Source organism: Eptatretus burgeri, chromosome 16 (genome assembly GCF_056783735.1).
Source record: "Eptatretus burgeri isolate ZD-2024b chromosome 16, Ebu_testis_v1, whole genome shotgun sequence".
Taxonomy (NCBI): domain Eukaryota; kingdom Metazoa; phylum Chordata; class Myxini; order Myxiniformes; family Myxinidae; genus Eptatretus; species Eptatretus burgeri.
Genome location: NC_140976.1, coordinates 25,388,439 through 25,460,527, shown reverse-complemented (window position 1 = coordinate 25,460,527; position 72,089 = coordinate 25,388,439). Strand labels below are relative to the sequence as shown.

Here is a 72,089-nt window from a genome sequence, read left to right as displayed (position 1 = left end):
CCGCAGGCGAAGGATTGCGAGAAATCATTTCCTTTTTCCTGTCCTCAACAGAGCTTGATGTAAGTAACTTGTGCTGGAAGAATGAGCAGGAAAAGCTAACCACATTTCTCTATCCCCCTTCCATACCCCACCATGAACAGAGGGGATGGGGTGTCTTCTCTCTTACTGGTGGGTAGAGAAGGTGAGGCCTCAGCCGATAATTATCAAAGCCATGTATAATCAAAGCCATAACAAGTGCACCTTTCACCAAGTCAGACTTCGAATCAGGTGGCCTGGGGCTGGAGCTGAAGTCAACTATTGGGATATGTGACCATTTTGCATCACGTAACACCGGATGTTCTCCACCTTCCAAGTCCAGACCCCTTTCCTAGTTCTTGAATCACCAGGTATCAAAACTTCACCCAAAAACTGGAAATTGTTCATGCCTCCTCAATGCAATTACCTTCACTTCATGAAGAACGGATCGAGGTAGTCGAGAAGAACAAGCAGGTGTTATATGTGCAATACTTCATGCTGAAGTCGATAGATCAAAAGCACATGTTGATGGAAACGACAGTTTTACTGTTTTAAAATTTAAAAAATTAGTTGAACACCATTATAGGTACATCATTTCAGTAAATGCAGTCATTCGGTCAAAGACAAGCTTTCTTATGCTTCATCAAAGCACATATCCACTCACCCTTTATAGGCAAATGCGGGGCCGGATTTAGGCATGGGCAAGCTGGGCAGTTGTCCAGGGGCCTCCACAACCAGGGGGTCTCCACATATTTCATGTAAAAAAAAAATTGTAAGGAAAAATGTATTTGTGAGTGCCTGAATGGTAGTTGGTACTTCATGGAACAGATATAAGATATTCATCTTATCTCATTCTCTATTTTATATAGAAGTTCAGATTCTTTGTTCTTGAAAAATATACTTTAAGGATGACTGTAAATATGTCTTGTCACCTTTTTAGTATTCTAAGGTAGGGTGGACCTCCACTACTGAAAGCTGCCCAGGGGCCACCACATGTCTAAATCCAGCCCTGGACAAATGTTTGCAGAATGAAGAACTCGTTTTCCTACTGGATGAAATCATCTGCGTCAGCAGACAGGTAGAACTTGAAATCATCTGCGTCGGCAGACAGGTAGAACTTGATGAAATAATCTGCGTCGGCAGACAGGTACAACTGGATGACATAATCTGCATCGGCAGGCAGGTACAACTGGATGACATCATCTGCGTTGACAGACAGGTACAACTGGATGAAATCATCTGCATTGGCAGACAGGTACAACTGGATGACATCATCTGCGTTGACAGACAGGTACAACTGGATGAAATCATCTGCGTCGGCAGGCAGGTACAACTGGATGAAATAATCTGCGTAGACAGACAGGTACAACTGAATGACATCATCTGCGTTGACAGACAGGTACAACTGAATGACATCATCTGCGTTCACAGACAGGTACAACTGGATGACATCATCTGTGTTGACAGACAGGTACAACTGGATGACATCATCTGCGTCGACAGACAGGTACAACTGGATGACATCATCTGCGTTGACAGACAGGTACAACTGGATGAAATCATCTGCGTCGGCAGACAGGTAGAACAATGGATGAATTACCAACAGGATGTTGATGGAGGAATGCTAACTGCTGAAGGAAGCAAGAATCTGCCGTTTCGGGCCTCAACCCTTCCTCGGAGTAACAAGGTGTTGTTTGTTTGCCTTGTGCTTGATGGAGTGTGTTTGTGTTGCAAGCCAATGGCAAAATAATTGAAAAGTAGATTGGCCTGTTAGTGATCCCATCTGAACCCTTCACTCACGATGCAGGAAAGCCAAATTAAAATCCTGGAATACCACATAAGTATTTTTCTGTTGCGTACGAATCTCATTGCAATCCATCGAAAGCACACAGTTGTCTCCGAATTAATGTCTTTGTCCTGCATGTCCAAGCTCCTCGATGAGCATTAGATCAGTATAAAATAGTGTGCCTTTCAGTGTGAAGTGCTGCTGACTACATTTGAATATAAACAAAGGAGCGTCTCACTCACCAGCAGATGCAATCCTTAGATTTACTGGTGACAGTTTTGGTTTTTTTTAGTGGCAATAAGTGAGCTGTAAAACCTTTCACCGAGATAAAGCTGTCCGTAGGACACCAGACAGTTGTTTACTGCACAGTGGACCTTGGGGCCATTTGTAGTCGAATTTTTGATCATGCCCCCACCACCCCACCACCCCCCAAACACTTCCTGTACATTTCATTTCCTCTTTCAACCTCCTTTACCTCTCTCATCCGAGATTTTCCAAACCTCCTTGCCTTCCTTTTCTTCCCTATCCTTCGTTCTGCCCACCCCCCTTTATCCTCTTCATTCTTGAGATGACTATTTTGATATATATATATATATATATATATATATATATATATATATATATATATATATATATATATATATATATATATATGTACACACACACACACACACACACACACACACACACACACACACACACACACACACACACACACACACACACACACACACACACACACACACACACACAGCATCAAGGCTGATTGAAGAGGTACAACATAGAGTGGATCAGGACGCAACATAACAAAAGGAACAACAGAAAGAGAAGGGGGCAAATGCCAACAGCAGGGCCGAAGGAGAAAGTGGATGGAGATGGACAAACAAGAGATGTGGGTAATGATGAGGTGTAAGGGAGAACGTAAACAATTGTTAAGATGGATACAGAAGCAAAATTTTGGGAAGGGGTGTCGAAAAGATAATAGTTTGAGGACAATCTGAGATGGTGGTGAACAGTGGTCTTGAAGACCTGGAGGGAAAGAATGAGATTGAAGAGGATGTGGAAGTTGGTTCCACAAGGCAGGCTTAGCTGTCATGTGCAGCCTGTGGTTGCTGGTTGCATCAGTTTTTGGGGGCACGGCTGTGCTACTGATGCGGTGTCCTTGATCACCAGCATACTGGTACTCATTTCGCCAACCACAGGAGGGTGACGGGTTAAGTCAACCCCACCTCGTGTTAATTCAACAGCCAACAGGGCCTCAAACTCGAGATCCTAAGGTCTTAAACCAGCCACCTAAACCATTAAGCCAACTCCAGGCTTTCCAGAGGTGGGGAAAAAGAGGAACAAATGAGTGGAGGTGAACAATGGTTCTGGATTTCGCTAGTTTCACCAGGAGAAGTTTGTTAGTGGGCCACATGCATCCTCCAGATACCTGGGGGGACAAAGCACGGAGAGCGCAGTAGATGCAAGACCAGAAAGTAGGCGGTAGAAGACAGAGAGACCACCGATCTGTCGGCGATGGCGAAGTGATAGGCCCGTAGACTCAGCTTTATTGCGGCAGATTCCAATGATCTTGAAGCGGCCATAATGATATTTCCTTATTTTTTCACTTGTAACATTGAACTCCACCCTTCTAGATGCAAGTGTGTCATACTATCCCATACAAATCCCCCTCTCTTTCCTTGTCAGTGAATGTGTTGTCATTTTCTGTCAAAATATGACTTTTTCCTGAAAATGGCTCTAATTTACCTGTCTTGCTAATTATATAATTATGGCTGCACCTGGTTGTTGGTCGAAGTAACTGGTTGTTGGTTTAAGCCTTTAAAATTTGACATAATTATACCACCACCCTTCTTGCTTGATGGTGCATGATACTATCCAAACCCACTATTTTTTTTTTCTTCTTTCTTTTCTCTTACAAAAGGGTTGGTACTTTATTGTAGCAGGTTTTGATGTGTAAAGTTGTATTAAGCCTGAAACTATGGATTTTATCAATGGAAAGCTGATGAGAGTATCTTGACCACCACGGGAAGTCTGATGTGGCTGATATTTCGAGCAATAGCCTTGCTGTGTTGCTCTAACGATGGGCAAATGCTCAAAATATTTTCCACACCTAGCTTCCCACGGTGGTTAACGCAACTCTTAGTGGTTTTCAGTTGATGAAATCCATTGTTGAATTTGTCCACTGTTGCGGAACGATATTAGCCTTCATGGAAACGAGTATTCCATTTATTAACCTTTGCTCATTTTCGATGTTACTGCATGGCCAACTCGACGAAGATTTGCAGTCCCTGGAGCTCCTTGGCCTCATTATCTGCCATAACTTGTCTTAGTTGGACCACATCTCCAAACTGGCCTCTAAATCTGGCTTATGCCTCTGTGTACTCCACAGAGCTAAGCACAGTTTGAGCCACTCAGAGCTCATTACATACAGTGTGCAAGTCCTTCATCCAAAGTATCACGGATGGTTCCCCACTCTGAGCTTGTGCAGCTGCCTACTTCCCATGTTGCGCCATTTATGGGAACTCGCGTGGTTCGGCTCGCTCCGCTCACCTCTCCACACATCGTTGCAGAGATTGATATCACAGATTTCCTGTGTTGGCATGATTTACACCAGTCATAATACAAACATTTATTTTCTACAAATTTATTTGTAATATTGCTGATATTGTATTTATTTGAAGTTTCATTTGTGATATGAGGGTCCAAGTGGTCGAAGTGGTCAATGGCCTAAGCTGTCTAATCTGTCTGAAGGGTGTAAGGGGTCTTTGAGGTTTTTAAAAAATCTTTGAGAGCTTTTGGGTCTTCAATGTCTTTTGGGACTTTTCAGGTCTTCAGGGTCTTTTGGGACTTTGAGGTCTTTTGGGGTCTTTTGTGTCTGTTGGGGCTTCTGGGTCTTCTGGCTCTTGGGGATCATCAGGGTTGTCGGGGTCATCGGGGTCTTGGGAGTTTTCGGGGTCTTTGGGGTCGTCAGAGTCTTGAGGGTGTTCACGGTCATAGGGGGTCTTTTGGGTCATTCGGGTCATGGGGTCTTTGGGGTCGTATTTGGGGTCTTCAGGGTTTTGGTGGTCTTTTGGGTCTTGGGAGTATTCAGGGTCTTGGTGGTCTTTGGGGTCTTTGAGGTCATTGGGGTCTTGGGGTTCTTCAGGATTTTGGCAGTATTGGGGGTCTTCGGGATCTTGGGGGTCTTCAGGGTCTTCGGTGTCTTGGGGGTATTCCGGGTCTTCAGGGTTTTGGGGGTCTTTGAGGTTTTTGGGATCTTGGGGGTCTTTGGGGCCGTTGGGGCCATGGATGTCTTTGGAGTATTCAGGGTCTTGGGGGTCTTCAGGGTCTTGGAGGTCTTTGGGGTCTTGGAGGTCTTCGGGGTCTTGGAGGTCTTCGGGGTCTTGGGCTGCTCGGTGTAGTGGGGGTGTGGGGGATCTTTGGGTGTTGGGGGGCCTTTGGGGTCTTGGTGTTTGGCGGGGTTGTGGGGATCTTCATGGTCTTCGGGGTGTTTTTGGTTTTGGTGGTATTTGGGGTCTTGGGGACCTTTTAGGTCTTGGGCATCTTCGGGGGTCTTGGGCTGCTTGGAGTATTGGGGGTTTTGGGGATCTTTGGGTGTTTGGTGTTAGTCTAGGTTGTGGGGATCTTCGTGGTCTTCGCGGTCTCGGGGTGTTTTTGGTTTTGGTGGTATTTGGGGTCTTGCGGACCTTTTAGGTCTTGGGCATCTTCGGGGGTCTTGGGCTGCTTGGAGTAGGGGGGGTTTGGGGGATCTTTGGGTGTTTGTCGGTCGTGGGGGTCTTGGTGTTTGTCGGGGTTGTGGGGATCTTCATGGTCTTCGGGGTGATTTTGGTTTTGGTGGTATTTGGGGTCTTGGGGACCTTTTAGGTCTTGGGAATCTTCGGGGGTCTTGGGCTGCTTGGAGTATTGGGGGTTTTGGGGATCTTTGGGTGTTTGGTGTTTGTCGAGGTTGTGGGGATCTTCGTGGTCTTCGGGGTCTCGGGGTGTTTTTGGTTTTGGTGGTATTTGGGGTCTTGGGGACCTTTTAGGTCTTGGGCATCTTCGGGGGTGTTGGGCTGTTTGGTGTATTGGGGGTTTTGGGGATCTTTGGGTGTTTGGGGGTCTTTGGGGTCTTGGTGTTTGTCGGGGTTGTGGGGATCTTCATGGTCTTCGGGGTGTTTTTGGTTTTGGTGGTATTTGGGGTCTTGGGGACCTTTTAGGTCTTGGGAATCTTCGGGGTCTTGGGCTGCTTGGAGTATTGGGGGTTTTGGGGATCTTTGGGTGTTTGGTGTTTGTCGAGGTTGTGGGGATCTTCGTGGTCTTCGGGGTCTCGGGGTGTTTTTGGTTTTGGTGGTATTTGGGGTCTTGGGGACCTTTTAGGTCTTGGGCATCTTCGGGGGTCTTGGGCTGCTTGGAGTATTGGGGGTTTTGGGGATCTTTGGGTGTTTGGGGGTCTTTGGGGTCTTGGTGTTTGTCGGGGTTGTGGGGATCTTCATGGTCTTCGGGGTGTTTTTGGTTTTGGTGGTATTTGGGGTCTTGGGGACCTTTTAGGTCTTGGGCATCTTCGGGGGTCTTGGGCTGCTTGGAGTATTGGGGGTTTTGGGGATCTTTGGGTGTTTGGTGTTTGTCGAGGTTGTGGGGATCTTCATGGTCTTCGGGGTCTCGGGGTGTTTTTGGTTTTGGTGGTATTTGGGGTCTTGGGGACCTTTTAGGTCTTGGGCATCTTCGGGGTCTTGGGCTGCTTGGAGTATTGGGGGTTTTGGGGATCTTTGGGTGTTTGGGGGTCTTTGGGGTCTTGGTGTTTGTCGGGGTTGTGGGGATCTTCATGGTCTTCGGGGTGTTTTTGGTTTTGGTGGTATTTGGGGTCTTGGGGACCTTTTAGGTCTTGGGCATCTTCGGGGTCTTGGGCTGCTTGGAGTATTGGGGGTTTTGGGGATCTTTGGGTGTTTGGTGTTTGTCGAGGTTGTGGGGATCTTCTTGGTCTTCGGGGTCTGGGGGTGTTTTTGGTTTTGGTGGTATTTGGGGTCTTGGGGACCTTTTAGGTCTTGGGCATCTTCGGGGGTCTTGGGCTGCTTGGAGTATTGGGGGTTTTGGGGATCTTTGGGTGTTTGGGGGTCTTTGGGGTCTTGGTGTTTGTCGGGGTTGTGGGGATCTTCGTGGTCTTCGGGGTCTCGGGGTGTTTTTGGTTTTGGTGGTATTTGGGGTCTTGGGGACCTTTTGGGTCTTGGGCATCTTCGGGGTCTTGGGCTGCTTGGAGTATTGGGGGTTTTGGGGATCTTTGGGTGTTTGGGGGTCTTTGGGGTCTTGGTGTTTGTCGGGGTTGTGGGGATCTTCGTGGTCTTCGGGGTCTCAGGGGTGTTTTTGGTTTTGGTGGTCTTTGGGGTCTTGGCGACCTTTTCGGTCTTGGGCATCTTTGGGGTCTTCGGCATCTTCGGGATCTTTGAGGGTCTTCAGCATCTTGGGGGTCTTTGGAGTCTTTTGGGTCTTTGGGATCTTTGGAGTCTTCGGGGGTCTTGGGGGTGTCTGGGGTCTTGGAGGTCTTGGGGGGTCTTCTGGTCATTATAGTCTTTGGGGTCTTGGGGATTTTTGGGGTCTTGGGGGTCTTTCGGGTCTTCGGGTTCTTTGGAGTTTTTGCAATCTTTGGCCGTTTCTGGGTCTTTGAGGGTCTTCAGGGTCTTGCACATCTTGGAGGTCATTCACGTCTTTTGCATCTTAAGAGTCCTCAGGGTCTTCGAGGGTCATCAAAGGTCTAAGGGGTCATAGCAGCCTAAAGGGTCGAAAGGTACATTCCAATGGTGTGTAAATAACAGACAAATAGTCACACGGCTGGACAGACAGAGGGACCGACTGACGCCGATACTGACGCTATTTTTATATATAGATTAGAGTCCAAGGCTCTCCGTGTTATTGATGTATCTAAGCACGAGGCCAACTTCCAAGGTCTGATTCCTGTCCACTGCAGTCATGTTGGAGGACAGTTTTCCATGACCTTACCTTCTGCCATCCCTCTCCTGACATCTCATCCCTCCATCCTCCCCCAGCCCGCCAAGGTTGCAAGCATTCTTTCAAGATCCCACACCTTGTTATTCTCCCACTTTAAGCTGAATGCTCACCTTCCTGTCTTTATTTCTCTTTTCTCTCGTCTGCAAAACTCACTCCTTGTGTTTCTTGTTTCATACCACTCCCTCCAGTCGAGAGTGCTGCCCATTGTTCCCTCATGCTTCCTCCAATACCCACCCCTGCTATATTGGACTACTGCCACTTATCCCACCCCCTTACACACGTTTCCTTTCTGTCATTCATTCAGCAATGTACGATGTCTCGTCTCCCTGGTTACATTTGATCCTCTGTCGTTCTGTGAATCTTTGCCTTTTATCTCCTCCATGAGCCTAGATTTCTGTATTTTTGTATGTGTGTATATATATACATATATATTTATATATATATATATATATATATATATATATATATATATATACATATATATATACATTAATTATATATATATATATACATATATATATATATATACATTAATTATATATATACATATATATATATACATATATATATATATACATATATACATACATTATATATATATATATATATATATATACATACATTATATATACATTATATTTATATACATACATTATATATACATTATATTTATATACATACTATATATATATATACATTATATTTATATACATACTATATATATATATATATATATATATATATATATATATATATATATATACACATTATATTTATATATATATATATATATATATATATATATATATATATATACATTATATTTATATACATACTATATCTATATATATATATACATTATATTTATATACATACTATATATATATATATATATATATATATATATATATATATATATATATATATATATATATATATATATATATATATATATATATATATATATATATATATATATATATACATACATATACAATATATATATATATACATACATATATATACATATACAAGCCTGGTGTGTTGGCGCAGTGGTTAGGGCAGCGGCTTGGGATCCAAGAGGTCCTGAGTTCAAGCCCCGTTGGGCCACTGAATTAATTCACCAGGGGGTTGACTCAGCCTGTCATCCTTCCGAGGTCGGCGAAATGAGTACCAGTGTACTGGGCCGGTGTATACCCCGGTTAAAATAGGTGTACCATATCCCTGTGTCGTAAGAGGCGACCAGGGTTGCGTCAGGAAGGGCATCCGGCGTAAAACATGTGCCAAATCACAATGCGGATCGGATGATCCGCTGTGGCGACCCCTAACGGGAGCAGCCGAAAGGAGAAGAAGAAGAAGAAGAATATATATACATATACATTATATTTATATGCATACTATATATATATACACATTATATTTATATACATACTATATATATATATATATATACATTATATTTATATACATACTATATATATATACATTATATTTGTATACATACTATATATATATATATATATATATATATATATATATATATATATATATATATATATATATATATACATTATATTTATATACATATTATATATATATATATACATTATATATATATATATATATATATATATATATATATATATATATACACACATACATTATACATATATACATACTATATATATACATATATACATATATATATATATATATATATATATATATATATATATATATATATATATATATACATACATTATATATATATATATATATATATATACATTATATATATATACATATACATATATATATACATTATATATATATACATATATATATACATTATATATACATATACATACATTATATATACATATACATATATATATATATATATATATATATATATACATACTATGTATATATATATATATATATATATATATATATATATATATATATATATATATATATATATATATATATATATATATATATATATATATATATATATATATATATATATATATATATATATATATATATATATATATACTATATATATATATATATATATATATATATATATATATATATATATATATATATATATATATTCGCTGTGGCGACCCCTAAAGCAGGGAGCAGCCGAAAGAAGAAGAAGATATATATATATATATATATATATATATATATATATATATATATATATATATATATATATATATATATATATGTCCTCCTCTTCTTCTTCTTTCGGCTGTTCCCGTTCGAGGTTGCCACAGCGAATCATCCGCATGATCCGCATAGTGATTTGGCACATGTTTTACGCCGGATGCCCTTCCTGACGCAACCCTGGTCGCCTCTTAAGACTCAGGGATATGGTACACCTATTTTAACCAGGGTATACACCGGCCCAGTACACTGGTACTCATTTCGCCGACCTCGGAAGGATGACAGGCTGAGTCAACCCCCTGGTGTATTAATTCAGTGGTCCAATGGGGCTTAAACTCAGGACCTTTTGGATCCCAAGCCGCTGCCCTAACCACTGCGCCAACACCAGGCTCAATATATATATATATATATATATATATATATATATATATATATATATATATATATATATATATATATATATATATATATATATATATATATATATATATATATATATATATATATATATACAAACAGTCAATCATAATACAGCTCTTTATTCAATCCATCATTCACTGACTCCATGACAACAGACTGAACACTTTAGCTCTGCCAGTTTACCGTTTTGGTACCAATCATACAGTAATGAAAATTCTCCTGACCAGAGGCCCTAAAATCAGCCAGTAAAGCCTGTAACAAAATGAGTAAATCAGCCAGACTAATCAAAGCAAACCACACAATCATCACCCTGCAAATTAGTGGAATTACTTTCCCCCAGCTTTCAATGTCACTGACTCCCTGAAAGCAATAACTGAACTGCACATTGGATAGCATAAGCGTTGTGTTGTGCTTTCACCCCCGGGAAGTTCTCCCTGTCAAACACTTGTGCGTTTAATGCCAGTTCTGAGCACGAAACTCTGCCATTGTCAATGTTACGCTCTCCTGGCAAGGACTGGCTCGTGCCGCGCTCGACTTCAGACTTACAGCTGGATTGAATCAAAACAGCAGGCCTTGTTACTCTGAACTGAATTCCTCGGTGATAGGCCATACTTCTTTCTTACAATCAGTGGAAATATACACATCAAAGAGGTGCAGATAACCGGTCAGGTTACAACATGTCATGGCGTTATCTAAGGCTAAGCTCTCATCGGACAAAATGACAGCTTTCTGTGGATATGATTTTGGTGAAGCTTCAGCTAGAAGTCAAAGGCAGGAAACAGGCGGTGGCCTTATCTTGCCCTCCCCAAAACACAGACGCAGCGGTAGTTGCGAGCAGTGGGGGTGTGAGGGTTGTGGAAGAGAGGAAGGCAAACTGAAGGAGACGAAGCAAGGGTGGAGTTGGACATCTATCAGAAATTGCCATTTTGGCAACGCTGTCCAAAAGGGAGCAAAATAAGGGTTAGCAAGACATCAATCATTTAAAATTGAGTGGTAACTGTTATAGAAATGGGAAGTACTTTCGGAAAATGCCATAGGATAGAACACACATTCACTGGTTCAGACACTGTTCTTACACACACACACACACACACACACACACACACACACACACACACACACACACACACACACACACACACACACACACACACACACACATACCGCGATATATTCCTGACATTGTTTGATGACATATCATTAATGGACGTATTTACGAGTGAGGGATAAAAGCACCAATCAAAATAATATTTCCAAAATGTCGACAATTGTGGCTTCACGTTATCGGCCGTCGGAAGGTTTACAGAGTTGGGTTTTTAATTATATATTTTTTGTAAGTGTTGCCTTGCCCATCAAGCTTGAAAAAAGGAAGATGAAATTCAAACTTACACCACATTGATGAAATCAACAAGGCCATGTTTGATAACATGAACTTTGCGCCACTCCTGACACCAAAAACTCATTCGTTTTTTACAAAACTTAGATTTACAATTGCCTTTGTGTCGTTCAGCTTATTGGGCAACAAACTGATGTTTTTTTATTTATTTACTTGCTTGTTTGTTAGTTTGTTAATTAATAAAATAATTCCTTTGGTTTATGGAATAGAGAATTGACATTTTAAACATGTGAAATTCCTCTGTTATCGTGCGAATGAAATTACCTTTTTGAACTGTTTCGTTCACGTGTTATTTAATCAAAACATCATTGAATGTACTGTATGTATAAAGTTAAAAACTGTGTTTGTTAAACTTGTGTTTTCCTTTCTGCATACGGTGTGCTGCTGCTTGTTGATACAATACATTGTCTCCATTTGAATTTTTTTTTCTAGATTGGCACAAGAGAAATGTGATCCGTAGTTAGCAGGAAACGTCTGCTAACGATTTCCCTACACATAAGTGGTGATGTCACGTGTCTGACTCATTCATAGTTGGTAAAAACCAAGCTAAGCACCAAATCTAAAGTTACCACAAAAGGCTTGGCCCGTTGTGCTGAATTTTCTCATAATAATATTCCGCACGGGTATCTTGCCATTCCGAAGATTCAAGGAATTAAAGCATTTAATGTCATATTTAGAATACGGTCATCTTGCTTGTGCATGGAACAATGTGGACAGTTCAACGGAAAAAAGGAAGAAACCAAACTTTTGGAAATATATGATTAAAAGAAGCTGTCGGCACGTGGCATGATATGGCCAAGATGGCAGGTGTTGCACAGATCTTGGAACAAAGCCGGCTTCCTTTGCATACAAGTCATGTGCTGCTGGAAAGCAGGCCGAGAACCCATTCTCCATGACCTCTCCAGACATTCCGACCTTTACCCTGGCTACGATCTCTGAAGTCCTGTTTGAAGTAGGACTCATTGGAAAACATTATATTAGTCCACCTGCCAATGCTACATTATTTATTTTCTTGACCATTGCTTGCTGTCATTGGCAATATGCTGTGGTGCCTGTAACCGTGCAGATTGGCAACGTCCTGTCCTGTTTGTAACCATGCAGACTGACAACTTGCTGAAAGGTTTTTTTTATCTTACAGGTGGGCAACAAAAGTTTATTTTGTTTCATTTGGTCAGAGAAATCTGCAAAATTGTCCAGCTTCAACCTCTGTCTAAGAATCATCTCATTACTCGCTACGCATGCAGCGAAAGCGGGGGTTAAGCAATTGGTTCACTCCGTCTGCTGTCCGTCCACAGACGTTGGTCTATGGACAAGGAACGACTTAATTTCAATTTAATTATGTATTTTGAACACGAGAACACGAATCGGAATATTAAATGGAACACGAACCTGCAGTTTGGCAGTACTTTGGCTCTGAATTTGGGAAATTGTACGGAATCTTGTCCTTGTATCCTTATATCCGAGCACACATTATATCCTTGAACACTGGAGAACACAAATCGCCTTTTTGGCACTTCCAAGAACCTCCACTTTTGCAGGAATTGGACAAAATATTTTGCCATTTTACGCCATCTCGACCAATCAAATTTGCCGCTCACGCTCTCAGCATTGGGGAATGTTGAGATTCAGACAAAATGGCGGCTCGTAGGAAATATCAGTCGGGTTCGGAAAGGCAAAGAGTTGGAAAGACCCTTTCCATGTCATTTTTCTCAAGATTGTGTGGGGTAAGGCGTTCTTATGCACTCTCTCGTTAAAATAGTAATGAAAAAGTAATCAGTCAGCTTCAGTCATCCACAATGGAATCGATCTTAAATTTTATGGTCTGTTTGTAGGTTACAGTCTGCTGATGAATAGATAACTTACACCCATGTTTTGACCACATTTGCCTATATGTACAGCAAAGCCAGTTCATGTTTGTGAAAGTCTCCTTTGGGCCTGACAGCATAGCTGAGAAGTAGCGTAGACTGGGTTTGATTCCTGACTTGACTATAAACAGTTATCATGGTGCTTCAGAGGAGAAGAAGAGAAGAAGAAGAAGATATATATATATATATATATATATATATATATATATATATATATATATATATATATCTTCAGAATCAATGGATGTCCAGACCATCCTTTGGAGTTAGGTGTTACATCTGCTTTCATACACTCGTAAAATATCCCACGATGTCTTTCAAAAAGAGTGTGCCATTATGTGCCAGGATTGATAACCTGGTAAAGTTTCTCGCCAAGAGCTTACATGGAATATGTTAGTAAATTTAATGTACTGCATGGTAATAAATGTAGTTAATGTGATGTGGATACAACACAAGCATGGTGGACCAACTGGCCTCCTCATGTGTCTAAATTTCCTTGTATAGTATATTCTCATGAGGATAGCAATACTTCATGATGAGAAGAAATCTTGGACGTATGGAGATTTACACAAAGATGGGTTTGTGAATAGACATGTGCAACCTGCTAGAGCTAGCGAAAGACTGATGGCTGAGTGCAATGGGTGTGAAAAGATCAACAAGGCTATCTAAGCATGTCTGTGATGAATATGGATGTAAAGTTCCCAATTTATGAATGTTCTGATGATAGAGCCGATTTCTTATTTATTTATTTATATAGTCGAGGCTCGTGGAGGAGCAAGATCGCTGGAACTTAGAATGGATCAGGACTTACAAACAAACAGCTGAAGGAGAGGGGGAAACCCACAACAGCGGAGTTGAGGGACAACATAGAGACAGACTTCGAAGACAAGGGGTGTGAGGAAGACTGATGATTAGGGGAGGACACAGGGGGGGGGTAGAGAAGTTGGATGCAGAAGCAAACTCTTAGGAAGGAAAACAGGAAAGTTGGAAAGAGGTGTGATTGGGGAGAGTTAACGGGCGACACCAAGTAATGGTTTTGGATGGGGTTGATCTGAGATGGGAGGTGAACAGTTATCTTGAAAACCTGGAGAGAGGAATGAGATTGAAGAGGATATATGGAAGATGATTCCACAGGCAGGAGAAAAGAGGAACAAATGAGTGGAGTTGAGCAGTGATCCTGGATTTAGGTAGTTTCACCAGAGGAGGTTAATGGTGGACCATGTGCACCCTGCAGAAATCTGGAGGGGGGGGGGGGACATAGCACGGAAAGAGCAGAGGGTGCAAGACCAGAAAGGACGTGGTAAAAGACAGAGACCACTGACCCATCTGTGATGGGAAAGTGATAGGCCCGTAGACTCAGCTTCAGCGTGCGAGATTTCAATTATCTTGTTGGCCTTGGTTTCCATGGAATCAAACTGAGCAAGATGTGATGCAGGGGAGTCAGCGCAGAGGGGACAACAATACTCCATCAAGCTGCGGATGAAGGCCATGTAGGTGGATAGGAGTTCAGGTGTGCCAAGGAATAACTTTGTCCGATGGAGGATGCCTAGACTGGCTTTCGAGGCCAATGTTGAAATGTGCTTTGCCCAAGAAAGATCGTGGTTGATAGTGAGACCCAGTAGGTTGAATGATTGAACTTCCTCAAGAGGATTGTTGAGAAAGTCGAAAGGAAGGGTTGTCAGATGGTCTTTTTCGAAGAGAGATAGTGAGGGTGTGAGATTTGTCAGGATTGAAAGACCTATTCCAAGTATTTGACCAGCTTGTGATTTTTTTCAAGGTCTGAAGAGAGGGAAGAGGCTGCAGCTTGCATGTCTGAAGGATGAGGAATGTCATGGCAGAGTGTGAAGTCATCATGAAATCAATAAAGGGGATTTTCCAGATATTCAGACAGATAATTTATGGAAGATCAGGAATAGGACTGGGCCCACTTGGGGGACTCCAGCCTTGACAGGGAGAGGAGATGAAAGGATTCCGTTGAGTGCCACATGTTGGCTACGAGAGTGGAGGGAGTCAGTAGGTCATGTGTGGAGTTGACCTTGGATGCCATTGGCAGAGAGTTTGGAGAGTAAGGCAGGATGCCAAACTGCATCAAAACGACGAGATATGTTCAGAGACAGCCCTAATCTCATATCTGATATTGAGGGCCTCCATCGATTGTTGGGTGAGTATAAGCAGCATGTCCAAGGTGGAGTGACCTGGTCTGAATCCAAATTAGTGATCTGAGATGAGGTTGTTGGAAAAAATAATGAATTTCATATCAACTGTGATTATGGATTCCATGACCTTACTGATGATTGGAAGTAAGCTGAGAGGACTGCAGCTAAGGGGATTGGTTTTTTGGACCTTTTTTAGGTAGTACAGTAATGTTGGCTGATTTCCAAGCAGATGGAAGCTGACCTTGGGCAAATGTTAGTGTGAACAGGGCAGAGAGGGTATGTGCATGAGCACCAGAGCAGGTTTTTAGGACACGTGAGCTGATGCCGTCTGTTCCAGTAGCAGAGTCGGAGAGGAGCGTTGACAGAAACTTCTCCACCTTCTCAGGTGCAAAAGATCCAGAGTCCAGGAGCAGTTGGGTACAGAGAGTGAGGGGTTGGGGATACAAGATTTGGAAGCAAACATCTGAAATCGACACAATAGTGACCTATCAATCTGCTTGCAGAGGTGTTGCAGATCCTGTGATTTTATCTCCAGAGCAGGCAGCCGGCTAAGTTTCCATTCCATTTTACAAACTGGAATCGGTACGACAGAGTTTTGTTAAAAGCGATCTGAGATTTTGATTGCCTTTTGTGTTTTCCAATCAGTTCATGTTTCCTGCGTTGTTGGTGGATCACTCTCACCTGAGCATAGCATACTCACGCTACCCTCACCCCACAACATTTGAGGAGAGCAGTTGTTCCGAATGTTTTGGGAAAAGCCGTCACCATGTTTAAAATCGATGCAATTTTTTTTTTTTTTACTCCGACTCGTTCAAAAGATTTTTAAAATGGTACTTGCTGCTTCCTTGCTTGATATTTAGCACTTAAAGGGATAGACAACCGCCATTGGTTGGTTCCACTGGTGGAGGAGGAAATTCTTCCTTAGCCATCCCAATGAGTGCAGAGCGAACCGCAACGTCATAAAGATTGCATCACCGATACCCAGAGTGCCCTGGGAAGTGACATCACTTTCCCCAAGCTCAGTGGCTATGTTTGAGATCAGGTCAGGTGTTGTCTTCATGCGTTTGTGTGAAATTTCTGTTTCAACTCTTCCATGAGCCTTAGGCCCTGTCGAAAAATGTGCAACACTTTTAAACATAAGATCAAAAAAATTTTAAAAAGGATAATGACCAGATATTGCATTTCTGAAATTTTTTGAAACATCATCGGTGTTTCCTTTTCCAAATACAATTAATTGTTCTTGTGAAAGATATTTTTTTTCTTGAGGCGGTGCTTCTGTTTACTCAAATCCAATTTGAATTGATTTCTCGAATCGTGGAATCTCCCTTGTTCGGTTTTCAGGTGATCGAGGTTATGAGTCGACTCCACAATACTGTATCTGATCACCATGCACAGAGAGACTAACTGATCCTCCCCCCCCCTTTCCTAAGCACCCAACCTCCCTCCCCCCAAATCACTATCTCCTCTTTCCTCACCAGAGAGTTTGTACATTTCCATAAAAAGTGTTGGTGGAGGACTGTCTTCTTGTTTGCACTTCCCCATTTTACCGCAGAGGAAATACGAGGGTCCACAAAGATGGTGGAGGGGGGTGGTGGTGGTGGTTGGGGTGGGGTGAAGGAGGGAAAGGTCGGTCTGATATAACCATTTTGTTGTAATAATTAGAATGCAGAATTGCCAAAACAACGAAGGGCCTGATTGCTGACACGCATCCGCAGTGAGTAAGCTTTTTCTTCCAACAAGCCATTGAATAACAATTGAGCCTTGACCTATCTGGTGCTGGCAAGCATGTTTGTGAAGGAGTAGGTCAAGTTGCTGCCACAACATGTCCCGCAGTACGAGGCCTACACAGGCACCTCTGAACCCAAAGGCCAACGTTTCGATCCCTCGAGCCAGCATCCAAAAGTGCTTCTACACTCTTCGCTTGCCAATATGCCAGCATCCAATGCCGCATGTATTTTCCACTTTGTATTTATTTTGATTCACACCACCCATCAAGCGCAGTGCTTGTAAACAGGCTGATGAGCTGACGCTGTCGTTTTGTATATGCTTTGCTTTTCCATATTAATCATTTCGTTAGCAACCACAATCTGCGCAACTACCTAAAGAGTAAACCCCCCCAAAGCCAAATCCTTTGTGATCACTTTGCAATGAGAGAGCAAAAGAAGTGGGCCCATTGGGAGATGCTGTTTGGATGCACGGAAGCCTAGCAATCACCAGCCATGCTGCTGAGCAGCTGTGTGAAATTGGCAGACAGGTGGCAGGCCCATCTAAGTTTCAGGGTGCTCGGGGACCGAGTTGGATTTGAATCTGTCAACAGCCTTTGAGCTGCTGGGAAGACGCACCTCGAGTGAGCGTGTAAACCTCGGAAGTCAAACGCACAAGACCGACTGAGATCTTTGCACAAAGTTCCATCAATTCCATTTTGGGATCTGTTGAGCCAGTTTTGCTTAAATATTAGGTTTTTTTTTTTTCATTGAAATGTAGTTCCAGAGTTAAGTCAGTCTTTTAAAGCTTGAAAATTATTAGTGACAGGTAAAGCCAATTGTAAAATGTTTTTCCTCCACCTATCCAGTTCTGAGATTTCACCTGCAACTAACTACTAACGTAAGATGGACATCCTATTCGTGATCACACCATCTAATGAGCCATTTTGATGACCTGACAGAACAGAAAGGACTTTCCACTCCCGGGAGAAAATTTTTAATATTGTGCTTTGAAGTGATGGACAGCCAAGACAAAATAGCATTCCTATCCCGAAGCAATTCCGTGCAGACTACTGTAGTGGGACCGATAGTTACCAACTATAGTATCTGAGATACTATCTCATTACTATGTAGTTTAAGTTACCAACTATAGTATACGAGAATACAACTCCCATATACTATAGTTTTAACTGTAGTATTTTTGCCTGGGAGTGGACACATGTATCAGACATTTCTAATCTTAAACGACACCAACTAACCTCTAGAATGGGTTGAGCTACATCCAAAAGCAAAGCAGACATCCTGCCTGATTTGTGACTTACTTCAAAAATGTTTGTACCTTGTCAGCAGTTTTATTGAAATAATCTGCAGGTCTTTACTACTGGTTCAAGTTCACGGGGCAACTCCGACAAAGCTTATTGGCAAGAAATCCCGACAAGCACCGGCACCGTGGGTGTTGGGTAAGGAATAGCTGAGGCAGTGAGCCCTATTCAGCAAACCAAAAGGTCGCCATCCTTTTGAAGCATGGCAGGGGAGGACTTTCTGCTGCTTCTATCTCTTCGCAGCGTGACTCGGCCCAACGTCTCACCGCATGCACACTGAAGGCTCTGCAGCTTTGTTTAAGCTTGCAAAGGCTTTATTTCCATCTCTCGATTAGTGGCGCTTGACTGGTGTGCCTGCCTGAATAGGAGAATGTATGGCTGATTGCTTGTCTCTGCTCCCACCATTGGAGAGGTTGAAGGAATTCTCCAAGCTCTCTATCCATCTCTCCTCTCCCTCTCCTAAACCCCCAGACTTTGTCAGCCTAATTTGATGTAAAATCTTGAATGATGACCCCTCTGATAACTGGACTATCCAAATGAGGTATCCTGTTCATTGTACTTCCAGACTACCCAGCAGCAACTGTTTACACATTGCCCTGTAAGTTGTAGAGTTCAAGTTTGTTATTTATCTTGCTCATCAGATGCCATTAAGGCGGAAGCCACGCGTGTACCCTGTACGAGCATGTGCTTTGGCCTTCGGCCAAGGTGCATGCGAATCATAGTGACAAGCTCTCCGTGGCTAAGCAACACTATTTACTGCACTCTTCAGGGGAAAACGTATATGTATTCGGCTTTGTCACAATCTTTTAACGTTTTTACATTCAAAGGTGTTTCTTACTTGAAGAGCGTGCTCATAGGATGGCCTGGAGAAGACGAATGCACACTCATCTCTAAGCTGTCTAGCTTGGGTTCGAATCCCAACCTAGCTATAAACCGTCATCCCGGTGTTTCATCGGCAGGGTGATTCAACAATGTGGGTGCCGTCCCTCTGATGAATGTCTGTGGACGTTAGAGATCCCATGTTGTCCTTCACGAAGAGTACGTGAGTTATCGCTGGCACCCTGAACAAATTCAAAATTCCTGCCCTAACCAGCAGTGGGCACTGCATCAGCGGCACAGCCACGCCCTCAGCCAATGATGCTACCCCGCAGTCTCATGCTGCCTACGAATTAAGTTGAAAAACACCAAATCCAAGAGTAATAGGTGCGAGGCCAGCCAGAGGCGATGTGATGTTTAATATTTTATTTTGGTTACTTCACTTTGGGGACGAGTCTTTGGTTGGTTGTAGAGATCTCTCTGTGACTGTGATGATCCGCAAATAAAAGGATGTAAAAATGCATTTACTTTACTCTTTTACTTTCACTCTTTTTTTTTTTTTCCCAGTGTGATCTATCATCTCTTTTCCTTTCCTGGTGAAGGGACACCATTGTTTATTCCCCATCTTGCCATCCTTCAGCTGGAAGAGATGCAGGAAATTATCCATATCATATTAATAGCATTGAATTAATCAATTTTCAATGTTGAAGAGGATATCAAATCCAAAACAAGACTGGTCCAAGTCCAAGTCCAAGACTGGTGTGGTGTGGCTGATACAAAATGTCTCTTTTTGGATGGTTCGTCATGGTATTTTCATTGGCAGGCCTCTCTCTTTCTCTCTTTTTTCTCTGTCTGTCTGTCTGGGTCTCTCTGTCTGTCAGTCTCTGTCTGCCTCTGTTTATCTGTCTGTCTCTGTCAGTCTCTGTTTCTCTGTCTGTCAGTCTCTGTCTCTCTGTCTGTCAGTCTCTGTCTGTCTGTCTCTGTCCTATCTCTGCCTGTTTCTCTCTCTGTCTGTCTGTCCTTCTATCTCTGCCTGTTTCTCTCTGTCTCTGTCTCTCTGTCTCTGTCTCTCTCTGTCTCTCTCTCTCTCTCTCTCTCTCTCTCTCTCTCTCTCTCTCTCTCTCTCTCTCTCTCTCTCTCTCTCTCTCTCTCTCTCTCTCTCTCTCTCTCTCTCTCTCTCTCTCTGTCTCTGTCTCTGTCTCTGTCTCTGTCTCTCTGTCTCTGTCCCTCTCTGTCTGTGTCTCTGTCCCTCTCTTTCTCAACCAAACAAAACCTCCTGCCTCACTTTCGCTTTCAAAATGGATGCTATCCTGAATATCAATTCCTTTGTGTTTTTCCCGAATTTAACTCCAATTTTCCTCCTAGGATTGTTAGTGAATACACGCCACTATTCCAGGGAGCTATGGAGGAAACAGCCAGCTTATTATATGTACATTGAGAGACTGGATCAATGTTGATTCCACCGATGTTGATGTGATTCAGATTCGATTCCACAAGATTGCTGGAGATTAGGACTACCTGTTCAGTGTCAGATGGAGGATGAAATTGAATTCCAAATAAAGTTCAAGGTCATTTCCATGATCATAGATGTTTTCCTAGTTCAACTGTCATCAGTCTGGGACACCAATGTGGTAGATTTCTTGAATATTTCCACATTCATTAACTATCAAAATGGTTACCATATCTGTAGTGGTTCGGGCAGCAGGAATTTCTGCAATTGTCTCGGATGCCCAGTTTCTGCACAATGGTATTTGTGCCTGGGTCTCTGCATTGGTTGACAGGAACTGGGTTTTTGCATTGGTTTGGGGTAACAGGATTTTTGCGATGGTCCAGGGTAACTGTGTTTCTGCATTGGTTTGGGGTAACAGGATTTCTGCATTTGGCCAGGGTAACTGGGTTTCTGCGATGGTCCAGGGTAACTGGGTTTCTGCGATGGTCCAGGGTAACTGGGTTTCTGCGATGGTCCAGGCTAACAGGGTTTCTGCAATGGTCCAGGGTAACTGGGTTTCTGCGATGGTCCAGGCTAACAGGGTTTCTGCGATGGTCCAGGGTAACTGGGTTTCTGCGATGGTCCAGGGTAACTGGGTTTCTGCGATGGTTCAGGGTAACTGGGTTTCTGCATTGTTCCAGGGTAACGGGGTTTCTGCATTGCTTCACAGTAGCTGAGTTTCTGCATTAGTCCTGAGTAACTGGGTTTCTGTATTGTTCCAGGGTAACTGGGTTTATGCAATGGTTCAGGGTAACTGGGTTTCTGCAATGGTTCAGGGTAACTGGGTTTCTGCATTGTTCCAGGGTAACTGAGTTTCTGCATTCGTCCTGAGTAACTGGGTTTCTGCATTGTTCCAGGGTAACTGGGTTTCTGCATTGGTTCACAGTAGCTGAGTTTTTGCATTAGTCCTGGGTAACTAGGTTTCTGAATTGTTCCAGGTTAACTGGGTTTTTGCATTAGTCCTGGGTAACTAGGTTTCTACATTGTTCCAGGGTAACTGGGTTTTTGCATTAGTCCTGGGTAACTAGGTTTCTGCATTGTTCCAGGGTAACTGGGTTTTTGCATGACTCCTGGGTAACGAGGTTTCTGCATTGTTCCAGGGTAACTGGGTTTTTGCATTAGTCCTGGATAACGAGGTTTCTGCATTGTTCCAGGGTAACTGGGTTTTTGCATTGTTCCAGGGTAACTGGGTTTTTGCATTGTTCCAGGGAAACTGGGTTTTTGCATTGTTCCAGGGTAACTGGGTTTTTGCATTAGTCCTGAGTAACTAGGTTTCTGCATTGTTCCAGGGTAACTGGGTTTCTGCGATGGTCCAGGGTAACTGGGTTTTTGCATTGTTCCAGGGTAACTGGGTTTTTGCATTAGTCCTGAGTAACTAGGTTTCTGCATTGTTCCAGGGTAACTGGGTTTCTGCGATGGTCCAGGGTAACTGGGTTTCTGCATTGTTCCAGGGTAACTGGGTTTCTGCATTGCTTGACAGTAGCTGAGTTTCTGCATTAGTCCTGATTAACTGGGTTTCTGTATTGTTCCAGGGTAACTGGGTTTCTGCAATGGTTCAGGGTAACTGGGTTTCTGCAATGGTTCAGGGTAACTGGGTTTCTGCAATGGTTCAGGGTAACTGGGTTTCTGCATTAGTCCTGAGTAACTGGGTTTCTGCATTGGTTCAGGGTAACTGGGTTTCTGCATTGTTCCAGGGTAACTGAGTTTCTGCATTAGTCCTGAGTAACTGGGTTTCTGCATTGTTCCAAGGTAACTGGGTTTCTGCATTGGTTCACAGTAGCTGAGTTTTTGCATTAGTCCTGGGTAACTAGGTTTCTGAATTGTTCCAGGTTAACTGGGTTTTTGCATTAGTCCTGGGTAACTAGGTTTCTACATTGTTCCAGGGTAACTGGGTTTTTGCATTAGTCCTGGGTAACTAGGTTTCTGCATTGTTCCAGGGTAACTGTGTTTTTGCATGAGTCCTGGATAACGAGGTTTCTGCATTGTTCCAGGGTAACTGGGTTTTTGCATTAGTCCTGGATAACGAGGTTTCTGCATTGTTCCAGGGTAACTGGCTTTCTGCATTGTTCCAGGGTAACTGGGTTTTTGCATTGTTCCAGGGTAACTGGGTTTTTGCATTAGTCCTGAGTAACTAGGTTTCTGCATTGTTCCAGGGTAACTGGGTTTTTGCATTAGTCCTGAGTAACTAGGTTTCTGCATTGTTCCAGGGTAACTGGGTTTTTGCATTAGTCCTGGGTAACTAGGTTTCTGCATTGTTCCAGGGTAACTGGGTTTTTGCATTAGTCCTGAGTAACTAGGTTTCTGCAATGGTCCAGGGTAAGTGGGTTTTTTCGATTTCCCAACGTGCCCAGATCTCTGCAGTGATCTTGTGTGCACGGGTTTTTACAGTGGTCCAAGGTGCCCTTGCCCCGAACTGCATCAAATGAGCCAAATTCAACCGGGCATAAAATTTGTAAGGTATCGATCAGGACAAAATACCAATAGGATCATCAGATGGGGGGACATCATGAACCTGTTGGGTTTCATCCTCCGGGATATGTCGCTTTGTGAAATGTGATTAGCACACTGGTGGGTGTACTGGGTAACGAGAGTACGCAAAACAGCATACACGTGTGCTTTGCCACTGCCAGGGAGCAGGGGTCGGGGCTAATTGGTCGTTTTCCCAGACACAGAGTCCTGCACATGGCTTGGAAACGATGGTGGGGAGGGGGAGAGTGGGGGAGAGTGAGGAGAGTGGGGGAGAGTGGGGGAGAGTGGGGGCATGCAAGGCCACTGAGGAAGAATTAGGGAAGATATGCTGAATAATTATAACTATTCAAGTTAAAGCCGACATTTTGGTCGCAATCGTGACCACTTTTAAGATGGGGGTGATAGGAAATGAATGTGATGGAGCAGAAAGGGGACAAGAGGCTGAGATATGGAGGAGAAAGGAGAGAGGCGGAGAGACCTGCATGCCTGAGCGACAGAGGGAAAAGAGTTTGGTGGGAGAGTCTGACGAAGCACAGTGTGGAGGGGAGGGCTTGCGTGTCAGTGAAACAGAGAGGTCGAGAAGCATATAAAAGAGGGCAGCTGATGTAGGAGGTGAGGGAGGGAAGGTATGTGAATAAAAGGAAGGACACAAGAGGGGTAAAAAGGGGGGAAAGAAAGCGGTTATGTATAAGAGCTCAGGAAAAGAGGGAAGGGGGAGGGGTTGAATTACAGTCAGGGTGGAGGTTCAGCTCGAGGTTAACTGAGAAAAAGAAAATAAAGACTTTGTGGGATGTTGTGTCCAGAGAGTAAGAAGTTTGAAGTCATTCTAAACTATCGACTTTTTTTCTTTCTTTCTTTTTTAAACTCCGTGTAATGACTTTGTTGCATAATTCGTGATGTCATTGTATAAGTATTATTCCAACTCCCCCTCCCCCACCCCCAACTCCTCCATTCCCAGCTTGCATTACCGATCCGTTGCCTGCAATGCCACGTGACGCAGGTGGCTGCATAACACAGGTTATTTGAAAAAAATTTTAAAAATCCAATTTGCCTGGTAATAATGTCGTGGAAGACGCCATCTATTAATTACCCAGTCAAGCATTTTGGAATTTTTCCATTCATAACCACACTCTGAACCCTTTCCATGACACCCACCCCGCCTCCCTTCCTTGGCTCCGTAATGACCATTTGATTTATTTCCTTCATCTTAGGGGCTACGACCTCATCCTGAACTTATTTCCCTTCCTTGTGGATCCTCATTCCTCTCTACTAACCCTTCCCTCATAGATCGTAAATTGATGGCCATAACATAAAGGTTTATGTGATATCAGGATATAAAAGCACGCATCGTGATTTGGTTTTTATGGTTTGTTTATGAAGCAATGCCAGATGTACGAGAGCTGTTAAAACGTTTGATGAATGAGATACTCAAAGTGATCCAAGACAGGGAGAAAGACGGAGATCATGTACAAGGTTAACGAAAGAGGTTCTGATTCTGTCATTAGTTTGTCGCAATCCAAGAATCATGATCCATTGAATCACAATGGAGCCTTATCCCATGCTGAGACATCCAGATCCTTTACATGTAGCTACTGCCGTACGAGAGTAAACTGACATAACTAGTTCAGTGGATCCGGAGACTGAACAGACGACGGATAGCAATGTGATTTCGTGATCACACAAACATTGAGATAGCAATAAAAACACAGACGTGACACCCAAACAGGAGCATGATATTGCATGTCATGAACAATGTTACCTTGGCATGGGAAGCCACTAAACTGTCACAGCCCGGCACAACAAGCGCTAAATGCCGCAACCTGGAATGAACCCAGACATTCAAGATCGGGCTTGGGGCGAGTGTTTGGTGACTCAGGAGACGTGTGTGACGGGGGCTCGATTGCTCGCGCGTTGCTCCGATTCCAAGCAGCATGCAAATATTTGGACAACTTAATCCGGGCTATTTGATCAGCTGCTTGACGTGCTGCGGTCAGAAGATTTGATCTCACGAACCGGGGGCCCGAAGGCTGGAGCGGCCATCCTGAGTGTCGGTCACCCGTACTCGAATTTGTACGCCGGACACTTTCCCTGCGGGATCTTTGGGGGAACGGACCTCACTGAGCACAAGCCACAGGAACCCGATGCTCTTGCCATGAAACCATGAAGGTTACTTTGCCTTTCCCACTTGGCACAGAACCAGAATGTATTGAGGCGGCGGAAAATCATCGGGGGTATCGTGAGATAAATTCACTTAATGCTTCACCATTTGGATCTCTGTCCAGCAGCAGGTGTGCGTGTGTGTTTGTGTGTCTGTGTGTGTGTGTGTGAGTGTGAGTGTGTGTGCATGTGTGTCTGTGTACGTGTGTGTGTGTGTGTGTGTGTGTGTGTGTGTGTGTTTGTGTGTGTGTGTGTTTGTGTGTCTGTGTGTGTGTGAGTGTGAGTGTGTGTGCATGTGTGTATGTGTACGTGTTTGTGTACGTGTTTGTGTGCGTGTTTGTGTGCGTGTGTGTTTGTGTGTCCGTGTCTGTGTCTGTGTGTCTGTGTGCACATGTGTGTTTGTGTACGCGTTTGTGTGCATGTGTGTGTCTGTGTACGTGTGTGTGTGTGTGTGTGTGTGTGTGTGTGTGTGTGTGTGTGTGTGTGTCTGCATGTTTGTGTATGTGTTTCTGTATGTGTGTGCATGCTTGTGTGTTTGTGTGCGTGTGCATTTTTGTGTGCAGGGATACATGTTTGTGTGTATGCTTTTGTGTGTGTGCATGTGTTTGCGTGTGTGCACATATGTGTGCATGTTTATGTGTGTGTGTGCATGTTTATACACGTGTGTATGTGTGTGTACGTGCATGCGTTTTTATTTTTATACATGTGTGTATCTGTATATATGCATGCGTGTTTATATAAGTGTGTATGTGCATGCGTGTTTATATACATGTGTGCACGTGCATGCATGTGTGTACGTGCATGTGTGTTTATATATGTGTATGTGTGTCAATGCATGTTTATATACGTGTGTATGTGCGTGTTTATATATGTGTGTCGATGCATGTTTATATACGTGTGTATGTGCGTGTGTACGTGCGTGTTTATATATGTGTATGTGTGTGTATGTGTGTGTGAGTTTGTGTGTGCACGTGTGTGTGGGTGTGTGTACGTGCATGCGTCTTTATATATGTGTGTGTATATGCATGCGTGTTTACTGTTTATGTACGTGTGTGTGTATATGCATGCGTGTCTATATACGTGTGTGTACGTGCATGTGTGTTTATATACGTGTGTGTATATATAAGTGTGTGTGTACGTGCATGTGTTTATATATGTGTGTGTATATACATGTGTGTTTATGTACGTGTGTATATGCATGCGTGTCTATATACGTGTGTGTACGTGCATGCATGTTTATATACGTGTGTGTATATATACGTGTGTGTGTACGTGCATGCGTGTTCATATATATGTGTATGTGTATATGCATGCGTGTTTATATATGCGTGTGTGTATATGCATGTGTGTTTATATATGTGTGTGTGTGTGTGTGTGTGTGTGTGTGTATATGCATGCGTGTTTATATATGTGTGTGTGTATATGCATGTGTGTTTATATATGTGTGTGTGTGTTTAGATACATGTGTGTATATGCATGCATGTTGGTATACGTGTGTGTGTATATATGCATGCGTGTTTGTATACGTGTGTGTGTGTATATGCATGCGTGTTTATATACGTGTGTTTATATGCATGCGTGTTTATGTACGTGTGTGTGTATATGCATGCGTGTCTATATACGTGTGTTTTTATGCATGCGTGTTTATGTACGTGTGTGTATATGTATGCGTGTCTATATACGTGTGTGTACGTGCATGCGTGTTTATATACGTGTGTGTACATGCATGTGTGTTTATATGTGTGTGTATATGCATGTGTGTTTATATACGTGTGTGTGTATATGCATGCGTGTCTATATACGTGTGTGTGTACGTGCATGCGTGTTTATATACGTGTGTGTATATATAAGTGTGTGTGTACGTGCATGCGTGTTCATATATGTGTGTGCGTATATGCATGTGTGTATATGCATGCATGTTTATATATGTGTGTGTGTGTATATGCATGCGTGTTTATATATGCGTGTGTGTATATGCATGTGTGTTTATATATGTGTGTGTGTATATGCATGCGTGTTTATATATGTGTGTGTGTATATGCATGTGTGTTTATATATGTGTGTGTGTGTATATGCATGCATGTTTATATATGTGTGTGTGTATATGCATGCGTGTTTATATATGCGTGTGTGTATATGCATGTGTGTTTATATGTGTGTGTGTATATGCATGCGTGTTTATATATATGTGTGTGTGTATATGCATGTGTGTGTGTATATGCATGTGTGTTTATATATGTGTGTGTGTTTAGATACGTGTGTATATGCATGCGTGTTTGTATACGTGTGTGTGTGTGTGTGTGTGTGTGTGTGTGTGTGTATATGCATGCGTGTTTATATACGTGTGTTTATATGCATGCGTGTTTATATACGTGTGTGTGTATATGCATGCGTGTCTATATACGTGTGTGTGTGTGTATGCATGCGTGTTTGTATACGTGTGTGTGTGTGTGTGTGTGTGTGTGTGTGTATATGCATGCGTGTCTATATACGTGTGTGTGTGTATATGCATGCGTGTTTGTATACGTGTGTGTGTGTGTGTGTATGCATGCGTGTTTATATACGTGTGTTTATATGCATGCGTGTTTATGTACGTGTGTGTGTATATGCATGCGTGTCTATATACGTGTGTGTGTGTGTACGTGCATGCGTGTTTATATCCGTGTGTGTACATGCATGCTTGTTTATATACGTGTGTATATGCATGTGTGTTCATATATGTGTGTGTGTGTGTGTGTTTATGCATGTGTTTATATACGTGTGTGTGTATGTGCATGTTTATATACATGTGTGTACGTGCGTGTTTATATATATGTGTGTGTGTGTGTGTGTGTGTGTGTGTGTGTGTGTGTGTGTGTGTGTGTGTGTGTGTGTGTGTGTGTGTACATGCGTGTTTATATATGTGTATGTTTGTGTGTGTACATGCATGTTTATATATATATATATATATATATATATATATATATATATATATATATATATATATATATATATATATATATATATATATATGCCAAATCACTATACGGATCATACGGATGATCCGCTGTGGCGACCCCGAACGGGAGCAGCCGAAAGAAGAAGAAATATATATATATATATATATATATATATATATATATATATATATATATATATATATATATATATATATATATATATATATACATATGTATAATTGCACAAAGCTAGTTTGTAATTATTTTCTCTCTTGCTTGAACATATGTTCCCAAATGAAAGAAGTATAATTAATTTATGTTTGAGAATTTATATGCAAGCAATAAATAGTTTGTATGAGATTGATAACCTAAATTTAAAAATAAATCTCAATGCTCATTATGAATCAATAATATCTTATCTATCTGCAACTAAGAAATTGCCCCAAGCAGGTAAACAATAATTCAGCTGAGACAAGATCAGAGTGGAATATAATGCAAGAATTAATTTTTTGGGGGGGGAAAAAATATTTGAATTTATTGATAACTCATGTGGATCGGCTCACTACACTTGCCTCTCCCACATCGTTGCAGAGATTGATGTCACAGATTGCTGTGTTGTCATGATAAACACCAATCATAATGCAAAAATTTGTTTTGTACAAATTTATTTTCAATTTCGGTGATATTGTATTTATTTGAAATTTATTATCAATATAAAAAGGTCCAAGTGGTCTAAATGGTCTCGAATGTAACAGGTCAAAATGGTGTTCAGCTCCATTTGGGTCTTTGGGTCTTCAGGGTCTTTTGGGTCTTCTTTGTCTTCAGGATCTTTTGGGTATTTTGTGTCTTCAGGGTGTTTTGGGTCTTTTGGGTTATTTGGGGTACTTTTGGTTTTTGGGGTCTTTTGGGTCCTCAGGGGACTTTTAGGATACCTGGGTCTGTGGGGTCTTAAAGGGTCTTCAACGGTCGAAGGGGTTTCAGCATACTAAAGGGTCGAAAGGTACATTCCAAAAGCACATAGTTAACAGACATACGTGTGTGAAGTCAGGGTGCAACTGATGTTCCAACAGTACGTAATTAATAGACATATAGTCATACAGCTTCAATGTGAAAGGAACATTCCAATATTATGTAGTTTATAGATGTACGTGCAGTCTGCAACCAACGTTCAAACAATATATAGTTAATAGACATATAGTCACATGGCTTCATGGACGGACCGTGCTTTTCGTTTTTATATGTTTCGATGCTGGCACTTCTCAAAATTTTCTTGCATAAATTATTCACATGCATTGTCCACTACAACTTATCATCAATTAAAACACCATGAAATGTGGTGTTTACTGCTTTGCATGAATCTGTTTGGTTAATAAAAATGGGGTCCCGGAAGCATAGAAATTGTGGGATGAAAAAACCATGTAGTGGGTTTTATTTAAATTCAGTGAGAGCTCACTCGCCAGAATCCAATCAAAAACATGTTCCGCTTGAACACTGACTGTTTCAAGTAAAATATGTGGACCTGGATGAGAAAATACGAGATTTGAGTCATCGGCAAACAAAATGAAAGACAACACATCAAAGAATTTGTTCGTCATTAATATAAATTATGAATAATAGAGGCCCTAATATAGAGCCCTGCATGTCACCACATGTGACCAGTGTCTGGCTTGATTCATAATTATTTAAAACGACAAACTGTTTTATATTTGTCAGGAAATTCTCAAAACCACTCCAAAGCCTTTCCTCGAATTCCATAGTATGATGATTTATGCAAGATAATATTATGGTCGATGTCATCAAATGCCTTGGAGAAGTCAAGGAAAATACTAACTTTGTGGGAATGATAAACAATGGCATTTACAATCTTATTTATGAATGCAAAGAAGCATGAGTGGTGCTATGTTTCTCCCAGAAACTAATTTGTGAATTACACAGGGTATCAGATTCATTCAGAAAATTAATCACTCGAATATATATATATATATATATATATATATATATATATATATATATATATATTTTTTCATAATACACTGAATTAATACACCAGGGGGTTGACTCAGCCTGCCATCCTTCCGAGGTCGGCGAAATGAGTACCAGTGTACTGGGCCGGTGTATACCCCGGTTAAAATAGGTGTACCATATCCCTGTGTCGTAAGAGGCGACCAGGGTTGCGTCAGGAAGGGCATCCGGCGTAAAACATGTGCAAAATCACTATGCGGATCATACGGATGATCCGCTGTGGCAACCCCTAACGGGAGCAGCCGAAAGAAGAAGAAGAAGAAGATGTATATGTTTTTTTTTCAATAATTTTTGGAGAAGGTTGTTAACAAGGAAATTGGGTGGTAATTGCAAACCTCTTGAGAGTCTTTTTTTTATACAGGAACAATTTTAGAGATTGTCATTTTCTCAGGTACAACTCCAGAGGCAAGCAATAAATTGAATATGTGTCAAAGGAACTATAATTTCAGGAAGTATATTTTTAACGAATATATTATTCATTCCATCATGACCTGCATTCTTTTTATTTTTAAAATGATTTACAAGATCCATAATCTCTCCTGCATGAGTTGGGAAAAGAAATAACTAATTGGGATTGTTTAAAAATCGATAAAACTTCTATCTCAACGGGAATCCTCCTGGCTAAATTATGTCCAATATCCACAAAATAATCATTAAAATATTCAACAAAAGCACTTTTATCCTCAACTTGATTATTATTTATATTAAGTTGCCTTCCTCACTAAAGTATCTTTCTCACTCTTAGTCATCATGCCATTTATAATTTTCCAAGTGCCATTAATATCATTTTTATTGTCATTTATCTTCCTGGAGAAATAATCTCTTTTTCACATTTCTTAAAAGACTTGTAAGTATATTTTTTCATAACTAGAACAGTACTCGTAGAGTACATAGTCTTGCCTCGCATGTTCATTCTGAACAGAAATACCATTGTTAACTGAACATGCTATTGACTAGAATTATTTCTTGAAAAGGGCCCTGTATAAGGCTCAAGAAGCCTTTTTTTTAGTAGTTTTTTTATTTTTTTTTTAGTAAAAGTTGGGAACATGACTTTTTAACAAAATTAAGGTATGCTGAATTCGACTAGGCCTGTTCCCAAGCTGAATTTTGAGTTTTTGACCATCTAATTAGCATAAACAAAATGGCTGCCAAATTGACAATTTTGGGCACTTTCTTGAGACAGGCACTACTATACCAGCCAAATGCTAATCTATTTTACTTGTGAACAACTGTTAAGTTGTTAAATTAACTGTTAAGTTGTTAAGGGCTTGTGTAGGCCTATACTAATGATTCATTCTTGTTTGCAGGCGACAATGGATCCCGTGATTAGCTTGAAGAGGCCGTCACCTGTAGACTACAGCCTGTGCATTTTCTGCCAAATGCATAAAGCCAGAAAACAACCTGAGTGAAGCAACTGAACATGGATTCACAACACTCAGAAATGCAGCCTGTAGCAGAAAGAAGCTGAGGGACTCCAAAAATATAGACTTAATTGATCGTCTTGAGAATGCAATAGATTCTGCCACAGCCGTATCTCTTGTGTGGCACAGAATGTGCTATGCCCACTTCACGGACAAGAGTAAAATAGAACGTCTTCAGAGGACTCACACAGAGTATTCAACAGAGGGAGCAGGTTGCAGTTCAGGTGTTTCAGGTGGTAACAGAGGTTCATTGCGAAAAGGTGTGCAGCCAGTCAACTGGAGCCTTTGCATTTTCTGTCAAACTGCAAATAAGAAGGCACGACTGATCTCCGTCATGACTAAGCAAATGAGTGATCAAATAATTCAAGCCTCACATCTTGACTACAAAGTTGGCCTTTGACTGGCAGGAGTGATTGACCTAATTGCAGCTGAAGCCAAATATCATCTGCCTTGTCTTAGCACATTTAACAGGTCTACCTCCAAAATAAAGCAGGAGTCAGCAAATACTGACCTTTGCTATGATATGGCTTTGCCAAGAGCTCCATCAATCAGCTGACAAAGGACATGTGATTCTTCTGGATGATGTATGGGAAAGGTATAAGGAGCTAGCTGAGGAATCTTCAACCATGATTCAGCCGTCCTATCAAAGCAGAAGAGGAACATTAAAGGAAAAGTTGCAGTCACAGCTTGGGGATATTTTCAATTTCTTTCCTCACATCTTGACAGTTGTATATCAGAACGAAAAACCGTATTGATTCCCACTAAGTACCAGCCAACAGCAGTTTTGCAGATGAAAGCAGACACAGAGGAGAGTGAGGAAAAGTTAGCCTTTCCGAAATATGAGCCCCAGGATAAGATTTTCCTTACACTTGTTCATGTAGCTATGAAAGTCCGTGGAGACATGATGGAAACTCCAGGACACAAAGGGTTCTCTGTCAGTGAAGAAGATGCCATAGCATGCATTCCCAAGAGTTTATATATGCTACCGAGACTGATCGTCGGTGGCCAGGCATCCCTTGAAGATGATAGCCCTGGGAACAATGAAGAACAAGTCAGGAGCAGAGTTCTGAGTGTGGCACAAGATCTTGTCGACTGCGTCAGTGGTGGCAAAAAATGGACTCCAAAACATGTTGGTCTTGCAAGTCCTCTTCATTAAGCTATGTGGTCAAAAGACCGAGTACGATTGTTCAACAAGGCAGGGCATTGCCTGAGTTACGAACAGGTGTTGCAAGTAGACACTTCCTTGGCTGAGGGCACTCTCAAATCATTGGACAAAGCAACTGATGCCATCATTCCACCAAACATTGAGGCAAATAAATTCATCCACTACACCTGCGATAACATTGACATCCTTGATGAAACACTTGATGGAAAGAATACCTTCCATGCAACTCAAATGGCAGCATGGCAACGAGGCCAAACAACTGATGCTTCTCTTAAAATCTCGAGCTATCCACAAGACATACTTTGATTGTGCCAAATGGCCTGGAGGAGCTGCATCCTGTCAGTATAACTCGTGGAAAATGCAAGCCAGTATTCACAGCACCCGTCGACGAAGCCTGCTTCGGCGAATCTGAGGAGGACAATGAGTATGCAAGACAAGCAAAAGCTACAGACCTAGCTTTCTTCTTGCGCCATCAAAATTCAGAGATAAAACCTTCTTGGACACTATTCAATCAGTCATTGCCATCAGAGGAACCAGAACAGACAGACAGCAAGCATTAAGATATTTGCCTATAATCCTTGCTCCCGCTCATGAGTTGGATACTTTGAATACCGCCGTGAAGAGTTGCATGGCAATATCTTCACATTTTGGACAGGAACATACAGTCCTCACAGTCAACCAAGCGCTGCACTGCAGACTTATGGAGCTAAAGTGGTCTGTTCCAGAATACCAGGATAAGTTAATACCTCGCCGAGGTGGCCTTCACGTATCGATGAACTTCCTCAAGGTCATAGGAGATTATATTAATGGTTCCGGACAAGCTGAAGTATGGATGGAGAGTGGACTGCTCGGGCAAGGCGCTGTAGAACTTGTTCTGGCAGGAAAGGCATACAACAAAGCTATGAGGGCACACAAACTGACTTTGCAAGCTCTGTGGCATCTCCTGATGCCAAGCCTTCTCTCCTTTGTTGCAGAGGTGGACGAGGACTACCATGCTTGCATTTCCAGGATGGCTTCTGATGACGACCCACAGAAGATTCCAGAACTGATAACATTTCTGGATCAGGAAAAGTTCAGGAAGCTCCTGGATGATTTTGTTGAGAGTAGATCTGATGATGTGAACTTCAGCTTCTGGTGGCAATATATGGACATGGTCGCTATACTTCTGCAATACGCTCGAGCTCAGCGTGATGGCATCTGGGATATCCATCTTTACTCTTTCAGTCTGATGTTGCCTGACATCAAGCGGTATGACCAACTGAACTATGCATGATGGGGTCCAGTGTATCTAGTGGAGATGCATAATCTTCCAGAACCTGTTTTAACAGAGTTCCAAAGAGGCAATTTTGGCATCAGGAGATCTGCTCACAAGTTCAGCCAAGTAGATCCTGACCAGGCCATGGAATGGATAAATGGCACAAGCAAGAAAGGAGGTGGTATCATTGGTATCACCAAGACGACATCAGCTCTGTGTAGGTGGACACTCTCCGTTAACCTGAGATCTCACATAGCAGAACAAACCCATGGAATGTACAGTCTCCACTGTGGGAGTACAGACCTTCACAACGAAGCAACCAAATCACGACAAACGAGAGACAATGATGACGAGAATTGTTTACTTTCCACTTTCCAGGGATTCAGTGTGTTCTCATCTGTATCACATCCAGGTACGTTGCAAAACCTTGTTACGAAAGACCTAGCAACAGAGTCAATTCAAGAATCATTACTACGTGCGAAGGAGCTTGGACAAGAAGAAGTCAAGAAATTTGTTCAGGACAGGTTGATCGTGGCTGAGCAATGTGATAAGCCACATGTTTCAATCCATGACCATCTGTGCAGGAATAATGCCCCAACATTTGCCACTTTATACGATGTGGTTAAACACACAAAGGACAAAGACAAGAAAATTGTTCTGAAGACAGACAGAAATGTCATCCGACATCCAATTACTTCCTATGAGGCGGGTCGGCCAGTTCATTTGCCATCTGTACTCCAACATGAGCTTCTTCCGGTCCCTGTATCCCTTGCCAAAATGAATGGTACACTACACACTGGAAACAAGTCGTGACTTGCCAACGTGATAACAGAAGACATAGACTGTCCTGAGACAATTCAAATTCATGACACGTCAACTTGCCTTATCATTGATGGACAAGCATTGGTAGTAGCTCTTGGAAAGCTTGATGATGCTGTAACCTTTGGAGATCTGGCCAACACGTACATGAAAACTGTGCTGAAAGCAGGTTCCAAATATCAAAGAATTGATATTGTGTTCGACAGATACAGGGAAGAAACAATCAAGGGTACAACCAGAATGCGGTGCAGTAAAGCAGCACGGCTAATCAGAAGGCCTGTGGAAGGTCGTGATGTACCTCTTCCAAAGAACTGGTCAAATTTTATGTCACTAGCTGATTATAATAAAGCAGATCTAGCACATTTCTTGTCTGAGGAACTGTGTTCGCAGGCGCCTAAGGATAAAGAAATTGTAGTTGCCGGGGGATTTAGAGAGGAACTCGAGGTGAAGTCATCAAAAGGTACAACTTGATTTGACACCTCTGAAATCCACACATGAAGAAGCGGACACAAGATTGGTGCTGCATGCCGTCCACAGCCAGTTTAATAGAGGTGTGTCTTCCAGGGACACTGATGTTCTCCTGCTTCTGGTATCCCACTTTTGACATATGCAATGCGAGCATCTCTGGATGATGTCGGGCACATCTAAGAAACGGCGGTATGTACCCATTGATGCAGTTTTCAACAAACTACCAAGAGGCTCAGCAGCATCCTTGCTAGCATATCACGCATTGACTGGGTGTGACACCACCTCCTACATCGTAAATCACACCAAACGTTCATCATGGAAGGTCTTTGAAGAGCACCATGAATTGCTAAAGAACTTGGGCATTAGTGAACTCAAAGAGGAAACCAGCAAATGTTCAGAAACGTTTGTCTGCAGAATATACAATGTACACACAACAGACTCTGTTGATGCAGCACGGCATTTATTGTTCTCCAAGACGGGGAAGTCAGAAGCCATGGCCCCAACAAGTGATGCGCTCCGTTTCCATTTGATGAGAGTACACTATCAAGCGATGATATGGAGAAATTCCCACTGCCCCACACCTGAGCTCCCTGCACCCTCTGAAATGGGATGGAGACTTGGGGAATCAGGACTGCGACCCATACTGTTGGCATTGAGTCCCATTCCAGACAGTTGCCTCGAGATGGTAGCCTGTGCATGTCGGAAACAATGCAAGACTCACTGCTGCACATGCCGGAATTCAGGATTACGATGCACATCAATGTGTGCATGCCAGCAACAGGTTGATGATCAGACTCCTTGCATGAATACAATGTGATTTGCCTAAAATATGTTAGGCATTCCTGAAAACTGTTTATGCTGACTGAAATTTGTTCACGTAGCAGCATGATAGAACATTGTTTAGTTTTTATGATTACAGACTAGCAAATTTAACTTCGACATTTTATTAATAAACATCGGTAACCATGTAAACATTAATTAAAATGCTTCAAATATGTCTTAATCATTTTTCTTGATCCTCAAAACGTAGGTCTAGACAACTCATTTGTCAGGTTTGCATACATAGTAACAAAGTTACAGCAGAAAATAGTTTTTTGGTCATGGCGGTAGCTCATGAGCATAATAATAGATTTTTGGCATGTTAGGAATTTTATTAGCCTGTAGCTTTGATCTTTTGCTCAAGGGACATTTCTAAGATGCGTACATGTGAACAATGTGCATTTATTTAAATGGTATAGTAGTGCCTGCCCCAAGAAAGTGCCCAAAATTGTCAATTTGGCAGCCATTTTGTTTATGCTAATTAGATGGTCAAAAACTCAAAATTCAGCTTGGGAACAGGGCAAGTCAAATTCAGCATACCTTAATTATGTTAAAGTCATGTTCCCAACTTTTACTAAAAAATGCTTCGAGGATGCACATTTCTCAGAAATACGTCTCGTCTACAACTATTATGGCCCACTTCTGTGATGGCCCATATACCCGTGCTATCCTATTATGTACCCTGTTATGTCACATAGTATCTTGGCATGGATTATGAGTGTAATCAATGAAATCTTCATTCACATCCGGTCGGTCATACATCAGATACAAGAAGTTTCAGATTTTTCCGATAAAACTTTCAATTCAACCAATTACTGCTGGAGTGCCACTTCACCAATGACATCATCGTTATCACCCTACCCTATATACCCAATGGGGAGGTGATGACATATGCCAAGTTTCAATTTTTTTCATTGAGCTGTTTCAGAGAAAATTATGTCCAAATTTTTTCCTTTAATCCAATACGTCTGCCATACCATGTGACTTATGACATCAGAGTTAGCAATAAAATATTATCCATGGGGAGTCTCTCCCATGTGTAAAGTTTTGCATCAATTGGCCAAGCAGTTGCAGAGAAAAGCATTTTTAAAGCAAAAAATATATATATATATATATATATATATATATATATATATATATATATATATATATATATATATATATATATATATATATATATATATATATATATATATATATATATATATATATATATATATATGCGGACACACACAAAGACACACAAACACACACAGACAGGGGCATTGCAATAGTCTCGCATCCCTTTGGGGTGAGACTAATTAGTGGATATTAGTGGATGTAAGCCGAGTTTGTTCAGCAGGATTAGATATATACTTATCATCCAAACTATTTTTTGTTATTTATTGCTCTCAATAAGGATTTGGTGGTCCATGGAGATCTTGGAATCTTCTTATAATTAGAGGATTTCAATGTCTACAAAGGGATGATTTCATCAAAAATCTGAATGAACATTTCCAAAAGCTTATAAAAAGATTTATTACTATCTTGCATAACTAAGACTTCACACCAATCAATTACACTTAGATTTTCTTTTAATCTACTAATATTTTCGGAAGTCAACTTATGAGTTAATTTTCTGGAAGTAAGTTTCGTGCAACAGAGTAAATCAGGTATTTTGCCAATACTGGAAAGAAGTCCATAATGTCAATTTTTGATGAGGCAATTCCTGCTTCAGGAAATGGATAAACTATTATATATCAATCAACGTGGCTGATTGTTCAGCTACTCTTGTTAGTCTGACTATATCGGAGAAAATGAAGTGGCCAATATTATATCCAAGAAATCTTGATAAAAAGACTTTTGGCTCCAACAAAGAACCTCAACATTAAAATCACCCGTCAAAAAGCAGTGCTTTCTATGAATATAGGATTGGATAATAGAACGTGATATTCATGTAAGAATTCATTTTTGTTCGACCGTGATGGTCTATAAATAATACCCATCAAAATTCCTTTTTGAACCAGGATTAATAATTTCAACCGTTTCCAGTACAGTCGTCATCCAATTGAACTCAGAATTGATCTTAAAATCATAATTAAAGGAAACAAATAATGCAACTCCTTCTCGTCGAGTTTGTCTATTATTTGTTCCAATATCAAAACCCGGCAATGATGAAAACGAACAAGGTTTATCATAGAGCCATGTCTCCAAAAGAACAATCTCAGAACTATTGGGGTTGATTTTTTTTCTTCTTTCTAAGGGCAGGCACAAATTTCCAAAATTCTTATTAATATTTCTTACATTAACATGCAACAAAGAGAAAACATTTCTTTCATGGGATTTAAATTTTTCAGAGAATTGATTCTCAGTACGTTTTGTGTTGCATGGATGTATTTGGTGCTGAATCATTTGTCTTAAAATTATATTTAAATTCAGCCTGATTATTATTAAATGAGAGCAATTTCATCATCAAATTTATGATCGTCAATTGACAGTATCTTATTTCTAGCAAGGGCTAGTTGGCGCTGCCCGGGGGGGGGGGGGTGGTGGGTAGGGATGGAGGATATCTGGCACTTCCCGGCTGGATGAGCTTTTGGCACTTCTCATTATTTGTTCATTTTCTCCTATTACTATTTTTCTTTCTTCCATCCTTCTTCCTTTGCATCATTTCTTATTAAATTGACATAATGATTGTTGTTAGCCTGTTGTTGGCTTTTTGGTTAAGGTAGCTGGCTTGGGACCTTGGGGTCCTGAATTCAAGCTGATGTTGACTGTTGAATTAGCACCAGGCGGGGTTGACTCAGCCTGTCATCCTTCTGAGGGTGGTGAAATGAGTACCAGCATGCTTGGGTAATAACCATTTGGGGTAACCTATGTCAGAGTGGCAACTTGTCCAGGACTGTACTCCTTGCCAATGAAAGTGCCTCAGCAACCTAAAGTGGCTTTATGACATGAAAGCAATGTTATTATTATTATTATTATTTTTAATTACTGTTGTTATTTGCAACGCCCTCTATGATTACGCATGAAGAGCACCCGCTCCCTGTGGGAGTCACCATGGGAATCACGTTATTATATTTCTGGCTATTAATACCAAAGCAGAGTACCCACCCTACTGGTGATCTTGTTTCTAGAGTGTACGAGGTGCAGTGGGACGCAAGAAGCACGCGCGCCAGCATCAACTCTGCTTTATTGCGCGACCAGAAGTACACTCCTGCCACCCCTAGCGGGCGAGGCATGATATACGAAAACCCAATCACGTGACACAGCACACTCCTCCCCTCGTAAAATGACCCGTCACACGATGAACGGACAATCACAACGACCATCTGAAACCCATCAACACTCATAATCCTCCAAGTACCGCGGCCGCACCCTGACCCGCCTCGGACGGGCAGCGCCGCCAGACAGTCCAGGCTCAGATGCCTCCCGGCTCGGTCGAGGTGACACCCTCGCCGGACTCGCACTTTCCGCAACACCAGCCACCCCCGACCGCCCAGCCTGCCCGACGTCCCCGGGTAGGACGGCATCAGGCGAAGACCCCCTTGGCGTCGGCCCAACCAGCCCCGGCGATACAACGTCAGGTGCCGGCGATACTACCGGTGGGGGTCCCGCATCGTTCGGCCCGGGGAGGTGTGGGGGGGGGGGCGACGCTGAACAGTGATCATGCATTTGGTCCACGTGCCGCTTCCACACATCCCCACCATCAGTCAGCACCATGCAATTCGCTGGCCCCAGCACCACAGAGACCACCGCCGGCACCCATTTGGAACCGTGGAAATAATCGCGCACCATTACCCGTTGCCCCACCTCAAAGCTGCGCAGCCGCGTCGGACGCGACATCGCCCCACTCCCCGACCCTCCAGGTCGCAGCAAATCCAGCCTGGACCGCAATGCCCGTCCATAGAGACGAATGGCAGGCGAATAACCCGTGACAGGATGAACTGCGTTCCTGTAATGGAGCAAAAAGACATCAACCACCGTCTGCACAGGTGCAACACCCCCCCCCCTGCGCAAAGCCCGCTTCAACATCTTGACAAACGACTCAGCTTGGCCATTCGTCTCAGGATGATACGGTGCGGACCTTAGATGTCGAATACCATTCTGGCGCATAAACTCATCAAATACACCTGCGATGAACTGCGGACCATTATCAGAGACCAGGATCTCCGGCAACCCTTTATTAGCAAAGATCGTCCGCAGTTTCTCTACTGTAATGTTTGCTGATGTATGCTGCATTACTACAACCTCCGGCCATTTAGAGAATGCATCGATCACAATCAAAAACATTTTGCCATTAACCGGTCCCGCAAAATCTACATGGACCCTCTGCCAAGCTCGGTCTGGCACAGGCCAGAGACCCGAAGCCCGCCGCGGGTTATCAGCATCTGTCTGGCATGTGGCGCAACGCTTAACCAACTGCTCAATGTCCTTGTCCAACCCCGGCCACCACAACAGGCTACGAGCAAGACTCTTGGTCTTCACGATGCCAAGGTGACTGACATGCAGTTCTTCCAAACACCGCTGCCTGAACCTCGGTGGAATCACCGTCCTCATTCCCCACATTACGCACCGTTGGACCAACGACAGCTCCGATGCGCATGACGTGAAAGGTTGAAATGCCGGTGTCGAAGGCAGATCGCTCCAATTCCCCGTAGAAATCGCCTGGATGACACGGGCAAGCACCGGATCACGAGCCGATTCCACCGCGACCTGCCTGGCCGTGACCGGCCCGCTTTGGACCTGGCCCAGCACAAACACATCGACCCGGTCGGCCAACTCAGACGCAGCTGGACCCTCCGCACACGGCAAGCGTGAGAGCCCATCGCAGTTAGCATGCTTCTCGGTGCTTCGGAACTGAATATCATAATCGTAAGCACCCAGAAACAGACACCACCGCTGTATTCGCGCGGCTGCTACCACCGGCACCCCGCGTTCGGGTCTCAGGATGAATTGAAGCGGCTTGTGATCCGTCTGCAAAGTGAAATGCCGCCCCAGCAGGTATTGATGAAACCTCCGCACACCCCAGATGAGGCTGAGAGCCTCACGCTCAATCTGGGCATATCCGCGCTCTGCTGTGGACAGGGTCCGGGATGCAAAACAAACATGCCGCTCGGAACCATCGTCCATCCTGTGGGAGAGCACTGCCCCGATGCCATATGCAGAGCTGTCGCATGCCAATAGGAGCGGACGTGCAGGCTCGTAGTGCACGAGGACCGTATCCTCTGTGAGCAGCCGCTTGACGCGGTCGAATGACGCCTGGTGTGCAGGCCCCCAAGCCCAGCGCTCGTCCTTCCTGAGCAACCGCGTCAACGGCGCAAGTTGTGAGCTGAGCCCGCGCACGAACCTTTGGTAATACTGGGCCATACCAATGAACGAGCGCAGCTGCGTCTTGTTGCGAGGCGGTGGCATGTGCTGAATCGCCTCCACCTTCCGAGGACCTTTCAACAGCCCCTCCGGCGTGATGATGTGCCCGAGGTATTCCAAGCGCTGCTTGAAGAACGCGCACTTGTCCCTGTTTAAGCGCAGGCCGCACGCTTCTAGCTTTGTCAGCACTTGGGCAATGTTCGCAAGATGCTCGTCCGCAGTTTTCCACGCAATGAGCACATCGTCCAGGTAGGTCTGAGCGGGCAGGCCAATGCAAACCTGATCCATGGCTTTCTGCCACAAAGCTGGGGCCGAAGCAATCCCAAAACAGAGTCGGGTATATCGATAGAGTCCTTGACACGTGTTGATTGTCAAAAGCTCGCTACTCCCGGGATCCATCGGCAGGTGAAAATATGCATCACGCAGGTCCCGCCATCCATCCCTTCGTGAAGTATTGACTCCCCGCCAATCGCGCATATATTTCATCGATTGACGGCAATGGATATTGCTCCACGCTGAGCCCCGGGTTAACCGTGGATTTGAAGTCCCCGCACAATTCAATCGGACGTCTCCATTCCGTTTCAGCACCGTGACAACCGGGGTGGCCCAATCCGAGCACGACACCCGTTCGATCACTCCACAGGCCTCCAGCCTATCCGGTTCACCCTTGACCTTGTCCCGCAGGGCATACGGCACCGGACGCGGTTTACAAAACCGAGGGACCACCCACTCCTTCAAGAAGAGTTTTGCCTCCATGCCCTTGAGTTTCCCAAGGTCGTCGCTAAACAACCCTTGATGTCTTTGAAGAATCTCCTCCAACTGATCCTCCCACTGGCTCGGCACGAGTTGCACAAGGTGAACTGCGGCCCAGTCTAGCCTGATGCGGGCCATCCAATCTCGGCCAAGGAGAGACGGTGCCCTCCCCCGCATGACGTACACCTGAAGCGTGGCGACCTGGCCTTGATACCGCACAGACACGTCTGCCATCCTGACTGGCGTTATCTTCTCGCGGCTGTACGTGAACAGCGTGAGGTTTGACCTGATAAGCTTCAAGCCGTTGAGTCTACGCGTGGTCTGCTCGCCGATGAGCGACACCGCTGCTCCCGTATCGACCTGGAACGTGATCGGCGTTTTGTTCACTTCGACTTCCACCGTCATCAGGCGCACCGTCGCCGGGCCAATTGAAAACAGGTCCATCAACGGCCGCTGGTTCCGCCCCGAGTCGCCTCGCACATCGCCGTCCATGACCTTAACGGTGGCCGGCGCCACACGGCACACACGCGCCAAATGACCCACCTTGTGACAATTCAAACACACGTTGCCTTTACACAGGCATGCCCGGCGCAGGTGTCGACCTCCACATCCCAAGCATGTCCGCGGGGTCACCCCGCCGCACGCGCGGCCGCGCGGCGACATCCGACCCGCATCGAAGGTCGTGCGCGCGTCCCGGGGTGCCCGCGACCCCGCGTGGCCCGTGATGGCTCGAACATCCCCGCGAGTCTGCTCGACCGCTGTAGCCGTGCTGACCGCCGAGTCGAATGTAATGGCTTCACCCTTCAGCCATAAAACCGCTGAAACCATCTTCGCATCTCGTAAACCAGCAATAAAACGATCTCTGAGCCGAGCTGGCCGCTCCCCCGCCGTGAACTTGCAGGCCACGGAAGAATGCTTAATCCGCGCCACGAACTCAGCGACGCGTTCCTCTGCCCCTTTCGAGAGGCGATCGAACTGGAATCGAGCGAGCTGTAATGACTTCTCCGGCGCCATGTGTGCTTTCATTTTCTCCACAATGTCCCGAAACGCCAGCCCGTCATCCCGGGGCCTGTTCGGTGCCACTAAATCACCCAGTAGCCGATAATGCTCCGGCGAAAGTGAAGCGAGGAAGATTGACTTCTGTTTGCTCTCGTCGACCACATCGTTCGCATGGAAATAGCATCCCAATTGCTCCGAAAACAATTCGAAGTCGTCTCCGTCGAAAACGGGCACAAGTCCGTATTTATCCATCCTCGTCACCAACTAGAGTGTACGAGGTGCAGTGGGACGCAAGAAGCACGTGGGCCAGCATCAACTCCGCTTTATTGCGCGACCAGAAGTACACTCCTGCCACCCCTAGCGGGCGAGGCATGATATACAAAAACCCAATCACGTGACACAGCACAGTTTCAAGCGTGCAACACATTCTTCTGATCTGACACATCCTTTTGTTTAGACGGTGTATAGGCAACAGACCACTGCATTGATCGCTCCAGGAAATACAATTAAAAATACAATTTCAGTATATATATATATATATATATATATATATATATATATATATATATATATATATATATATATATATATATATATATATATATATATATATATGTATGCTGCATATATAATACATTGTGGTTCTCTAATTCAGATAATTACAATTGCACCCACTCTCCCCAAATGGAAGAGAATGTCAAGATGGGCAAAAAACAATTTTTTTTTGAAAAACTTGATGGAATCAAATGAAACTTGCACAGGCAAAACTTAAGGGTGCCCTCATTAATCCCTGAAAGTTTCAGCTTCCGAGTTCAAATCCTCTCGGTGGAGTATAGATGATACATAAATACATACATACATACATACATACATACATTTGCTCCATTATATACTGTATGGATTGACACTGGTTCATACTGTATTAATCACTGTTTTATTTTATTTGCTCCACTTAAGTATCATATTATATTTGAACTTGATTAATCAAATGAGGGTCTTAATACCTTGCCTTTATCGGTTGAGCGTTTGAGTGATACATTTCAGCTGGATAAGAGGATAAAATGGGCAAGTATATGAACTTCCAGTGAAATCATTTTGAGGTTGAAACATGGTGGCATTTGGAAAGATTAATGAATTCGATGTGGATGATGAAGACTGTGCATATCCGTAGTACACGGAGGGACTGACCCAGTACTTCATCAGGAATTACATTGAAGATGCATGCAAACAGCATGCTATTTTACTCAGTGTTTGTGGATCTCAAACGCATGGTCTCATACGTAGTCTAGTGTCCCCCTACCAGACCATCTGACAGAACCTTCAAAGAACTCTTGTGTTATAATTGAAGAACACCTTAATCCCAAGCTGTCCCAGATTGTACAAAGATTCAAACTCAAGCCCGTTTCAGAAATCGGGACAAACAATTGCAGCAAAGGTTGCTGATCTGAGACGCATATATCTGAGTATTGCGATTTTGGTGCGATACTGGAAGAAATGCTCAGAAACAGACTTGTGTGTGTGCTGTCCACGATGAGCGCATTCAACGTAGGTTATTGTTCGAAAGGGATTTAGAGTTCCAAAAAGCCAGGGACATAGCGCAAGGGATGGGAATTACTGCTAACAATGCAACAGGTATTCTGGCAATGAATGCCTCTGCTTCCCCCCTCCCCCCCCAAAGGGAGAGAGGAGAAAGTGCATAAAGTTGAGGCCGATTATAATCAACAAAACAATCAGTCCAGGAGTACTGCCAGCACCGGCAGCGATGGTAACTCTCACCCCCAAAACTGGAACAGGCGTCAAAGTTCAAAAGGAAATTTTACAGCATGTTTCTGATGTTCCAGTACATTCCATTCACCTGATAACAAAATTACTGCCACCATGTGGGGCATTTTGCCAAAGCTTCGAGAAAGGAAAAGTGGTCAGTTAAGCAAATTGGGAAACAGAAAGAGCAAGATGCAACTAATGTAGTTCAACATCATTCTGAAGTCGATGATGCGGAGGTTTTCAAATGACATTTATACCAAGTATACTGTCGAATGTCAGTTCTGGGAAATGAGGAATCCACCCCTTGGTAGCATGGTAAAAATGTCAACATGCAGGTTCATGCAGGAGCCTCCATTTCAGTGAGTGCCAAGTCGTACAAACTCTGGCAGTGCACAAATGCAGGGCTGTTTTTGTTGTATTGTTTTATGTACCTACACAGGTGAGCACATACACAGGTGAGCAGATCAAAGTGGTTGAAACTATTAATGTTGATGTACAATATAATAGCAAGCTGGATGTTGGCTTAATGGTTGAGGTGGCTAACTTAAGATATTATGGTCTTGAATTTGAGCCCCTGTCAGCCGTTGAAATAACACCAGGTGGGTTGACTCAACCTGCCATCCTTCCAAGGTTGGCAAAATGAATACCAGCATACTGGGATAGTAAGCAATTCGAGAATGCTGCGTCGGAGTGATGACCCATCCAGGACTGTGTTCCTTCGTCAAAATGAAACTGCTTCGGCAGCCCTATGTGCGTTACGGCGTGAAAGGAATTATTATTTATTATTATTACAATATAATGGCAAGAGATCCACCTTTACCTCTAATGATCGTGCACAGTGTTGGCCCAAGTCTTGTAAGCAGGTCTGGCTGAAGGTGTTCAAGCTGAAATTTGTCACATCAGGATTAGGGAATCTGTGTCACATGAACCTGTAGTGTATAGCAGTGCCCAGAAGTTTTTCAGATTGGACTAGGCAGAGTGAAGAAAATGACTGCTAAACTCAATGTGAATCCATTGGCTCAGCCAAAGTTTTTTTCAATGATGGCCAGTACACTATGCCATGAAGGGGGATGTTGAGCTATAGTTCGAGTGCTGAAAGAAGACTGGAATTATAGAACCATTAGAATGGTTCTCAGACTGGCCAGCACCAGTAGTGTCTGTCCTAAATGGTGATTAGCCAAGTCCACATATGTTGTGATTTTAGGCTTCCTGTAAGTCAAATGGCGAAACAAGATAAAAATCCAAATTCATGGATTGAGGATTTGTATGTCATCCTACATGGAGGACAGACTCACGAAGCTTGATCTCATTAGTGCTTACTTGCAATTCACTTTGGATGAGGCATCAAGGAATTGCATAAGCATAAGTACTCACAGGGACTTTTTCAGATATACTTGTCTCCCAGGAAGGATTTCCTCATCACCCTCCATCTTCCAGCAAAGTTTGGACACCCTCCTGTAGGGTATTCCCCAAGTTAGTGTCTATATTGATGACAATTTCTGGGGAGACTGAGACAGACCATGTGAAAAATATGGGTGCAGTGCTCTGTCAACTGTCAAATGCGGAAAGAACTCTACACATTAAAAAAAAAGTGTTTTCCAAGCCGAAGAGGCAGAGTATCTGGGCTACACGATCGATGCAGAGGGGCTGCACCCTCTATTTGGCAAGGTTCGACCAGTGTTGGAAAGCTCCAGTTCCCAGGAATGTGTCAGAACTGAAATCTAACCTGGGGCTCTTGAATTATTATGGGTGGTTTCTACCTAACCCATCAACAGTAATTGTACCACTTGATTCTATGCTAAATAAAAAGCCCCTTGAATTAGAGACCAGAGCAAGATGAATCTTTCAAGGCGTCAAAACAACTGTTAAGTTCTTCCAAGATTCTCGTGCATTATGATGCAAAGAAAGATCTACTACTTGCATGTGATACCTCACCATATGGCGTTGGGGCAGTCTTGCCTTATCGTATTCCAGATGGAACAGAAAAACCGATTGCATTTGCTTCGTGGAGCCTGGCATCAGCTGAGAAAAAAAATACGAACGGTATGAGAAAGAGAGCCTGGCAGTGGTTTTCGGTGCAATGAAATTCCACTTCGACCACAAGCCACTGCAGACCTTTTTCAGTTCTACCAAAGGATTGCCTGTATTAGCTTCTTCAGGATATCCTGGTAACTTATGATTACTTGTTCACGTACAAGCCAGGCAAGGTTATGCGACATGCCGATGCCAAGAGTCGCTTGCTTTTACATGAAAGCCCCAAATTTGAACCCACTCCTAAATATTCTGTGTTCCGGCAAATCCTAGATTCCTCAGCAGTAGCGACTGAAGAGATTTGTCAGTGGACAAATCATGACCCAATTCTGTCATGTGTGCGCCGTATTGCTTAACCAAGGTTTGCCTGACTCGACAGATAAAGCTCCAGGCATATTCACTGTGAAAATATGAACTGTGTCCAAGATGGTGTGATTTTGTGGGGTAGTAGGGTCGTAGTGCCGAGAGTGCTGGAAATGCTTCACGAGGCACACCCACGAACGGTGCGAATGAACTATGTTTGGTGTCTCGTTTTAGATATCGAGGGTACAAGTTCACATCTGCAATCCTTGTCAGGCAAATGCAAAGATGTCTGTGTCATCACCAATGCATCCTTGGGAATTGCCGCAGAAACCTTGGGAGCATATACACATTGATTATGCCCAGCCATTTTTGGGCAAAATGTTCCTCGTCATTACTGATGCCTATTCCAAGTGGATGGATGTGCACCCCATGACAACAACCTCGTCCGAGGCCACCATGAGCAAACAAAGAACCACAATTTCTGCACACGGAAAATCTTGATACGAACTCTAATAGGGATCAGAGCAAGATGAATGAACTGTTGAACATCATCAGTGACTGAATATATATTTTTAATTGGGTTCATGATTTATAAACTCCATGTTTCTTCACAAAAACCTTCTTGTTGTTCACAGGTGTGCCCTATGTTTTGAGGGCATCTGGACGAGTGTTGGACATGCAAGTTTAAGCCTAAAAATGGAGGAGTGCAGAATGTTGTTGTTTACAATAACTCACAGACGCCCCCTATCGTTATTGAGGGGGAGGTAACGGCAGTTGGAGCAAGAATGGCTGTCTGCATGAAGTTTGTGTGTTGATAAGTGATTGAACACCGAGACTTTATCTGCCGAGCCTGTGAGTGTAGTGAAACATTTCAAATTCGAACTTGTTCTTCCTATTCCTGACTTTAATCGATGCTTTGTAAGAGTCAAATATTCATTCATTATGCTAAGGGATGCAACAACTGTAAAATGCTTATTTTGCTGATGGTCTAATTTCTTCTTTACTTCTTTGCAAATAAAGGCTTTTCTGGTTTTCCTCCCAAGAATGTTGTCTGAGCTGCATCAAATAATCAACCTTTATGTATTGCTGATGAGGACTCGTCAGAAACGGCTCTGTTCAAGATTGCTGTTGATGGAAACTTTTGCTAATCCACATGACCATTACCTCTTCCAGTGGTGGGTGGCTTGGGTGAGTGGTGGTGCTGGGAGGGGTCTTATGCCACTTCCTTCCATAGGTCTCTTACAATTGGCTATTCATGTAAGATGGCTTCTCTCAATTGCAAGTAAGGTTTGTGCAAAGTCTGTAATGACACTATGTGATTATAACCCATATTAAACTGTCGGCTGGACTATTTAGACTCACCTTATTGTCACTGTGGTGCTTCACCGACAATACAAGGAACAAGAGATGACGAAGGAGATCCGTGAACCCGGAATTGGCAGTTTTTACTCCACAGACTCTCCAACCACGTGCTGCTCGATGGATGGCATCCAAGCATATGCCAGACCCTTGATGCAACTTAGCTACAGACAGCACACTTCTTTTTGTTGTTGTTCTCCTCTGCTTCCCTTTATAAGGGGTGAGGTCTGATGGAACCACACTTCTGCCTTGCCTTGACCATGATACTCCTCCACCTCCCTCTGTCCTCACCAAACTCTCTCCACTCTCCCACCACCCCAACCTTATGGATATCCTTCCTCACACCATCCTCCCATTTCAACCACGGTCAACCTCTTTTCATCTGACCTTGCTCCCTCAATGTATCTGCTCTCTTTGGCATTCTCTCTTCCCCCATCCACACCAAGTGTCCAGCCAATCTCAGCTCACATTTCACCAATCTCCCCATCAAACTCATCTGCACACCAATCTCCTACCTCTATACACCCTCTTCACTCCCGCAATTCTCCAGACCAAGTTGTTCTCGCAAACCTGCAGTTTCTGTTGTCTCTCTGTCAGCGCCACAGTTTCCAGGCCGTAAAGGTAAGCCAGCGTAACACATGACATCAGAACCTTCTCTTTCAATTTTCTTGATGTCTCTCTGTCTGTCATTACTCCCTCCACACATTTGCAATCACCTGAATCCTCCTCCTCACCTCTGCTTCACCGTCCCCAGTCATTGTTCCTCCATGATACTCAAACCTATTTCCCTGCCTGACATCCTTCCCTTCGAACCTGATATTCATTTATTTTCTCTGCTGCCTGAACCACATCATCTCAGTCTGCTACATACTCATCTTCACCCCATGTTTCCCAAATGCCTCCTTCCACTCCCCGAGTACCTCTTGCATCTTCCACCCACTCCCCACCACAACAGCCACATCGTCCACATACATCATCCTCCCCATACTCATACCCCATACCCCTCAAGCTCACCTTCCTGCTTACCAGCTCCATCGCCATGATAAACACGAGTGGGCTGAGAGAGCTTCCCTACCTCAAACCAATGTTCATGCTAAACTCCCCAGATATCCCAGGACCAACCAACACTCTTCCCTTGGTTCCCTTGTACATCCCTTCCACCAACCTGATTTCTGCTTCCAGCACTCCCATCCATCTCAGTGTCCACCATCATCATCTTCCTTGAGACAGTGTCGTAGGCCTTCTGCAGGTTCGTAAATCCAAATGCCAACCTACCTTGCACCTCCAACCTCTTCTCCACCAGTTGTTTGAGGGCGAACATCACATCCGTCACTCCCCCTTCCCTTTTTAAACCCTTGCTGCTCTTCTCTAATCTCCATTACCACACTCTTCCTTATCCTCTCATCCAGAATCCTCTCCAGCACCTTCATTGCCTGACTTAGAAGCGTAATGCCCCTGTACTTCCCCGGATCTTGAACATCGCCCTTCCTCTTCCGTATCAGCACAATTGACTGTCTTCCAATCCTCCGGAATTGAACCATCTCTCATGCATATATTCAACACAGCCTCTTCGTTCAACTGACTCCGACTTCTTCCACTGCAATTATCATCTCTGTGCACACCTCATCAATGCCTGGCACTCTTCCCTTCTTCATCCTTTTCAATGCCGTTCACACTTCCTCCTCTGTGATCTCCACTAATGCCACTTTCCCCTCTAAGACAGGGCAAACCCAAGGAAAAACTAACATTTTTTTCCAGTCAAGGTTTTCTCAGTAGATTCATCATCCTCAACCCATACCATTTGATGTTAGCTTGGGGGCCACCCAGAATTTTTCCTCAAATTCAAGATGGTGGCCAAAATTAAATTAATTAGGTTTATACTGCCTTATAGTTTTTCCTGTCAAATTTTTCTCAGCAGTTCCGGCATACTGGACCTATAGCCTTTAAAATTAGCTTGAGGGCCACCCAGGATTTGACCTCGAATCCAAGATAGCCGCCAAAATGGCCGTCAAAATCATCTTAATTATATTCAAACTACCTCTTAGGTTTTCCTGTCAAAGTTTTCTCAGTGGTTCCGCCATTCCAAACCTATGTCCTTTGTTATTAGCTTGGAGGGCACCCAGGATTTGGCCTCAAATGCAAGATGGCCACGAAAAACCAAAATGGCCGCCAAAATTACCTCAAAATTGATATTTCATCTTATTTGTCCCCCAGAATGTTCCGTTCTCGGAAAGCAGGGTTTAGGGGCTGTGCAATAATTATGAGACCTCGGGGAGAGAGAAATTTCCGGGTGGTGTGCCATTGTCCTTCTCTACAATCCATGGACATTTGATAACTGAGACCACAATCAACCGAGAAGTGAAGGTCAGAGGTGGTCCAATGCAAGGCGGATACATACCAATGAGAGCACAACAGACACATTCGTCAAGACCAGTCATATCATGGTTAAGATCAGAGCTACACTGAAGGAAAGGTTAAATATCATCACCTCCTCAGCCCACAAGGAGACCACAATAGCGGCCCGAATAGACCATGAAAATATGGTTCATAATCTAGTACTTCAGCTTGACAAATACTTCGACCCATTCCTGAATGTTCCCGCTCGTCATATGAAGACTGGTGTGGAAATCGATTGTGATGTTGTAAGAGGATTGATGTCATCCACAGAAGCTGGAGAACAGAAATATAAAGAATTTGTTGACTTGAGACTCAAAGCCAGTGGGGAAGAACGAGTCAATTTCTTCGACAAGATTATCAAGCTCAAGATCAAAACCGGGATGGAGAAAGCCAAGAAAGACCCAAAAGTTGTTAATATCCTGAAAGAAGACAGACAGGCCTTCGGATTACTGGTAGGCAAAGCAACATCTCCAGAAGAGGCACATTCATATCTCTTGACTACTGTCCCACTAGCTCGAGCCACACCAGAGACAGATTTGAGACAAGGTTCAAAAGCAGCATTGAGGTCTCAAGTCAACCTCATAGAAGAGTCCGAGTCAGTACGTGAGAACCCGCCACATGAAGGAAATTGGCTTATAGATGGAATGGCTGCTGTGAAATCTGTTCCTGCTCAACAAACTTGGGGAAAATATGCAGCAGCCCTGTTGAAATTTTGCTTGCCAGCAAGTGACTCCAAACCGCAGCAACTGGGAATCATATTTGATTCATACAGGACAGCCACAACGAAGGAGCTCACACAACGTCGCCGTGGCACACCTGGAAGAAGAACTCACATCACAAGCTCTGAACAGGACATGCCTAAAGGGAAAGATTGGGACTAGTTTCTGCCAAACTCAGAAAATAAGACAGAACTGATTAGATTTCTAGTCGATGACTACAATACCGATGCTGTGAGATCCAAGCTGAAAGTTCCACTAATTGTGACAGAGGAAGATAATACCTGATTAATAACGCAACTCAAAATTGAGATGCTTGACTCCTGCAACCACCACGAAGCTGACACCAGACTCATCCTCCATGCATCCAAGTCAACAGATCCTGTAATTGTCAGGGCGACAGATACAGATGTCTTTGTTCTCCTGACCTATGCTTATTCTGTCATTAAACCATTACAAGACTGGATGATGAAGATTGACCATGAGAGGTATGTTAGCGTCAAAGCTCGAACTGACCGATTTGGTGACGAAATGTGTCAAGCACTTCCTACCTATCACAGCATGGCAGGGTGTGATACAAACTCTTTTCCATTTGGTGTTGGTAAAGTAAAACCACTGAAGAAGACGAAGAAACTGGAATAGTTCCAACTCCTCTCGCAACTTGGCACATCGCGCACTTCAGTTGAAGACATCGCCGATGCTAAGACCTTCTTTAGACCCTGCATGTATGCTGGAAGTAATCATGAAGAGTATGTGAGAACAAGGATCAGAATGTACGACAAGCAGAAAGTGAAATCCAGTTCAAGTATCTTGCCAGATGAGCGTAGCACCAATGAACACCTCAAGAGGAGCGATTTACAAGCTTTCATCTGGTATCAATGTCTGAAACAAGATATTGAGTATCCTTCCATCAAACACAGAGGTTGGGAAGAAACGGAAGATGGTATTCGGCCAATATGGTTCACCCTCCCCCAATTCCCACCAAGCCTTTCGGTGACGAGCAGCAGAAGAAGGTTAACACCAGGTAAATATACATTCATTTATAGTAAAGCCACGCAAGGTTTCCATTTGCTGTTTCAGACTTGTTGTTTGTTATTTAGTAATACAATTCACAGTCTTATATTATCGAAATCAATTTCACAAAGCATTCAAATCATTTCCGATCATACAGGTGACATTAATTATGATGCAGATACAGAAGACAGGAGAGACACGGCCCAGCCCCCAAAGAAGAAGAGAAGAACGAGACCCAGCCATAGTGAGGACAAAGGAGACGACAGCACAGGAGGGGCCGAGAGTACTGGAAGTGACAGCGACAGCATTGAAAAGCAGTCGGCTTCCTCTTCTGGCAGTGTTAGAGCAGTCCACTCATCTGACTCGCAGACGGACAGTGACTTGGATAATAGCGAATGAACATTAACTCTGGACTTGCAGTATTACCTTAATTATGTGTTTGTATCACCCATTTTGTTGGTGAATTGAACTATAGGATGAACAGAAAATGCGGTAAATATTATCTCAATTTACATTTTGTGGCCTGTTGAGTGAGAATGTCACATCTACATGATAATAAAGCTCGGTTGAGTATTCTAGACCCCAAAATCAATTTCCGGTACCATTAAAAACCCCATATTAGGTACAAAAAGTTAATTTAACAGGAAAAGAGAACCTTTATTAATTCAATTTTGAGATAATTTTGGCGGCCATTTTGGTTTTTCGTGGCCATATTGCATTTGAGGCCAAATCCTGGTGCCCTCCAAGCTAATAACAAAGGACATAGGTTTGGAATGGCGGAACCACTGAGAAAACTTTGACAGGAAAAACCTAAGAGGTAGTATGAATATAATTAAGATGATTTTGATGGACATTTTGGCGGCTATCATGGATTTGAGGTCAAATCCTGGGTGGCCCTCAAGCGAATTTTAAAGGCTATAGGACCAGTATGCCGGAACTGCTGAGAAAAATTTGACAGGAAAAACTACAAGGCAGTATAAACCTAATTAATTTAATTATGGCAGCCATTTTGATTTTTGGCATCCATCTTGGATTTTAGGCCAAATCCTGGGTGGCTCCCAAGCTAATCTCAAAGGATACATGTTTAGGATGACAGAACCACTGAAAAAAACCTTGACAGGAAACACTACGAGGCAGGATAAATCTCCGAAAGGTAATTTTGGCGGCAATTTTGGATTTTGAGGCAAAATTCTGGGTGGCCCCCAAGCTCATATCAAATGGTATGGGTTGAGGATGATGAATCCACTGAGAAAACCTTGACTGGAAAAAATGTTAGTTTTTCCTTGGGTTTGCCCTGTCTATCTACAGAACACTGTCTCCAAAACACTTGCTCCCCTCTAAATTTCAAAAGTAAACGGACAAATTCTTCCAAATGCTCAGGACCCTTTCTCACACATATTGGTCGAACAGGGTGAATGGGTGACACAGAAACAGATTCTTCCTGAATTGGTAGGGGTGTGACATACCAGAAGGACTGACCGCATCGGGAGCATCTTGTGCATCAGATGCGAGGGGTTGTGCATTTTCTCTGGTTGGAACTGGCTAAGCCACACACCTTGGACTAAATTACATAGTTGGTGGCTGGTGTTGGGATGTCTGGGATTGCCGATTCAACAGAAACCTTATGAGCTGGTAAAACAAGTTCTGAATCAATGCAAACTGACAGCTCGGCTGAAATACGATCGTGAGTTTAGTTAAGGTGACGTTTCCACCCCTTTCCATCATCCGTTTTATCAACAACCCTTGCCTGCAGAGATGATACCTTTCCACTATGCAAAGCACGTTTTAACAACTTAACGAATGATTCAGCTTGGCCTTTTGTTGCTGAGTGGTACGGTGTTGATTTGAGATGGTTGATAGCATTTTGAACCATTAAGTTATTGGAGACACCAGAAACAAATTTATGACCGTTATCTGAAACCAAAACTGCAGGTACACCTTTGCTGGTGAACGTTGACCACAGTTTTTCAACTGTTTTTTTTCCCACAGTTGTAGATTATATGATAACGACCTGAGGCCACTTGGAGAACACATTGACTACACCCAAAAACATTTTATCCCGAAATGGGTCAGCAAAGTAAATATGAATTCTTTGCCATGGCTTATCTGGAGAAAGCCATGAGAGAGAAACCTGACATGGTTTGTATGGGTCATAGCACTGTAACGGGTCCAGAGTTTGGGGCTACCATCTGGGGGGTTCCCTGGGCTTATCTTCCCGATCTCCGGACATGAGGCCACCGATCACAGATAACTCCACGGTCCAATGGGCTGCAGATTCTTACACAGCTGTAGCCGCTTGACTTAGACTACCAGCCTAACAGGGTCACTCTTCAAAGTTTCCACGATACCTTTCTATTGGCACAGCAAGCTAACTTGTGGCCATGCCCTCAGCACCATACCTGGTGATCTTCTACTGAGCGGAACAAATAGGTGCAGCACCGGCTAGTCATGTGAGCCAATTAGTGGGGTAGAATGTCCCAGGCTAACACTAAGTGCGGACTATGCGAGACAAATGAAGGAAAAAAACGTGACGAGCTGGTTGAACTTACAAAGGACATTTAGTTAAAGAATGTGGGGAAAGGAATCTGGATACAGACCATTCAAAACAATGGGTTTATTTACACAAGGGAAATTCGTACAGTAGAGACATGCAAAATGGGTGAGTTGTGGCAAAAGAAATACAGTAAGCAAAAGAAGACAGTGCAGAGCGAACCCGATACTAGAACTCACAAACAATCCTACTTATGCTAACAAAACAGGCACCATCAGAATCACTCCACGGAAGTGTAGATTTAGAGAGAAGATAAGAGGTTTGAGGCTTTGGTGACCTATGCGCTCAACCGGCATGAGCTCGTGAGCCTGAGGCTTTTCTATGCTGGGGAAAGGCAAGGGAGAGGGGACTGGGATAAAGGGGTGTCGCTGTGTGGCTGGGTTATTGTTCCACCCCATCCTGTGGCACACCGCTGCATCCCGTGGCGCTTCAACTTGAACCCACCACCAGAACCTCAAAAATAAAACCTCTGAAATATCACCTCAATGAACCTCATGAAACTGCCATGAAAAACCGAATGAAACTTACTCTGAAACATCTAAAAGAACTCCGTGAATCCCCTGGAATGCTATTTTATACGCTCCGAGCAGGGTGGAGCCCAGCATCCCCGGCAAGCGTAACCGTGCTGCGTGGCAACCAATGTCTGCTCCTCATGTTCCAAGCACACTGTGTTCATTGGCCCAGATTTTGCTTGTGTCCTGATGTCACCCGCTTTGCGAAGCAAGTCAGACTGGAAATAGCTCCATTCTTATTCGAGGTGGGCCATGGGGCCAATCTCCAGAATTAACATGGGGGCAGCATGCATCACGATCAAAGGCGAGTGATTGAGATGGTGGTTAGAGCGGTGTTTAGAATTGCACCGTGGTGGTAAAGCGACGGTTGAGGCTGAAATAGATGGCGTGCGAGCAAATCTAGGCTATGGTTGTTGGTTTTTGTGGTGTGAAGGTAATTGTAGTCTTGTGGTGGTGGCACGGTTGAAAGTGGTGTTGAAAGCATGGTTGAAAGTGGTGATGACGGCGTGGTTGAAAGTGGCATGGCAGTTGAGTTGTGGCTCGCGGTTTGAATGTGGTGTTGAATTAAAATATTGAAAAATGGGGAGAAAGTGGGGAAAAACAAAACGAATCCCACGCAATGCATATCTCCTTCATAACCCAATAAACATTGGGAAAAGACTGTCTAGAATACTTAATAATAAATAATCTGCCTTGAGAGAAGCTGTATGGTGATTGCCATTGCTGTATGGTGGTAATCACACACTAAGATGAGTGGACATTTAGGTTCATAATCAATGAGAACCACATACTCTGTGAGGCAGCGCTTTACAAGATGGAAAGCTGCCTGTTGGTGGGATCTCCAGGTCCAGCGTTCTTCTTTTCTGAGCAGACAGATTAACAAGGCCAACTCAGAGCTCGGATTGGTCACCAATGTTTGGTACGACTGTGCTGTACTGACGAATGAACGAAGTTGGATTTTGTCTTGTGGTGGTGGCATGTGCCGAATTGCATTGACCTTCAGTGGGCCTTTTGACAGCCTATCTGGCATGATGATGTGACTGAGGTACTCCAAAAGTAGTTTGAAGAAAACACACTTGTCCCTATTCAAGCGAAGACCACAAGCCTCAAACTTGGTTGGCACTTACTCAATGCTCTGAAGGTGTACTTCAGTGGTTGTAACCACAACGAGCATGTCGTCCAGGTAGGATTACTCAGGGAGCTACACACACACACACACACACACACACACACACACACACACACACACACACACACACACACACACACACACACACACACACACACACACACACACACACCTGATCCATAGCCTTTGGCCACAAAGGCATGGCTGAAGCAATCTCAAAGCAGAGTCAGGTGTATTGATCGAGTCCCTGGCACATGTTGATAGTTAACAGGTCATGACTACCTGGCTTCATTTGCAGGTCAAACTATGCATTCTGCAGGTGGAGTTTCATGAAGACTTTACTCCCTGCCAACCGAACATATATCTGCTTGATCGATGGAAGAGGATACTGCTTGATATGATGACCTGAGTTGACCGTAGCCTTGAAGTCCCAGCATAATTGATCACCATCTGCTTCAGAATAATGATGGCTGGAATGTCCCAGTCCGAGTATGACACCCGTTCAATCACCCCGAAGGCCTCAATCCTGTCTAACTCAGCTTTCACCTTGTATTGTCACGTGGGGCATATGTAATTGGCCTCAGTTTGTACAGGAATGAGGAGCCACGCCCTCCTTCATGACGAGCTTGGCCTGTATATCATTGAGCTGCCAAGGTCATTAGAAAATAGGCCTTGATGCTTTTGAAAGATTTGCTCCAACTGAAGTGGTGTGGTTTGCACAAGGTGAATGAATGGCTGACCAGTCCAGCTTGATGTGATTCAACCATTCATGACCAAGAAGGGACGGTCACTTCCTTGAACCACAAATAAATAGAGACAAACATGTTGGGCCTGATAGCTCACCGAGACATCGGCTACCCTAATCCATTCAGCTTTACTTTCTCGCTCATGTAGGTATACAGTGTGTGTGTGTGCTCTGAATGAGTTTCACACCGTTCAGCTTTCAAGAGGTCTGTTCGTTAATGATGGAGATGGTCACAGTAGTATAGACTTGGAATTTGATAGGAATATTATTAACCTCCAAATCTACTGTTGTTGGTTGAGCTCTTCAAGTTCAAGTTGAATATAAACCAACATCGGTTTCACTCCTTGGGCCAGGTCATTGCTCATCACGTCTGCGGTGGGTGCTGTCGCTCACCGACAGATGCGTTTCAGATGGCCCACCTTCCGACGATTCAAAAAACACTTTCCTTGTGTGGACAAGCATGACAAGTGTCAAACTCCGCAACCCCCCCCCCCCACAGGCCTGAGAAGGGGCCTTATCACCCAACTGTAAGTGTTGTGATTGTGGCCTGCAGTGTTCCTTAGTGTGTTGTTTCTTACCAAAGGTTGTTGGAGTTTGAGCTGAACCGGATACTTTGTTGATTCCTGTGTCAATTTATGTCCTCTGACCGGTGATGGCCTGCACATCTTTGAGGGATTTATCGACAGACGACGCAGTTTCAACTGCCATGCCGAACATAATATCCTCAACTTTGATGTGACTTATCACAGAAACCATCTTCTGATTTTGTAGACCGGCAATAAATCTATCCTTAAGCTTGACTGGATGATCATCTGATGTAAAATTGCAGGCAACAGAAATATGTTTCAGTCTTGCCACAAAATCAGTTTCACATTTTCCCCGAGTTGCTCATCATATCATTGAATTAATATCTCGCAAGCTGCGGCAATTTTTCGAGTTTAATATGTTCCTTCATCTTCTGAACTCAGGCTGTAGGATGGCCTAGAGGTACGCACCCTCACGTCTAAGCAGTCGACTGTCAAGCTTGGGTTTGAATCCTGACTCAACTATAAATTGTCATCCTGGTGTTTCACAGGCTGATTCATCGATGTGGATGCCGGCCCTCAGATGGAAGTTAAGTGGACGCCTCTTCTGCCAGCATTAGTTGGTGGACGTCAAAGATCCCATGGTGTCCTTCATGATGAGTAGGTGAGCTATCGCCGGCACCATGAAAAAATTCCAAATTCCTGCCCTAACCAGCAGAGGACATTGTATCAGCGGTCCAGCAGCATCCTCAGCCAGCGATGCTACTCCACAGCCTTGTGCTGCATATGGGTGAAGATCTTCTGGAGATTGTAACGTCACGATGTCATCTTTACATTTGTTGGGGGTGACCAGATCACACAAAAGAGAACAGTTGTCTGTCAAAAGGGGAGTGTGCGTGTGTGTGTGTGTGTGTGTGTGTGTGTGTGTGTGTATGTGCCATTGGTTATCTCCGTATGCAGGTTTCAGAATGTGGAGCAGAATCCTCACAGGACTCGAAGTATCCACCTCCGTTTAGGTACTGGATCACCATTCATTGACCAAGATGTGAAGTTTTCTTGGTCTCAAGATTTTGCTCCGAAGGCTCTTTAGGATCACCACGAAGCCCCAGACAGCTTCAAACTGTAGTTTGTTTGTAGTAAGATTCCCAGGGATAGTTTTTAAAATCTTTGTATGGTTCTTCTTTACCATTGTTGCAATTTTCACTGGTACAATTTTGGCACTCTTCAACTTCCAATATCTTTTGACTTCATTTTTGAGATCATGGTATTTGGTGATCTACTTGTTTTCTGCATAGTTTCGGCCAAAATCGCTGAGTACTGATGCCTCAATTAGCAATGCCATCTTTTGTTATTTTTGTACCTCAGTCCTACATCTGGTCACAATGCTTTGTTTTTTATGTTCATGCTTGATGGGATCTTCAGGTCATACATGAGCAAACTGGAAATTCACATCCTGGTTTTCAATTATTGCTTTTGGATCAGGTTTCTGCGAGTTCTGAAACTGGGATATTGAATTTTTTTTAGATGTGCCAGTGGATTACTCTACATATTTTGTTGTCCCTTTGTGTGCACAGCTGTTCTGACATGAGTTTTTTACATCCCAACTGTGCGTGTGTCCTTTCACTCGCTGTCGGTCATGCAGTTCTTCAAGTTAATGGCTCCGTGCCATTTCATCATCAACCATGCCTGCGTGCAAGCTTCTCCACTTTCACTGACCTTGTTTGCTTGCATTTCCATGTTCGCTTATTTGAAAACCCTTCATTTCAAAAGGGAAAAGAAAAAAAAATACAGGTGCTAAGCATTGTGTTAAATGTAGATCACCTAATGCTTTGTTTTGTTTTAAATCTTCATATCTTTGTAACAGCACCAACAGGATTGCTCTGCTGGAAAAGCAATTGCCTTTGAGCCAATTGGCTCATGTCAAATCTAACAAAAAAAAATGCCATTCTGGTGCGGTGCCAGCATGGGGGTGCTGTGTTGTGGAGCACACCATTCTTCTAAGAAGACATGAGGTTTGCAGTCTCATATGCTTTCACTCACTCTTGAATCAATCATTTATTCTGATATACCTTATCGTTCATAACTGACTTCTGATCTGTGGCTGGTTATGAGAGACAGGGTTCAACCATTTTGTCCTGATCTCTGTCTGGCACGTCCATTGCCCAATGAAGCTGTTTATCAAATTAGAGAAATGGAGTTTGAAATTTTGTTTGTTCATGCAAGGTTTAGCCACGTGATAATCACATGCTACCTGCCCTTGTGGATGGAAATTCCGTATTGTTTGTTATCAGCGCCTGAATGGTCCTTCATTTGCAAAAAAATATACCACTCTACCATCATAACTAACAACAAAAACCGAGGTGTCAGGCTGCAACAACACAATTGTTCACAACAATGTGGATTACAGAACACTTTGTCCACACAACTCCATCTCCAAGTGTGCACCGAAGCACACAACTAAAACTATGACAGAGGAGAAACATACATCACAAACAACGTGTTACGGTAACATGACCGCGACATACAACCCTAAATAAGGGTCTTTCATTCTACATGTTAATCACAAAATCACAAACTGGTCCAACACGTGGAACATGTCTTTCAATCCAGACAAATCTCACACTCTCACTATGTCTCTTCGAAAGGACCGTTTACAAAACCCCCCCATCCACTTTCTCAACAATCCTCTGGAAGAAGTCTTTTCTTTCAAGCTTCTGGGTCTCACTATCTGCCATGACCTTTCCTGGGAAAGTCACATTTCCAACCTTGCCTCAAAAGCCAGTCGCCGACTGGGAATCCTCCGTCGTGCTCAGTCCTTCCTCGGCCCTCTTGAGCTCCTGACCACTTACAAAGCTTTTGTCCGTAGCCTGATAGAGTACTGCTCTCCCCTCTGGGCTGGTGCTCCTGCCTCCCACCTTTCTCGACTTCACGCTGTCGAAACCAGGGCTTTTAAGATCATTGGCATCTCCCGCAATGAAGCTGAGTCTTTGGGCCTCTCACTCAATCACCGCAGGTTGGTCGGTGGTCTTTCTGTCTTCTACCGACTCCTCTCCAGCCTTGCCCCCCCTGCTCTCTCTGCGATTTGTCCCCACCACATTCCCACAGGGCGCTCAAGGTCCGCCAACAACCCCCTTCTGGTAAAACTACCAAAATCACGAATCACTGCTCATCTTCACTCTTTCATTCCTCTTTTTTCCCGCCTTTGGAATAAACTTCCTCACTCTATTCTTTCCCATTCTTCCCTCCAGGCTTTCAAAACAGCTGTTCACCACCACCTCTTATCTTCCCCCATCCAAATCCTCGATCTTTCTACCCCCGATAATCCACCCAAGCCCACTTCCTTCAATTCTCCTGCTTTCCTTCCTGAAAGTCCCTTTAATGTCCATCTTCCCCTCGCCATGTTCCCCGTCCCATCCCCATCCCTCTCCCTTCCACATTTCACCTGTGTCTGTTCCCCAATGTTTTGTCCCTTCCACTCCCGCCCCTCTTGTCTCATGCCTCATTGCTGTGAGTTGTGTGTTAGCTCTCATACGAGCCTCGACCAAGGTATACAAAAAAAAAAAAAAAAAAAAAAAAAAAAAAGCAGTCAAGGTCCTAATGGGCAGGATTACCCACTAGATTCATGGTACAAACTTCCGAAGACGTCTAATGCTGTGGGTCCCCTTTAGCCACCTCACCCCTCCCCCCACCCCCGCCTGGTGACATCTACGGGTGTTGTTGGTGTCTATCGGAGCCGCTGATGTCCTTGTGAAATGATGGCCCACTTCGCTTCTATCTACTCTCCGACCCAGCAAGTACCGCGTTTTCACTTATAGAGAGCAGTGACGACAAGCGTCATCATCCCTCAACCCATGTGTGAGAGCCCACTATGACTTGATCAAGCCTACAGTCCTCATGATGTTGGCAATAATTACGTTTTCATCAACAAAGAAGACTCTTATAAGCCACCATCAGGTTCCCTTTCTCATCCTGTTCACTGGAAATGGCTCGACCTCCCAAATCGGGCACTATGAATGGCTACGTGACGTGTTGCGGTCAGAGAATTTGGCTTTTTTTGGTTCCTCTGAAATCGGAAAGTCCTTGGGTGTGGTGAGATGACAAAGGATATAATTGAACCTGTTGGACGACTGTTTTTTACATCCCACTGAATACATCGTTTCAATACACCTGATCGGGAGGGGTACTTGGATACATTTATTGAGTGAGATGTCATTATCTTGAAAATGGAGCGACTAACTTGAGCGGGTTTATGTATTTTACTTATTTCGGTCAGTGTCAATATTTAAGCGTTTTCTTGATATACATAAGACCTTTGATATTTGTCTCCAGTCTGACAGTGCATTATCATGCCAATTGGTGTTATTGTCATGTCACACAGGACGGCTATTTATGATGATGCCAAATAAATCATGAGGCATTCACTCGACTTAAAACAAAATGAACAAACACTATAATTCAGTGAGTTCAGAACTTCATTTTATCTTCTTGCTTTCATTTTGCTCTCAATTATACAGATTAAATATATTGAAGGGTGCATTTTGGCATTGCATCACAAAGTGTGCCGCCCTTTTAGATGGACGTTCAGCTGGCTGTCCCATCTTCTAGCATTAGATAGTGGACGTTAAAGATCCTTCATCTTTCATGAAGAAGAGTAGGCGAATGATCACTGACATCCTGAACAAAATGCAAATTATTGGCCAAATCATTTACAGTCGAACGTCAGGCCTGGCCAGCTAGTTCATGAAAGACTTTGGCCAACAACGTTCCCTGGGCCAACCCCACAAGAACGTGGGAATAATAATAGTAGTAGTGGTAGTAGTCGTAGTCGTAGCAGTAAATTTGGTCTGCATTTTCTTCCATTCAGAGCCTGGTTCGGGGTTAACATCGCATTTCTGTCAAATGGAAAATACTGTTACGGTTGTGGAAATTCACAGAGCACCATATAGGTCCTGAGATCAGTTATGTCGATAAGTCTGTGTTCAGATAGATTTCCCCACCGATGTTTAAAGGGATTTATTCGTGTAACCAGGCTGTAAATCTTCAGTTAGCCGTTTTTCTTTTGCTATCGTTATTTTGGACCAACCGCATTTCAACCACCACAACCACCTTCTCCACAATCGCCAACATCCCCACAGACAACGAACAACCACCTTCTCCACAGCCGCCTTCACACCAACCGCCTCCTCCACAACTGCTGTGGGGATGTAGCGGCCTGATGGAGCTCAAACGAGTGCACAGAGTGACAACTGTTGGATTGGCTGAGTGCATGAAAAGTTCAACAGACCACCGAATCTAATTAGTACAAGGGGTGGGAAGGGGGGGGGGAGGTGGTGAGGTGGTGAGCAAGTCGAGGAAGAGCGGTGTGTGTGTGTGCGCATGTGTGCACACAACATTATTGTGATAACAGGCTAGGGTTGTGGGTCCAACAGGTCAGCCCATGCAGTGCTGCTGATTGATGAGCAGAGCGTTCCAAATGGATCAAGAGGGTACAAATTCTGCCAGGTGGGCAGCAGTTCTCAGAAGAAAATCAAGGTTTGAATGTGGGATCAACTGGGGGGGGGGGGGCGGGAGGAGTTGAGGTGGTGGAGATTATGCAGAGAAGGAGGTTGGAAGTGCTGTGTGTGCAGGAGACCAAATGTGAATGAGACAGGGCGAGGAGGTTGGGAGAAGGATACAAACTGTTGCACGTGGGTGAGGACGGAAGGAGTCATGGCATGGGAATAATAGTATCGGAAGAGATCAGCAAGCAGATGGTCAGAGTGGAAAGCAAGGAGAGACGGATTGTTATGGCATGGTTGGTGGTAATACAGAGGAAAATGTTTTGTTATGTCGGTATATGAGCTACAAACAGGAAGGACTTGGGCGGAGAAGCAGGAATTCAGGGACGCACTGGAGAGGATGATCGGAATGGTTGAGCTGGATGTGATGCTGTGCATTGCAGGAGACTTGAATGTGCATGTGGGAGTGGCGGAGCTGGGGAAGAGGAATGTTTCGGTAAATTTGATTGGGGAACGAGGAATAGAGAGGGTCAAGAGCTGGTGTAGCTGGTGGCGAGGAATGGGATGGCCATAGCTGGTTCATTCTTTCAAAAGCGGGAAAGCCACAAGATTACCTATCGGAGTGGACGTCAGAGAACAGAAATGGATTTGGTGGTGGTAAGGAAGCAACAGTTGTGGAGGGTTATGGAATGCAAGACAGTGGAGGGATAGCATATTACCACCCAGCACAAGCCTGTGGTGTTTGTGGTATGGATGGAGAAAAGGAGGGAGGTTTAGGGGAGGGGTCCGAAGATTATTAAGTGGGGGGGAGTGTCAGGGAAACGTCCTCGTACAGTAGAAGGAGAGGTTGAGGGCTAGGTATGAGCAACTTGGCAAAGAAGCGAAAGGTTTAGAGTGGAAGAAGTATGGACAGGCGTTTAGGGGAATTGTGTAAGGACGGCAGGAGAGGGTGCACCATCTAGGGATAGAAACCAGGTATGGTGGATGGAGAAGGTCGCGAAGGCAGTTGGTGAATGAGGAAGTTTGGAAGAGGATACTCATTGTCTCGGGTCATTCACTGGCAAGATCAAGGAAAGGGGGAGGCTGCCGGATGTAGAGTTGCTGCACCTATATGGGCAGAAGAACAAAGCAGCAAAGATCTGTGGATAAGGCGATGAATAATATGGAAAAAGAGGTGCAAAACAAGTTGGAAAAGGATGGTGGGAGGAAGATGATGTATTAATTGGCTCGTGACAGAGATGAGGATTGAAAGGGCATGAATGGGGGAGAGGGGTGATTAAGGATGGTGGTAGGATGCTAGTGACATGGAGGGGGGCAGTATTGAAGGTGTGGGAAGGATATTTCAAATAGCTGTTGAACTGGGCAGGAAGCAATGGCGAACTGGAGCAACCATGTTATGTAGAGGGGAAAGTGTGGAGTTGGTGGAGATCACAGAGGAGGAAGTGTGGATGGCATTGAAAAGGATGAAGGGAAGAGCGCCAGGCATTGATGAGGTATGTGCAGAGATGAGAATTTCAGCAGAAGGAGCCAGAGTCAGTTGGACGAAGAGGCTGTTGAACACATGTTTTAGAGAGGGATCAATTCCAGAGGAGTGAAGGACAAGGTTAATTGTGCCGATAAGGAAGGGAAAGGGCGATGTTCAAGATCTGGGGAAGTACAGAGTCATGACACTCAATCATGTTATGAAGGTATTGGAGATGATTCTGGATGGGAAGATAATGAAGAGTGTGGAGATGGAGATCGGTGAAGAGCAGCAGTGGTTTAATAAGGGTAGGGGGATGACGGATTGGAAGGTCACACTGAGCCAACTGGTGGAGAAGAGGTTGGAGGTGCAAAGTGAGATAGCGTTGGGATTTGTGGACCTGGAGAAGGTCTATGGCTTTCCCGAGAGAGATGGTGATGGCGACACAGAGATGGATGGGAGTTCCAGAAGCAGAAGTTGGTTGGTGGAAGGGATGTACAAGGGAATGAAGGAAAGAGTTTTGCTTAGTCCAGGAATGTCTGAGGAGTTCAGCGTGAACATCGGTTTGAGGCAGGGAAGCACTCTTAGCCCACTCATGTTCATCGTGGTGATGCAGCTGGTAAGCAGGAAGGTGAGCTGGAGGGTTAGTATGGGGAGGATGTTGTATGCGAGTTGGCTGTTGTGGTGGAGAGTGGGTGGGAGATGCAGGAAGTACTGGGGAAGTGGAAGGAAGCATTTGGGAAGCATGGACTGTAGATGAATATGGAGAAGACTGAGGTAATGCGGGTCAAGCAGCAGAGAAAAGAAAGGAATATCAGGTTGGAGGAGAAGGAGATCGGGCAAAGAAATAGGTTTGAGTATCTGGGAGTAACAGTGACCGGGGATGGTAAGTCTGAGGCAGTGGGGCGGAGGAGGATTCAGGTGGGTGTGAATGTGTGGATGAGGGTGGAGGGATTAATGTCAGACAGAAAGATATCAAGGAAATTGAAAGGGAAGGTTCCAATGTCATGTGTAATGCTGGCCTATCTTTGCAGTCTGGAGAGGGTGGCACTGACAGAGAAACAATAACAGAGGTTGCAGGCTTCCGAGAACAACTGGGTCAGGATGATTGTGGGAGTGAAGAGGATGGATAGAAGGAGGATTGATGAACTGAGGGAGGAGACTGGTGTGCAGATGAGTTTAATGGAGAGATTTGTGAAATGAGAGCTGAGATGGACTGGACATTTGGTGTGGATGTGGGAAGAGAGAATGGCAAAGAGAGCGGATAGGTTGAGGGAGCAAGGTCAGAGGAAAAGAGGTGGATTGCAGTTGAGATGGGAGAATTGTGTGAGGAGGGATATCCATAAGGTAGGGGTGATTGGAGAGTGGAAAGAGTTGGTTGAGGACAGAGGGAGGTGGAGGAGTATCATGGTCAAGGCAGAGAAGAAAGCTTGGTGCCATCAGACCTCATCCCTTAGAAGGAGAAGAAGAACAACAACAAATACATGCTGACAATTTCGAGAATGAGCAGGGAGTTAAAAAAAAGAAAAGAAAAAAGAAGAGTTGGACAGACTGGGCAGAGACAAAGAAAGCTCATTGGAATGGCAAAGATGATGTCAGCTCAACTGGGATGGAGAACAAATATCATAACTACCCAAGATCAAGGACACTGGCTTTAAGAAAATTGCAGGACTGAGTCAATCAGACAAGTGTAGGTTTTGCAAGGTAGAAACAGAAAGCACAAGTCACCTTCTATTGGGATGTAAAAAAAACTCACTTCAGAACAGCTGTACACACAAAGGCACAACAAAGAATGTGGAGGAATCCACGAGCACTTCTGCAAAACATTCAATAACCCAGTTTCCTAAAACTCATGGAAACATGCACCAAAAGCAGTCATTGAAAACAAATGAAGTAACGCTCACGTACGACCTCATGATCCTGTGGAGAGTGAACAAAGAAAACAAAGCATTGTGACCGGATATAGTACTGAGGTACAAAGAAAATTAAAAGAATGCGTTGTTAATTGAGGTGTCAGAACCCAGCGATTTTGGCCGAAACAATGCAGAAATCAAAAAATAACCCAATACTAAGATCTCAAAAAATGAAGTCAAAAGATTTTGGAAGTTGAAGAGTGCCAAAATTGTACCAGTGATAATATTGGTGCAACGAGGATGATAAAGAAGAACCTTACAGATGTCTTTAATAAAAAACTAACCCTGGGAATATTACTTCAAACAAACTACGAATGGAAGCAGTTTAGGGCTCAGTGATGATCTTGAAACAAAACAGCTGTCCCTTGGAACAAAGCTTTGAGAACAAGAAAACTTCACAGCTCGGTCCATGAATGGTGATTCCTTCTCAAAATGGTGATGGATACTTTGAGCCCTGGGAGGAATCCATTCCACCTTCTGAAACACACAGAGTCCAAGATGGAGGTGAGATGGAGGCAGAACGCTTTGCTGCCTCCCTGTCGTCAGGGACTTGGGACTGAAGACTGTGCCGAATGACATTTGATGAGAGCGAAGCCCGCAAAAGGGTGGCAGCTTTGGTGGAACAGGGGACTGCGCATGTGGCGTCCGGTGTCATGCCATTCGATGCGGCCTGGCCCGACATCTACGGCAGCTTTGATGAGGCTGAGGGCCACGCACATTGCACCCGGTGTCCTGTTGATCTAATCGACATGCGTATGGGATGCGACCTGGTTATGCAGCCTGGATGGCTTTATTGACTCCATCCCATCAGGGGAAGATGGGACTGAGCTTCGGTGAGAATGAGGAATTTGAGATGTGACCAAGCCATGTGGCTTGGTGCACTTTGTTGAATCCCTCCTGCCAAGGATAACTTCCTTTTGCTGAATCCTTCCAGCGGTGCGACTCCTCCCGCTATGGTTAGATGGAACCGAGCATCGGTGGGACCGCGTGTGAAGATGGCGACTGGTGGCAGTGGCGTGCTGTGTCCAAGTGAGCAGGCATTTGCCTGGGTGGGATCGGGTGAACCCCAAGGGTTGGAAGATTAGACGCCACCAGGATTTTGAGGAGGGAGAGAGGTTTGAGAGTTCAGACTTGAGATTAGAAAGATGTTGTTTTCTGGCTCTCCTGAGGGTAGATACACACTTGTTACGAGCTTTATGGAAGGAACTGAGATTGCCATCAGTTGGGTTTGCTTTCCATGAGGCAAAGGCAAGTTGTTTCAGGACAACTGCCTCATCACAAGCTTCAGTTAAACAAGAGCGGGAGGAAGGGTAGGACAACTGAAGATGAGAGGGGATAAATCTGTGCATGAGGGAGAGCAAGTTTCTTTGAAAGAATTCCCAGGATGAGTTGATGTTGGAGAAAGTAGCGATAGGAGACCAGTCTATAAGTTTGATGGCTGCTTGGAGACCCTGCCAGTCGGCTTGAGTGAAATGCCAGACTTGACGGCGGTGAGGTGGTTCTCTGATAACAGCCAGAGAGATGTCCACTTTGACAAGGACGTGGTCAGAAGAACCGATTGGAGCAGAGAAAGAGCAGCAGATATTGTCACGGAAATTTGTCAAAATCAGATCCAGAAGAGATGGAGTACCATTGGTTGAGGTCCGGGTCGGGAAGTTGACCGATTGAGTCAGTCCCAATGAGTCGCAGAAAGTTTTGCTGAGGTGCCATGACAGGTGAGAGAGGTACCCACACCTAGCCAACTGGCATGATGACAATTGAAGTCGCCACATAAGAGGAAGAGAGAGTTTGGATGAGAAGATAGAAGTTGGTCCATGTTTTCAGATAGTGAGGTGTAGATGGAGTCATCACTGTTCGGTGGACGGTACAGTACACATATAAACATGAGGTGGGAGTGGAGGGGAAGCCGTAGCCAGAGGTATTCCTGCGGGTGTGAGGGAGTGAGGGCAGTGCATGGAGAGTGAGGAATAGAGTCTTTGATGAAGAGAGCAACTCCTCCACCAGGACGAGGCTCAGGTCTGTCAAACCGGAGGAGGGAATAACTGGGGAGAGATACTTGGGAGTCAGACACGTCTTGGGGGAGGAAGGTTTCTGTTAGGCAGATTATGTCTGGTTTGTCAGTGGCAACCTGTATGGAGAGATCTGAAAGGTTTGAGCGAAGACCCCGGATATTTGAGGTCCACACTTTTAATGAAGAGGTAGGGGAGGAGGCTTTTGGTGCAGGGGGTGGGGGAGAGGGGGAGGGTAGGACAAGGGACGAGGGGGGGAGGTAAAGAGGGTTGATGAAAGAGTGTGGGGGATTGCAGAATAGCTAGGGGAGGGGCTGAATGAGGAGGAGAAAAGGTTCTGTGGTGCTGAGGGAGAGGGGGGACAAGAGAGGGAGAAGAAGGCAGTTGAGGATTTGAGGAGGTGGAGTGATGAGATGGAGGTGAGAGGGCAGTGGAGGGAGGCAGCTTTGTGGATGGGAGGGGGGGAACTTTGAGAAGGATGAGTGAGGGGGATGAATGGTGGGAGAAAGGTGAGTGGGGAGAGTTGAGGGAGAAAGGTGAGGGGGGAGTTTTTGAGAGAGGTGAGGGGGAAGCTTGGAGGGAGAAGAGTGGGATGGTTGCTTTGAGAGTGAGGGGTGAGAGGGGTGAGTTGGCACTGAAGTTGGAAAAAAAAGAATGGTTGATGGAAAGCGAACATTCAGAGCAAACTGGGGTTTTTTAAAGTTTTAGGTCAGAGATGCGATTAAACACATTTCCTGAGGGATGCAATAAAGGCGAATTCAGGGAATCGAGAGAAGAAACGCTGTAACAGTTGGATTTTTTAGGCAAGGTATGAAGGAGAGGTCGAATTGAGAGCAGTCTGTTTAAATAGTCGAATAGTGCATTGTGGTATAGTAAAGAGTACCACACGAGTGAAAGAGAAAGTTGAAGCATTATTAGAGATCGTTTTTATTATTATTATTATTATTAATGTTTGAGAGAGATTTCAACAGATTAGGTCATGGAAGTGTTGTAAAAAAAATCTAGGAAGAAGAAGAAGAGGAGGCAGAAGAGGAAGAGATGAAGAAGAAGAAGAAGAAGAAGAATCAGAAAAGGTCACGTTTTTTTTTGTTTGTCTTTTTTTGGATTCAAGATAAGAAATAGAGAGATTAATTGGGAGGGATGGGGGACGTTAAGAAAGAGGGGAAGATAGAGATTGAAGATAATGGGGAGAAAAAACAAATAAACATGATCGTACACCGAGGGGAACCGGTAGGCCTCAAGCCTCAAGGATAGACCTCAAGCACCGGCAAAGACAAGTTTGATGAAATCTCACAAAATAGCACGATTTTTGAAACAAAACCGAACTAGGAACACACAGTAACATGTAGGTGAGAAAATAAACAGTTAAAACGGGACAAATAACGACCGGAAACTTAACTTTGAGATCGTCAGCAGAGAGCCGTGAAGGAGACCTGCCGACGCGTCAAACCCAGAACCGGAACTGGAAAGCATTGATGGGTGATTGTGTATGGAGTGCTGTTGGTGGGGGTCTTGTCAAGGGGGTTGTGTGGTTGATGTGTGTTTTTAACAAAGCCTATGTCCCCCTCCCCTGAGGAAAAGAAAAGGGGAAAAAAATACAGAAACTACAAAAACTACAAAAAAAAAACAAAAAACAAACAAACAAACAAAAAATCATTTATTAAAAACATGTTTTTTGCATTTTCTTCCTTGGATCTTGTGTAGATGGGTTGTTGTGGTGTTCGCGCAGGCATGATGGGCTGAATGGCCTCCACCTGTGTTGGATTTCCTTGTTACAGCGCGGCAACATCGCGCTGTTATATAATTGGCTATTCTGTCCTGTGTCTTCTGTCACGTCTTCTGTCACACTTATGGCCGCGTACGTCCCTTTGTTATTCCTTGTTATTGCCCTGGGTACCTCTCATGACTGGGCACCCCATAGCCCAGATTTGAACACTCTGGACTACTCGTTCTGAAGAGCCGCCAAGGGCTCTGTCTACTGGATGATCCAAACACCCTGCCACACTGGATGATCTGAAGCAGGAGTTGTCAGACTACCCCCAAGCAGTGGAAAGTTGGATAAAACTTTGGAGTCAGGATCAATGCCTGTCTGAACGGAGGAGCACACATCGAGAACGTCAATTACAAGGATTTTGCGTAAATGCCAATTTCAGACGTTGAGCTCTCACTAACTCAAGCAGTGACTTACTGCAATAGCAATGAGTGATAGAGAATACCATGTCATAAGCTTTCAAGAAATGTTTACTTCATGTTCCTGAGGTTTCTCTTTCTTTGTAAATAAACATTTAAAGTTGCATCACTCCTTTTGAAACACTCTGAAAAGCAAAATATCTCAAAAAGTTGGAGACAGATTCGGAGAAAACTTGGTGGACAGGTTGGGTGTGTGACAAGGATGA

At 43.9% G+C, this 72,089-nt stretch overlaps 1 protein-coding gene and 2 pseudogenes across 1 annotated transcript; all 3 read left to right on the top strand.

Moving 5' to 3' along the window:
* Nucleotides 1-25,894: 25,894 nt before the first annotated feature.
* On the top strand, nt 25,895-32,127 carry LOC147010736 (uncharacterized; the record flags this gene model as incomplete). The annotated part of the gene is made up of 5 exons (XM_085860316.1): nt 25,895-26,292; nt 27,772-27,991; nt 28,100-28,229; nt 28,544-28,611; nt 32,026-32,127. Coding segments are annotated over 5 exons (918 nt in total), but the record flags the coding sequence as incomplete, so codon positions are not given.
* A 142-nt stretch (nt 32,128-32,269) lies between these two features.
* LOC147010735 (uncharacterized) lies at nt 32,270-36,852 on the top strand (annotated as a pseudogene).
* A 14,735-nt stretch (nt 36,853-51,587) lies between these two features.
* On the top strand, nt 51,588-53,749 carry LOC147010734 (uncharacterized; annotated as a pseudogene).
* Nucleotides 53,750-72,089: the final 18,340 nt, after the last annotated feature.